This window comes from Oncorhynchus tshawytscha, linkage group LG32 (genome assembly GCF_018296145.1).
Source record: "Oncorhynchus tshawytscha isolate Ot180627B linkage group LG32, Otsh_v2.0, whole genome shotgun sequence".
NCBI classification, from domain to species: Eukaryota; Metazoa; Chordata; class Actinopteri; order Salmoniformes; family Salmonidae; genus Oncorhynchus; species Oncorhynchus tshawytscha.
In genome coordinates this window covers 2,087,387-2,148,334 of record NC_056460.1, presented here as the reverse complement: position 1 = coordinate 2,148,334, position 60,948 = coordinate 2,087,387, and the positions used below count along the sequence as shown (strand labels likewise).

Genomic DNA, 60,948 nt, shown 5'->3' with positions numbered 1-60,948 from the left:
ATATTCCTAAACATAAAAATATATTCTCTATCTTCTATTGTGTTGTTGACTGAATGTTTGTTCATGTGTAACTCTGTGTTGTTTTTGTCGAACTGCTTTGCTTTATCTTGGCCAGGTCACAGTTGTGAATCAGAGCTTGTTCTAAACTGCCTCTACCTGATTAAATAAAGGTTAAATAAATAACACATGATAATACATAAAAATGTAGGAGCAGTAGAGACCTAGTCTGTTCATTATATACATCTACATGATGTATTGTTACACCATGTAGGAGCAGTGTAGACCTAGTCTGTTCATTATATACATCTACGTGATGTATTGTTACACCATGTAGGAGCAGCATAGACCTAGTCTGTTCATTATATACATCTACATGATGTATTGTTACACCATGTAGGAGCAGTATAGACCTAGTCTATTCATTATATACATCTACATGATGTATTGTTACACCATGTAGGAGCAGTATAGACCTAGTCTGTTCATTATATACATCTGCATGATGTATTGTTACACCATGTAGGAGCAGTATAGACCTAGTATGTTCATTATGTACATCTACATGATGTATTGTTACACCATGTAGGAGCAGTATAGACCTACAGTAGCTAGCTACTTATTTAGATTTAGTTTGACTGAATGAAACTTCCTTAAATGTGCTGTAGTAAACATTGTTTTATTCGCACTAATCAATCAACACATTCATGTCTTTTGTATGTCTCAATATAATAGTATTATTTAATTAAATACATTTAAAAAATAATCTTTGTCTGAAAATAAAACTACAACTACGTTTCCCCTCCAGTCAGCAGACGGCAATGTGTGTCTTTCAGGCGACGCTGCCAGCGTAACGTATAATCTAGTGGACGGTTCTTCAGAAACAGCTCGTCAACCACCTCGGTAGCTTGCTAGCCAACATAGCCGAAAGATTCAAGCTATTTATACGCTTTCGATGTATATTAGCTACTGTGTTTTAGACACACTTCTGTCGTATCCACTTGTTAACCTATTTAATTTAATATTACGTTATTTTGTATTAGTCAGCAATTGTAGCTGGCTGGTTAAATTAGCACTAGTCTAGTCGCTAATGATAGCTAGCTAACACCCCCGACCATGAGCTCTCTAAACTACTCCCCCCCTGTTAAAGAAGAGGGGAAATGCTGAACATTGTCGTGAAAGAGGAGGAGGATGTCACAGTAAAACAAGAAGTAGACGGTGAGGCTGTTACAGTGGAAGAATAAGAGAAAGACGTTTCAGTGAAAGAAGAGGAATATGCTGTTTTTGGAGAAGGATGGGGAGATTACTGTCACATTGAAAGATAAAGAGGTGGAGATATGAGATCTGATTCACACCAGTAAGTACCGCCTTAAATTGGTTTTTAACATTGGATATTCGGAGTTGGCTCGTCAATACCTCTTCAACGGAGGGCCCTGGGATGATGACTGACAACTGTGGGTTGTCTAGCTCCCGCTTATCCTTTATTTGGATTGGTGGATACATCTTATTATTGTAAACTATTGTTTATATTCTGAGGGTTGTTGACGTCCACCGCCTGTATTCAATGGAGAGAGATGCTAAGCTACTAGCATGAATATGCATAGCGATTTGGAGACAACTACTGTAGTGTTTTTATCAAAGTTGTCGGTATGTCACGTGTCCACGTAACAACTTAATCATTACGAAACTTATGTTAGATCAAGTAAACCTCACGTAGCAAATAAGCCATTCATTTTGTTGTTGACCAAATTCAACATTTTCCAAGTTGGGTTGATAATTGTTTGCACTTGGATACAACCTACTGGCATGGATACAACCTACTGGCATGTCCTAGAAAGCTAAAGTTGTTAAATTCCTGGATTTTAAATTAATATTTTCCATAATAATGGTAATTTGTGTCTTCCTATCCACATGTGGGATCCCTCTCCTTTGTCGTCCTCTCTACACCAATAACAGACTACTACTGTGGGACTCCCAATCACAGCTGGATGTGATACTGCCTGGATTCGAACCAGAGACTGTAGTGACACCTCTTGCACTGAGATGCAGTGGCTTAGACCGCTGCGTCCGTGTGTGTTAACTATTTAACAGTACTAGAATGCTTCAAAGGCAGCAAAACATTTTATATCGGTTATCGGTTTCGTTTTTTGGTCATGGAAAATATTGGCCAAAAATGTAATATCGGTGCATCCCATTATTCTAAAATTGATTATATTATACTTTTTTTCCTCATCAATCTACACACAGTACCCCATAATGCCATCACAATACCCCATAATGACATCACAATACCCCATAATGCCAAAGCAAAAACAGGTTTTAGATTTTTTGCAAATGTATTAAAACTATTCAACATGATAACTAGTCTTAGTAATTTAAGATGTACGATCCCAGGATAACTAGTCTCAGAGTAATGTAAGTCCCAAATAGTTTTAACCCATTACAGTCTAAGCCCTGTCTGAGGGGGAGGTTCTTCTAAGCTATATGGAATTGTTTTAAGAAGGTTTAAACAACATGAAGGGCTTCCCTGTATTGTACTGTTTTAAGAAGGTTCTACCAAGGTTCATTTTGCTATTTGATTTTGAACTGTAAGACCCATGGAATTATCAACAAAAAAGATTTGTCCATACTTCTAAAACGCAGTAAAAGGCACTTGACAGCCCACTTGGAGTTTGCCAAAAAGGCACCTAAAGGACTCTGACCACGAGAAGCAAGATTCTCTGGTCTGATGAAACCAAGATTGAACTCTTTGGCCTGAATTCCTTTTGGCAACCTCCAAGCTGGCTATCATGTGCCTTTTACTGTGGAGTGGATTCCATCTGCCCACTCTTCCATAAAGACCTTATCGGTGGAGTGCTGCAGAGATGGTTGTCCTTCCGGAAGGTTCTCCCATCTCCACAGAGGAAATCTGTGGTTCTGTCAGAGTGACCATCGGGTTCTTGTTCCCTTCCCCGATGAAGGCCCTTCTCCACCGATTGCTCAGTTCTGCTGGACGGCCAGCTCTTGGAAGAGTTTTGGTGGCTCCAAACATCTTCCATTTAGGAATGATGGAGGCCACTGTGTTCTTAGGGACCTTCAATGCTGCAGATTTGTTTTTGTTTTTTTGTAACTCTTCCCCAGATCTGTGCCTTGACACAATCTTGCCTCGGAGCTCTAAGGACAATTCCTTCAACCTCATTGCTTGGTTTTTGCTCTGACACCTGCGACCTTATATAGACATGTGTGTGCCTTTCTAAATCATGTCCAATCAATTGAATTTACCACTGGTGGACTCCAAACAAGTTGTAGATACATCTAAAGGATGATTCATGAAAATAAGATGCACCTGAAAGCAATTTTGAGTCTCATAGCAAAGGGTCTGAATACTTATGTAAATAAGGTATCAGTTTTTTTAACCTGTTTTCACTTTGTCATTATGGTCTATTGATGACACCCCTCTGAAACAAGATAGCCATCAGAAAAAAACATCTTCCTTAGCCTACTCCTCCCACTGCTGCTGGCCTTTTGTAAATTCTGATGTTATGCCTCTAAAGTTTCTGGTAATAAACTACACCAGCAGTCGTTATGCTCCTATAGTTTCTGGTAATAGGCTACACCAGCAGTCGTTATGCTCCTATAGTTTCTGGTAATAGACTACACCAGCAGTCAGCAACCTGACACCTACAGCTGTAGGCTATCTGTGAAAGGGATAAGAAGTAAGTCAGGTATTTTGACATTTCCACTCGATCCGCGTATTACGTTTTTCCCTTTTGTACCGAGTCGTTATCGAAAGTGCGAGAGCTGGAAATATTTTTCAAATACTTTCAGGAACTATTCTCATTTGCAATTGATTTGGATTAGACTTTGTTTATTTGCTGTTTGAGGTGAATAAAGCATTACTTTGAGAAGCTCCAAAACTTATTAGTGGTGGTGCGTTAAGACAATCAGAAATACTATCAGACATCCCCAAATGGGCACATTTATAGACCTACATTTGCGCTCAGGCCAGGTAGACTAGTCCTACTACTATATGCGTAATTAGGTGTGCGTCCTTACTCAACATTGACAACAACATTATCATTATTATCATTATTTCAAACAAAACACAATTAATAAATACATTGGCAAAACAGACACATCAGGTCTGGGTGGTCTGCCAGGGGCCGTTTCATTTAGTATCCGTTTGGGTCGGCATGGGGAATGATTGTATTTTCCCATAGTATGTTTTACCGAAGTTGACTGACTGAAAGGGAGTGTAACTTTATGACTTGTTGGATTCTAAACTTTGAACATTGAGATATTAAAGACATGATAGGTCAGACGCAGAGTATATAAATGAGTGAGATCTGTAAAAAGACAGAGCGTCTGTGGAATGTGCTGGGTGGACGTGAGGAGATCATAGGATTGGTTTAGGGGAAGAGGATGGACATCTGTGGATTAGGCGAAGGAGGGTTTGAGGTCAGGTCAGATCCCCTGAAGGGAGTAATAAGGGTTTAGTATCATGGTACCCTTTTTCTGTCGACCCAGAAGATGTAAGGATTGGAGAGAAGGAGTGTCCAAAGTGGGTTATATATAGTTGTGATGGTGAGAACATGTTTTTGTCTGAATTACAGCTGTAACGACCCTTTGGGAAGAATTAAACTGGGTTAATCTTCTCTAGTGTCCATGAGTTATTTACTCTGAAAGATTAGAACCCAACACTATAATTACCGTTCCCTGAAGGAGGGAAACGAGGTGCAACACCTGTTTGGCCCCGCCCCTTCCTGGGTAGGTGAAGAGCCGTATTACATTTAAGGAATAAACCCGAGCGAGGCATGAATTTAATAGTATGTTGTACCTAGTTTCCCTCCTTCAGTGAACAGTAGTTATAGTCATAACGTTACGCTTGTCATATGATGAACTTCAACTTAAATACGGATCTTGCTGTTGGACAGTTTTTTTTGTATTCTGAAATGCACTTAAACTATGTATCATTTAGTGGCTCCTTATGTTACGCTGGGAAAACAGTTTGTGGGCACATAAATACTAAATCATTTCAGTGTTTGCTAAATCCAATGTTTTTTAACAGAGTCAATCCAAGATGGCGTAGCAGTAAGACGTGTTTGTTGTTGTAAATTTAGTTTTTTTGTCATTTTTTGTATATATTGCAAAATATTGAAATCTCTTTTTCCATGTTTAAATTAATTATACCTTCTGGCAACTCGCCTCACCCAATGTGATATGGATCTGCAATCTTCCGACCTCATAGCTAGAACCTCCAACAGAAGCTAGCCATCAGAAGCTAACCAGCTAATTAGCTACTAGCTATTTAGTCATTGTTAGCCACTGCTAGCGGCCTTTACATTTTTAGCTCAGACACCAGCCTCTTTTAGCCTGGATAATACCTGCCAGTCTGCACAGCGCGATATGACCCTATGATCACTTGGCTACATAGCTGATGCCTGCTGGACTGTTCATTATTCAAGGTACTCCATTTAGTTTCTCTGTCGGCCCCAGCCTCAAACTCAGGCCCCGTGTGCAGTTAACTGACCCTCTCTGCCCATTCATTGCCATTTTACCTGTTGTTGTCTTAGCTGATTAACTGTTGTCTTACCCAGCTCTCCCAATCAACACCTGTGATTGCTTTATATCTCGCTTTATGCCGAGGGCGGCAGGGTAGCCTAGTGGTTAGACTAAGAACAGATATAGCCGTTGGTTCACTCCAGACCTGACTGCCCTCAACCAGCACAAAAACATCCTGTGGCGTACTGCACTAGCATCGAATAGTCCTTGCGATATGCAACTTTTCATAGAAGTCAGGAACCAATACACATCCTTCACCCAAATCCAGATAGCTGATGTTCTGAAAGAGTTGCAAAACCTGGACCCATACAAATCAGCTGGGCTAGACAATCTGGACCCTCTCTTTCTAAAATGATCCGCTGCCATTGTGGCAACCCCTATTACTAGGCTGTTCAACCTCTTTCTTATCGTCCGAGATTCCTAAAGATTGGAACAATTCCGCGGTCATCCCCCTCTTCAAAGGGGGTTACACTCTAGACCCAAACTGTTACAGACCTATATCCATCCTGCCCTGCCGTTCTAAAGTCTTCAAAAGCCAAGTCAACAAACAGATCACTGACCATTTTGCATCCCACCGTACCTTCTCCGCTGTGCAATCCTGTTTCCGAGCTGGTCACGGGTGCACCTCAGCCACGCTCAAGTTCCTAAATGATATCATAACCGCCATCGATAAGAGACAATACTGTGTCGCTGTCTTCATCGACCTGGCCAAGGCCTTCGACTCTGTCAATCACCGTATTCTTATCGGCAGACTCAACAGCCTTGGTTTCTCAAATGACTGACTCGTCTGGTTCACCAACTACTTCTCAGACAGAGTTCAGTGTGTCAAATCGGAGGGCTTGTTGTACGGACCTCTGGCAGTCTCTATGGGGGTACCACAGGGTTCAATTCTCGGGACGACTCTTTTCTCTGTATATACCAACAATGTTGCTCTTGCTGCGGGTGATTCCTTGATCCACCTTTACGCAGACGACACCATTCTGTATACATCTGGCCCTTCTTTGGACACTGTTAACTTCTTGGTGACAGGGGGGCAGTATTGAGTAGCTTGGATGAATAAGGTGCCCAAAGTAAACTGCCTGCTACTCTGTCCCAGATGCTAATGTATGGATATTATTATTAGTATTGGATAGAAAACACTCTGAAGTTTCTAAAACTGTTTGAATGATGTCTGTGAGTATAACAGAACTGATATGGCAGGCACAAACCTGAGACAAATCCAACCAGGAAGTGGGAAATCTGAGGTTTGTAGTTTCATTTAAGTGATTGCCTATTTATTATAAAAAGACCCTAAGGATTGATTGTAAACATCGTTTGACATGTTTCTACAAACTATAATGGAACTCTTTTGACATTTCGTCTGGATTTTGCACTCGCGCATTGTGCCTTTGGAATGGTGAACTAAACACGCGAACAAAGCAGAGGTATTTTGGACATAAATATGGACGTAATCAAACAAAACAAACATTTCTAGTGGGAGTCCTGGGAGTGCATTCCGACGAAGATAGGCAAAGGTAAGTGAAGATTTATAATGCTATTTATGACTTTTGTTGACTCCATAATTTGGTGGGTAACTGTATGGCTTGCTTTTGTGGCTGAACGCTGTTCTCAGATTATTTAATGTTGTGCTTTTGCTGTAAAGCTTTTTTGAAATCTGACACAGCGGTTGCATTAAGAACAAGTTTATCTTTAATTCTATGTAAAACATGTATCTTTCATCAACGTTTGATGAGTATTTCTGTTATTTGATGTGGCTCTCTGAAATTTCTCTGGATGTTTTGGAGGGATTTCTGAATTTGGCGCCAATGTAAACTGAGGTTTTTGGATATAGAAATGAACTTGATCGAACAAAACATACATGTTTTGTGTAACATTGAGTCCTGGGAGTGTCATCTGATCTCTGAGCGAGCGTCATGAGACCAAGGCACTCTGCCAGACCACTGACTCAAAGAGGTCTCATGAGCCCCTCCTTTATAGTAGAAGCCTCATTCCAATTTCTAAAGACGGTTGACATCTAGTGGAAGCCGTAGGAAGTGTACTTTATCCATATCTCAATGTGTATTCGGTAAGCCAAGCTTTTAAAAAAACTACAAACCTCAGATGTCCCACTTCCTGGTTGGATTTTTCTCAGGTTTTTTCCACACTCAGACATCATTCAAACAGTTTTAGAAACTTCAGAGTGTTTTCTATCCAATACTCATAAAAATATGCATCTAGGACAGAGTAGGAGGTAGTTCACTCTGAGCACGCTATTCATCCAAAAGTGAAAATGCTGCCCCCTATCCCAAAAAGGTTTACAAACCTCCAAACGAGCTTCAATGCCATACAACACTCCTTCCGTGGCTTCCAACTGCTCTTAAACGCTAGTAAAACTGAATGTATCCTTTTCAACCTATCTTTGCCCGTACCCGCCCGTCCAGCATCACTACTCTGGATGGTTCTGACTTGGAATATGTGGACAACTATAAATACCTAGGTGTCTTGCTAGACTGTAAACTCTCCTTCCAGACTAATATTAAGCATTTCAAATCTAGAATTGGCTTCCTATTTTGCAACAAAGCCTCCTTCACTCACGCTGCCGAACATACCCTCGCAAAACTGACTATTCTACCGATCCTTGACTTCAGTGATGTCATTTTCAAAATAGCCTCCAACACTATACACAGCAAACTAGATGCAGTCTATAACAGTGCCATCCGTTTTGTCACCAAAGCTTCATGTACCACTGCTCTCGTCGGCTGGCCCTCGCTACATATTCATCTCCAAACCCATTGGCTCCAGGTCATCTATAAGTCTTAAGTCTCACATTCAGAATACATTGTGAAAAACAAAAATCTTTGCTCACCATTTTTGCTCCTGGCAGATATACTACATCCATAACTATCGGTTCCCTCATTAGCAGGGAGGTGTTTCTGCAATCAACTTGTGTGCTCATCGCCCTCTTCTTGCAAGTCATCTGGCACACTGCTTAGGTATTTCAACAACATGAATAACTTATTTCTAGTCTACAATCATCATCAATGTTACTACTAATGGGAAAACAAGACAATGTGACTATTCTTGCACATTTTAAGACAATTGTCAAATAATTTTAACATTCATTTACAGACGTCAATTGTTGTATAACATCATGACTACGCTGTTGGTATCACCTTTACCGTGGATTACCGCTGTTGTGGGCCTTTAACCATCTGTCTGACTTTGTTGTTCACACAGGAGAGAGACGGGACTATCGTGGAGCCTCAACAACCTCATGATGCTGACAAGGTAGAAAAGAGTCTCTCCAGATCAGAACACCTCAAGAAACACCAGCAGAGACCCACAGGGAGGAGAATTCACTGCTGCTCTGACTGTGGGAAGAGATTCACCTCCTCATCAGGCATTAAAATTCATCAGAGAACACACACAGGAGAGAAATCTTATAGCTGTGGTCAATGTGGGAAGAGTTTTGTTACATCTAGCTGTCTGACATTACACGAGAACACACACACAGTAGAGAAACCTCTTAGCTGTGACCAGAGATAATCTGATTTTAAAAAATCTCTGATCAAATATCAGAAAATAGTTTTCATGATATCAATGAATTGTCACAATGTAGAATGTTTTAACATTGTAGTAGGAGTATTTTAATGTCACAATGTAGAACCCAAAAGCCATTTCACCAGGAGAGTGAAATCCTGCTGACCTTTGATGGGGAGAACATGCACGTCCTCGAGGACGTCCCCATGGGACTTGGGGCTCTGCTAGGGCTGTATTTTTTTGCAATTTTCCCTTAAATTTCTCAAAAATGTCAGAAAAACACTTATGTTCCTAAGTTACTGTGTTTTGGGGTGAAGTTACCAGGGCCGGTCATAAAGATGGCAAACTTCCTAACATAACTAAGTGAATATGATATACACACAAGCTGAGAACTGCAAGTCTACAATATTGTTAGTTTACCTATGATTCTTTTTTAATTTGTTTTTATTGTACATCATTATTTCAAAAATGTTTAAATGTCATGAAGAGCACTATACAAAGTAAATGTTTTATTATGGTCTGACATGTCTGCAGAAATGTTGCAATTTTGTAATGTGTTTTGTTTGGTCAACTGCTTTGTAAATATCAATTCACATTTGTTGTGCCACTAAATAAACTATTATTTAAGTCAATATTGTTATAATGGAGGGATGGTGGACAGGGGGTTAAAAAAATTAACCCCAAAAGGTTCTTTGAGGAACCATTTTAATGGGTTCCCCACAGTTTCAATTTGAAGAACCCCTAAAGGATACACCAGGAACTTTTTCTTTTTAGAGTCACCTTGTCCAAGAGACATTTACATACTTTTTCACAGCCCCATTTGGGATGACTATTTTGGGGCGTAATAGCAGCCAGAACAGACAGACCCGATATCGCCCATAATTCGACGTCACGGGCTGAGTGGGTATGACCAAAGTTATTATATTTAGCTACACTTTGTAGTACATTTTTACACGTTAATAAATGTTTCTGATGCCACATCGCCCGTTTTCAAAGGGAGTCATTGGTTTTTAGGGGCAGTCGCTTTGTAGCTATTTGAAAGTATTTTCTCAGCTGTGATACAAACTCCAGTCAGCAGATGGCGATGTGCGTCTTTCAGGTGATTCTGCCACTGAGACGTATAATCTAGTGGACAAAACGCTTCTTCAACATCAACAGCTAGTCAGCCACCTTGCTTCACTCTAACTTTATGGAAAAATGTTTATTCAATAAATCTAGTAACGCCTCTCATACAAGGAAGAACCCCCCCCTCAGGCCTTAAGGGCAGTTGTATTTCAAATGTAGTACCCGGACGGAGAAAATCCAAGAAGCGTATTATAGTTACATCGTTAGGGTAACTTGCCCTAAAGTGGACACACTCCCATCAGTTTCTGAGACAATTGCCCAGACTTTGTAGACTGTTTAATAATGCTTAAACCTCATCTTTATCAAATTATCCATTAAAGATACCAACTCAACCTACGTTTGTCTATATATGGGTTGTTTAAATTGTATCTAATTATATTCCCAGTATTACTTTATATCAAATCTCTAGTGTTGTGTCTTTGGCTATACCGGATTAAGTGATATGACCTGCTATTCTATAAAATAATTTCTCCGTAATTACTATTACCTGATTGAACTAATCATGTAAATGTAATTAACTAGAGTCGGACACCACAAAATAATATTTATAGAGCTGTTATCTTCCGAATAAACTCTTAAAGACCTAGTAATATTTTACATCCATAGCAGTCCATATCAATCGTCACCTCAATTCAGTCTCATAATCTGAAAGTTGTAAATTCTTGGTTATCTGCAAGAACCCTGGCTAACAAGTTGAATCAGCAATGCAAAATTGTGTTTAATTATTTATTTGCTAAATACCTAACTAATCACACAGAATTCACATACACACAATTAATCATAACTTGATTACAAATTGTCATAAAGGAAAACGTCCCTAGCGGACAGAACAGATATGACAGCTGGTTACACAAAGACGAGGGGATTGGGTTTGAGTGAAAGAGTGGGAAGACTGAGGAACAAAGGGAGAAGCAATGTCTCTATCGGGCCGTAGGCAGCTACTCTATCGTAAATACAGTATCTTATGCATTCTAAATTACCGCCAATTTGGAAAAGGAAAATGCAATACATTTTTACTCTGAGCTGCGCTTTGATGGGTTGGTTGTAGATGGATGGCCGTGTTGCCCAACAGAGTCCTTTGAAGAGTGTCTCTGGTGGTGAACGGGAAATGTTGTATTGTTGTCGTTGGGTGGTAGACGGGATACTCTGTCTGTTCTTTCCTAGCCCACGTTTTTAGCTGCTGTTGCTAACTCAACGGCTAGCAGGTATCACTTCTGTAGTTAATAAGAGCTAAAAGTTCATACCATTCGCAACCAAAGCTCACGATGAGTTTGGCTTCATTCAGTCGTTATCTGAACCATTCTGACATCAGATCGTCGTCCTAATGTACCCGGAACAGGACGTTCTGTTGTCGTCAAGGCTTTAAATAGGAAGGGATAAGAGGGCGTGTTTGAAAAGTTTTATAGCCCATTTCCCTTTACAGAGGTTTTATTTTTTATTTTCCACCATAATTTGCAAATAAATTCATTTAAAAAATCCTACAATGTGATTTTCTGGATTTTTTTCCCTCATTTTGTCTGTCGTAGTTGAAGTGTACCTATGATGAAAATTACAGGCCTCTCATCTTTAAGTGGGAGAACTTGCACAATTGGTGGCAGACTAAATACGTTTTTTTACCCCACTGTAATTGATCCAATCCACATCTCATTGAGAGTGGACCACCAAAAAATACTTGACTCTAATCCTGCCAGGATCTAATTTATAGCTTTTGATCTCATCTGCCCCCGTGGAACCACAATATTATTAATACAAACCCTATCATCAAAAGACCCAGACGGAGTACTTCTTTTCTCCCGTTTAGTCAACATCATGTCATGGTGTTGAATGAGTGTGAAAGGCATTCTCAAATGTACCAGTACACATACCCCTGTCCAATTTGCCAGTAATACTCGGCCATAACGTCATTCCCCCACACAACCAACAGATGTGAACCCTCCTTATCTTACTGAAATCCCCAGATCTCAACCAGCCTGCCAAATCACTCATTGGTCGCATCAGAAGTAACATTATCTGTCCTATTGCAAGTACTGATTTTCCCCCACATATTTCCCAGAAGTACTATACTGAATCAAACAGTAAACCGTCTCCCTTTGCCTCTGTGAAAGGAGGAAGCTCAGAGTTCAGAGGAACATGTGGATATAAATAGTGCAAATCCATACAACTTATTATCTGGCTTTCCTGCTTCCATAAATAGCTTTACCATACAGGCCGTTCCCTTATGTGAATAATTCCATTTAATGGAAAAGGGATGGTTGTCAACTGAGGTTTGCTGTGGCACAAACATAGCATTTTTCTTTAGCTATTGATCTAGCCGTATATTGAATTCACTCGAACCAGAGGTTTAGAATCCTCATAACCAGTTTCCCTTTCCTTAAGATATTTCATCTGAACTATCCACCCCGGCTCTTGGCTCTGGACAACTCCACAGTCAGTATCTGCTTGTCAGGGACTCTGCTTGTATTCGGCTGACTATAGAGCAATCAGCTGCTTTAACTTTTTCTACCTGGAATGCACTAGGTTATCAACTGAAACCCTTACTTTCACTACACTCCATCTTCTTCCATGCTGGGTATGTAGATCTATGTAGCCCTCTCACATGATGTGAGCTATAACCTGTTTCCATGAACTACACAGACTTGCATAGATGTCTTCCATAATAGCTACTCTTAGTCCTGAACTGCCAAGGAGTCAGAGGCCCCACTTGGTCTACATAGAACTCCACTGAGACATCCTTCCCAATCCCACTCTCACTTCCTGTTTATCCAGATCAAGTGATCTCTTATGCTTGGTTAATATTAAATCCTCATTGTTTAACTATGTCAATATTACCCCCTTCTCGGTGTTCATGGTGTATCAGGAATATGGTCAGGAATTAGGTCCCCCAACCATACAGCTCAGGATGGACAGCTCACCTATAAAGCCCCACCCTCTTCCAGAAAACACAACATTAGCAAGAGTCAGACACACTTTCACTTCTATGAACAAGAACAGGGAGGAAATGACAGAAAGGGAATCTTCATTCGAGAGATGGCCCCCAGAATTCTGTTAAGCAGAAAAATCTGAATGAGGACATGGGGCAACTTTACACATTGGCATGTGTGACAGTGACTATCCCTGTGTCCACGGCTTCTGTCGAGCGGTCATTCTCGAATCAAAAGCGAATCAAAACGTATTCCAGAAATGCTACTGGACAGACTCGGCTTTCAGCATTAGCCTCCATGTCGATAGAAAATGACTTATTGGTGGAACTAAAACGCACAGACTGTACAACAGTCATTGAAGTCTTCTTGAGGAAAGAAAGGAGGATGGATTTTGTGTTCAAATAATCAGTCTTTGGTGAGTAGGCATACAATGCATTTTATTTTTTATTAAATGTGTATGTATGGTTCGCATTTTATTTCGTTAATATTAAATAGCCTATATATTAACAAAATAAAATGGCAAATAGCCTATGTTGCAAATTATTTGTTTGCTTTCTTTTATTTTCAGTGAATAGTTATGTCTTTATCATCACGGTGAAACTGCTTTGGGTGCGACGTAACGCCTGGTTATACTGCGTTTCTGTCTAAATGTATAGTGTCCAGAGCCATGGCATCATAATGATGGTAATAAGAGGTGGATTAATTCGGGTGGGACTGTGTAGGACCTCACTGAAGGCCCAGGTCCCAGGCCCACGGCACGCCACTGTATCCATATCATGCTGCAATCAATTGAACAGGGCAAACGATAAGGTAGAAGATTAAAATACTCCTACTACAATGTTAACACATTCTACATTGTGACATTATTTCATTGATATCATGAAACAACTTCTTCGTATGTATTTTCTGATGTTTGATCTTTTATCAGAGTATCTCTTGTCACATTGATCACAGCTATGAGGTTTCTCTCCTGTGTGTGTTCTTTGGTGTGAAGTCATCTGGCTAGATGTTGGAAAACTATTCCCACATTGATCACAGATATAAGACTTCTCTCCTGTGTGTGTTCTCTGGTGTATTTTAAGTTCTGATGAAGATTAGCAACCTATCCCACAGTCAGAGCAGCAATGAGATTTCTTCCCTGTGGGTCTCTGCTGGTGTTTCTTGAGGTGTTTTGACGTGGAAAGACTTCTCTGCCTCGTCAGCATCATGAGGTTGTAGAGGCCCCTCAGAGGATCCACGATAGTCACGTATCTCTCCTGTGGTTTAAGGCCCACAACAGCAAAAATACACTGTAAAAAGGTGATGCCAACAGCGTAGCCATTATGTTGTACGAACAATGATGTCTGTAATGAATGTTAATTATTTGACATTTGTCTTAAGACAGTCAAGTGAACAACAAGTCATATTTTGTCTTGTTTTCCCATTAGTAGTAACATCGACGATTTTATGCAAGAAATACGATTTTAAAGTTCTTGAAATCCTAAGCAATGTGCCAGACAACTTTTGGTCTCCAATACAGGCACCTTTCTGTAGGTCTATGTTGTTAGGTGAAGTTATGGGTCCTACAGTAGGTCTATGGTATAGTATAACTAGCGGTTTCCGCATTAGCATGGAGGAGTTTCTGCAACCAAATTGCGTTTTAGCGAACAGAGGGCAGAGAGTGATGCAGAGAGCGATGCACCTATTTGGGGATGTCTGATAGTATTTACGCACCACCACTAATGATTTGTGGAGCTTCTCAAAGTATTTGTAAGACTTTGTTTACTTGCTGTTTGAGGTGAGAAAAACAACATTACTTTTAATGTTGTTTTTCTCACCTCAAACAGCAAGTAAACAAAGTCTTACAAATACTTTGAGGAACTATTGATTAGAGTAAAATATTTCCAGCTCTCACTCTTGATAACCACTCGACATGAAAGGGAAAAATGTAATGCTCTGATCCAGTGGAAATGTCATACAATACCTGACTACTTCTGATCCCTTTCACAAATAGCCTACAGATGTGTCTGTCCCAAACTCACTGGTGCGGGAAACTGAGAGCCCAGAATATTTTATGCAATGTTGCTATCCCGTTTCGGACAGACCTAGGTGATAGAACTTTAAACAGTGTATCAACTATGTAGACAGGCCATGCGCAGCCAATGTGATGCATTTTTATCTGGATATTTTCTAGAGGTTTTTATTTGTTGGCTTTATGTAGGCTATTTTTACATAGTTGGCAATGGCAATAAACATTATTTAGATTTATATAATTTTAATTTCTATAGAATTTAGATTAATCACAGACAATGATTTTGAGATACGATTATAAATTAAATTAAACTGTTCCAGTAAAATGTGAATATGAAAATCATAACTGGCACCAGATCAGTAAAAATGGTTAGATAAATTTGCACTACAAATGGAAAACGTTGCCGACTGCCGTTGTAGCCCATTACTGGAAACTTCAGGAGCATAATGTCAGAATTTACGAAGGCCAGCAGCAGCGGGAGGAGGAAGAGTTTTTCCCTTATGGTTAGGCTATCTTGATCTCTGGTTCCCTCGAGTCATTTGTGTGTCTCAATTATTTAATAAAACACGTGATTCCTATGTTGACGATGTAAAGAATATTTGCCCCTCTGTGGTGTGTAATGAGGAGCAACCAGACTCTGCACGCATTTATGAAATTGCTTATTCCAGTTACTAATAAGCATTACCAATTAATAAACCAGGGAGGAATTACTGACCGAGTAGAAGCATGGTGGAGACATCCAAGAGAGGAAAATCAGGAAGGGAAATGACAGCAAGTAGTGCAGACGAAAGGGCTAACAAGTTGGTGAAACAGATGTGATGGAATGAAAACAATATAGGTGCTACTTTGAGAACACAAACTCACATCTTTCACAGCACAGAGCGAGGGAGTCCAGGGGATGACTGGAGGAGCAATGGAGGAAGCATTGAGGGATTATCTTGGTGTGAGTACAGTTGGTGAGACAGTGCACGATGGTGAAGAACAGTGGAGTGAAAAAGTCTAAAGTTGGTAATGAACAGCAGTTTAGGGTCGGAGTGGGAATCATCAGCAAGGATGTTTTTGTGGGTGACCTGTTAATGGTCTCAAAGATGGTGAAGGAAGAATTGGGTAAAGTGGAATCGGTTCGAGTGGTATGATGCCGATTGTGTGTCAACAGCGCAAAAGGAGAAAGCTTTGTGTGGTTTAGGTTAATAATTTCAGGTAGACGCGCGTGGAAGGTTTTACTGTGGTTTGGTGAAGTGGTTCTCCCATCTTATGTAAACCCTGGGTAGGATGGGAATCACGTTCCCGGGGTGCCCTGTACGGATGAAGGAGGTCGTAGTAGCTAGGATGATCAGGCCCATCCAGCAGGTGTCCTATGTGGAGGCAGTGAAAATAGCCGAAGGGGTAGAGAGGAGAAGGTAGTTCATGTCCCACAGTCTGCAGTGAAGCCATGCAGGAGAAGGATCCCAACAGACAAATAGTGAAAGAGGTGGACTTTGTGTTTATAGAGCAAGTGATAAATTGCATTAATAAATTATTAGTAACCTTCGTCCAAAACTAGCCGTTTACAAAATTGCGATTGCATTGCCCTCAATGCCTCAGTGATAACTTGCATTAATAATAAACAAATAAAATATCTAAGAAGCTAGACATCATTGTGAAGGCGGCAAACAGATTTCTGGATCTCCAGAACTTCAGACAAAATGATACAGCGAGTACTGTATGAAGAAGTCCCCCCTCCTAGGTTCCTGAACCTGTGTAGGGATCTGAAGAGTAACATTTTTGTTTGAAATTCAGGGTAGTGGAGTGAATTTGGTTAGTGTTTATTTTTTATTTTACGTAATTAGTATGATTTGTTAAACCCATTTTTTTTTTGCGTTTTAGTTATTTTTTACAAACCCGTACAGTAGGTGGCAGCAATACACCTGATGAGTGTTGTCTGACTATAAACCTCAGAGAAGAAGACATGGTAGGAACCAAAGTGTTGGTCATTGTTTCCAGTTGACCCTAATTAGATGTTACATTACATGTTGTTATCTTACTTCAATGTAGCCTGCTAGCTAACCAACATCTTCATACTTCGCTTACTCCTCTCTGATAAGATACCGCTGCACAAACATGCTTATCTAGGCCTACACCAGCACCAGGCAGTATTAGCTAGCTACATTTGCTCTGACTCTTAATACATTTAGCAAGCTAGCTAGCCTGCTAACTAGCGATTAGCAGCTAACATTATTTGAGCAACGCCTTGCTAAGAAAATACAATATTTCGCCTTTAATGTAATGGCATGAAAAGAATTGCCAGAATATTATACAATGACTTATCAACAGCTCTAACAATTTGACCCCCACAGGAAATCTACACTGGCAATTATAGAAAGACCCATTTACTATATAACCATATATAACCAGTATGACATCCGGGAACTTTTGGCATACTAACTATATCATACTATGACCAATAAGCATACTATATACTCAATTAACATCACAAATAGTACAGTTAGTATGAGTATTCTAACACATCTAATGACTTAACAGCTCTATCAATTTGACCCCCTACAGGAAATCTACACTGGCAGTTATAGAAAGACCCATTTACTATATAACCATTGATTCTTGAAGAATATAACTTAGAAATGCCTCAAATCTTTCAACTGTATTACTCCATCAGAAACCAAAACATAAGCTCGTATAACACCACTGTTTGTAAACAAATACTATATGGCTGAGGAGTAGGGTCAATCCAAGAGTTCTGACCTCACAATAAAGTAAAGCACCCAAGCTAACTGGCTAACGGAGGATAGCTTGCTAGACACAAATCAGAGAAAACCTCTCTTACCATTTTACTTGTCCTAGCCAGCTAGGTTGGTTAGGCTGTTTTCATGTTATCCAGAGCGTTGGTGACTGACTGTGCTGCTGGCAACAATCTGGACATATTCAACGGGTGTTGAGCGTTATTAAATTCATCAGTTATTCTGCGCTTTAATCAAGTCAATAAACATTGGGTAGTTAGTTAGAATATAGTTACTATACTGGCAAGTTTGATGTATAAGTAGCCAACTAACATTAGGTAGCTAGTTAACATACCGATACATACTGCTGTAAAGATATGCTATGCGTTTTGAAAGGATAGTGTGGCTAACATAACGTGTAATGCAACTTATTTGAAAAGTCATTACTTTACTAAATTTCTCAACATTTGTCATAATTTTTTAAAGCAGTTCATTTGTATCCGTTCTCGTTGGACTTTGCCTGAATATTTTCCTCCATTTTCTTCAAATCTGAAAACGATGTGAAGCCCCGCCCATTTTCTGAAGAATTGCATCATGGGCCCTAAAGTACTGCGTGTATATGTCATATTTTGGCGAATTTAGTACAACATCCGGGAACTTTTGGCTTACTAACTACATCATACTATGACCAATAAAGCAGACTATATACACACTCTATTAACATCACGAATAGTGCAGTTAGTATGAGTATTCTAACACAGCTCAGGCCTCTGGGCAGACATTTTGTTTGTTTAAAAACTAGGTGGCCCCTTTAAAAAAGCCACACAACAATCAATCAACCAATCTGCAGTTCAACCAATTACAAATCTGTAATTACACCACTATTTTGGTAATAAGATGGATGGGGCTGGAGAAATGTAACTACTCTCATGATATCAACATTATAGTTTTAACCATGTTGAGGCTATACAATGTTGGTTTACATTGTTTCTAAACATTGGAGTAAAAAAAGCTTATTTGGGGTTCTGATGGTTAGAACTAAGCTCAACAGTTAGAACTAAGCTCATGAGGCATGTGTTATATTCTATAAGAATCCATGCCTATAAATAAATAATCCAAAAATATGGATGTAGCAATTGCAAATTTCCACTTTAACACCACACATCAGTTCAACAACCCAGAGTTTGTGCTTCTGTTTTTAAGACAGTACTTACAAGTGTTAATCAGGGCCCGTTCATCGTTAGAATCATCGGACGCCTTAAGATGCGTAGATATCCTCCTCTTCTTCATTGTTCGATGAGACAGTCACCTCCCGCTCCTCTTCTTTCACTAAAACGTTGTCGTCCTCCTCCTCTTTAACTCTGAACGAGTCTTCCTCTTCTTTAACTGAGACGTCTTTCTCTTCTTCTTTCACAGTAACAGCCTCAACCTCTACTTGTTTTTGTATTGTAACAGCCTCCTCTTCCACGAGAGCGTCTTTCTCCATCCAGCAGGCAGACCTTTTCCTCTTCTTCAGCAGGAACGGGCTTAAGTTTGAGACTGGAGCTATGAGGCATGTACTGAAGTCGCTAAGTATAATTCAAAGCAGTGTCACTTTATCAGCAGCACGTGATCAATGACGTCTGAAGAATCATTTCGTTGAACACCTGATTGGTTTGGTATTGGGCTCGTTCGACATTGCAGCCGACAGTGCAGGTGGCTGCTGACTGACAAATTTACAAATCACCTTGCATCATAAATAACTACTCATTATTATTTATAAATCAGTCAGCCAGTCACCGTTTACCCACAACGCAGCATGGATTTGATGCTCTCGATCACCTGATTGGTTTGGTGATTCATTTGGGCTCGTTCGACATTGCAGCCGACAGTGCAGGTGGCTGCTGACTGTTCTAAATAAAGCTCAAAGCCTTGAGTAATGAATCTATTTTTGACAAGAAAGAGCCAATGCTTCAGGAAGCTTTGTTTCCCCATCACTACTTTTCAGCATGTTTTCTGTGAATTAGACTATGGGAGTTTTGTCACTTTTTCCACCTTGGCTTACTGTTAGTTGGGTTCTAACTGGTCTCCGGTAGTTGGTCTCGCTGACCATAACCGTGCTGGTTAGGCTAGCTAGTTGGCTAAATAGCTAATGTTAGCTGGCTGGCTAAGATAAGTGCATATAGCTAATATTATTTGATTTTTGGTTAGATGGCGTTATGTATTTCCAAATCTGTCCATATTGCTTCACACCATCATAGGGACATTTTAAGTTATTTATGTTGTAGTTTACATCATAGGTAATAGGCTGGTCCACCATATTACTTCACACCATCATAGGTAATAGACTGGTCCTCCATATTACTTCACACCATCATAGGTAATAGGCTGGTCCTCCATATTACTTCACACCATCATAGGTAATAGACTGGTCCTCCATATTACTTCACACCATCATAGGTAATAGGCTGGTCCTCCATATTACTTCACACCATCATAGGTAATAGACTGGTCCTCCATATTACTTCACACCATCATAGGTAATAGGCTGGTCCTCCATATTACTTCACACCATCATAGGTAATAGACTGGTCCTCCATATTACTTCACACCATCATAGGTAATAGACTGGTCCTCCATATTACTTCACACCATCATAGGTAATAGGCTGGTCCTCCATATTACTTCACACCATCATAGGTAATAGGCTGGTCCTCCATATTACTTCACATTTTATTTCTCTCAGTCGATGGTCATTGCTATCTGGGATCCTTTGACATCCCTACCCTAATCCCTAACCTTAACCCTTTCCTTAACCATTTTAAATGTCAACTTCAATGGGCTAGGGAAGTCCCAAGGATGTATCTCTACCTGAAAATACATGATCTAAGTGAATGATATTTGGTATTCAGCATTCATAAAGCCTTATTTACTTTAATGAACTCTAAAATAGTGATTTTGTCAGACAGAAGCTCTACACTTTATTGACTGACTGATCCATTCATCCTTCCATCCCTCCTCAGCCTTCCTCTCCTCTGAAGACCCAGTGAGGGTGGAGCTCAGTCAGAGAGCTGTCGAGGGACTGGTTATGAAGAACACTTTTACAGCCAGAGAGGTCACACATGGTTTAGATGGTAAATATTTATGTCCCCTTAGTGGTTCATTACGTAAGCAAAAGGTAATATGTTCCATCATCTATGTTTATTTACATTAGTACAAATTGTCCACTGATATTGGTTCAATATCTCACCCCTTTTGGCTGTATGAAAGTTAATTTCCCCTCAGATGTACTTTTCCCCACTCATTCACCCCATCTCTTTACATTGCTTATGCATATTCAGTGGCCTGACTTAGATCTGAACCTAATGCAACTTGGAGTGATCGGATGAAAAAAGTCACATTTAGGTGCCAGGTGTAACTGAGGCCATAGTTGCTTCATATCCTTTACTTTGAGTATTTTATAGAATATGACTGAATGTGTTTCTTTCTGTGTTGCAGTCAAGAAATGGAACAGCATGGCCACAGAACATGACATAGGCAGAGCTGTGGGAGACCACCTCAAGCCCCTGGTAGAGCCGGGGGTGGTGTTTACCACTCCACCACACCTTCAGCAGGCTGGGAAAGTGGGATTGATCTGTTTGATCCATTTGTTTGTTTCAGTTTTCAGTCGTTGAATCCTTTGACGTATTGTTGATTTCAACATTATTCATTTTCAACAAATGCACTGGGTTGGTTGAAAAGTGATACTTAACTTACATACCATGCACTATATTGACATAGTGGCAGATATACTGAATTGATACTGTTTTTCATACTAAGATGGACCATGCACTATATTGACAAGGTAGAAGATAGCATGACAAACAATATAAATTCAGTCTAAGATGGACCAAGATATGCCTTTGCACATATTTGTTCATTGGTTTAGCAAGAGTCTGTTGATTGGTTGGTTACTGGGTTAATTTGTTTTGCTATATGATCAGATCAAGCTTTATTTATATAGTACATTTCAGACATGGATGCAACACAACGGCTTCACAGGAAAAAAACTAACTGAAATATTTAGTACACAACAAACAGAAACTTAACTGAAAGACTGAGCATTTTAAGGAAATGTCATTGATTAAAATATTAACAATTGGATCCAATACAAATTATAAACTTGTTTTACTCCATTGTTTGTTGTTACGTTCTTCATCAAGAAAATCAAAAAACTAAAGTCAAACTAAATGTGACATGAATTGTAAAAATATTAAAAGCAAATGGAATGAAATAATAAAACGTATCTTTGTCAGGCTGAATGTTTGAAATATGAGGTGATTCTAGTCATGCTTCTTCAGTATTGGACATTTAGCACTTGAATGTTGTCAATAAATACTGGAGTGATGTAGGCTTGTTAATAAAATTGATTATAGACCAATTCATTATACTGCGTCCAGGTGTTTAGGCTGCAACTATGTTGAAATTCATTTATCAAGTCATTGAAAAAAGACCAGAAAATATTTTAATTTAGTTTTTATAAACAAAACACGACAACATCATACAAACAACATCACACCTGCTCTTTTTTTGTTAGTCACTTTCTGTTAATTTACATAAATAGTAATAGATGTAAACAGATGGCTACATTTTGAAGTGTTGCATTTTGATTCAAGAGCGTCACCAACGTGGTAAGTGTAACACAACTCTTTTTTTGTTAGTACATTTTTGTTAAATCACATACTCTTTCAATTCAGAGCCTGGATTTTTCCCCTGAGGCTAAAATCCATATCATGCTGCAATCAACATATCAAATTGAACAGGGGGCAAACATTGAGGGTGTTACATTGTGACATCATTAAAATACTCTTACTACCATGTTAAAACATTCTACATTGTGACATTCATTCAAATACTCCTACTACAATGTTAAAACATTCTACATTGTGACAATATTTCATTGATATCGTGAAACAACTCCTTCATGTATGTATTTTCTGATGTTTGATTAGATATATTTTATCAGAGTATCTCTTGTCACATTGATCATAGCCATAAGGTTTATCTCATGTGTGAGTCCACTGGTGTGATATCAGGCTGTTTGACTGAGTAAAATTCTTCCCACATTGATTACAGCTATAAGATTTCTCTCCTGTGTGTATTCTCTGGTGTATCTTCAGATAGACAGATGTAGCAAAACTCTTCCCACATTGAGTACAGCTATATGATTTCTCTCCTGTGTGTGTTATCTGGTGTGATATCAGGCCGCTTGACTGAGTAAAACTCTTCCCACATTGATCACAGCCATAAGGTTTCTCTCCAGTGTGTATTCGCTGGTGTGAGTTCAAGTTGCTTGGCTTAGTAAAACTCTTCCCACATTGATCACAGCCAAAAAGTTTCTGTCCAGTGTGAATTCTCTGATGTATTTTAAGGTCTACTGAAGAGGTGAATCTCTTCCCACAGTCAGAGCAGCAGTGAAGATTCTTTCCAGTGTGTATTCTCAGGTGTAGTTTAAGTGAATCTGATTTTAAGTAACTCTTCCCACAGTCAAAACAGTGGTGAGGTTTCTCTCCTGTGTGTACTCGCTGGTGTATTCTCTTAAGTAGTTTAAGTGAATCTGATCTTGAGTAACTCTTCCCAGTCAGAGCAGTGGTGAGATTTCTTCCCTGTGGGTCTCTGCATGTGTTTCTTGAGGTGTTCTGATCTGGAGAGACTCTTCTCTGCCTCGTCAGCATCATGATGTTGTTGAAGATCCACGATTGTCCCGTCTCTCTCCTGTGTGAACAACAAAGTCAGACAGATGGTTAAAGGCTCAAAACAGCAGAAATCCACTGTTTATTTGAGTTAAAAGGTGATGCCCAGAGCGTACCCATGAAGTTGTACAACAATTGACGTCTGTTAAATTATTTGACAAATGTCTTAAGACAGTCACGTGAGCAACAATTTTGTATTGTTTTCACATCAGTAGTAAAATCGATGATTGGAAGCTAGAAACAAGTTATTAAAATTGCTGAAACTCTAAGCAATGTGCCAGACAACTTTTGGTCTCCAATTTTGGCCCCTTTCTGTGTTTGCCGCACAAGGGATATGCACACGCAATTTGGTTGCAGAAACTCCTCCATGCTAATGAGGAAACCGCAAATTATGGATGTAGTATATCTGCTAATGAGGAAACCACTAGTTATGGATGTAGTATACCTGGTTGGAACAAAAATGGTGAGCGAAGATTTTAGTTTTTCACAATGTATACTGAATATTACAGCTCACTATCAGAGCAAGATCAGGATACTACTCAAGGAAACTCATTTTAAGCTCTGTGTCGCTATTTACTAATTCACCACCATGGGGGAACACTCAGGGGAGGTCTCATAGGCTGACAGCAAAAATAGCCTCCATTTACAGGTTGAATATGAGTACATTTCACACTACTGTGGATATATAATTGTCAGGCTCGCTTGAATCTCCTGCTTAGTGTAATGTTTGTGTTTGTCTCAAATCAACTGCTTCATACTTTAAAAAACACTTCAACCAGTAAAATGCTCTTTGGCTAGCTTTTCCATCAGCCTGACAATGAGGATTTGTAAACTAAGTGTTTGCCAAATTGGACCATAACTTCACCTAGCAATAACATAGACCTACTGTAGGACCCATAACTTCACTAACAACAACATACACCTACTGTAGGACCCATAACTTCACCTAACACCATAGACCGAGGACTTTAAATAATTTAATATTTCAGGTGAAACATGGAAACTAAAATGTCTTTGTCATGACATTTCATAACCTGATCACCAGATAATTTTGTGAATAATCCCACTAGGCTACTTAACGGGTTGTGATTCTAAATGTCCCGAATAAAGGAAAATGGCTCTGTGTGTTGTTCAATAGCCTATCCATCAAGGAACCGTTCTCTACACGTTATGAGCTAAGTATCTCTGTGCGTAAACAGACTAACGAGACACTACTGTAAATCAAGCAGACAATACCACATTATAAACATCAATTTGTTAGGGATGTTGGACCCAACGTGGAGCACAGCATAACTGTCTTTACCAGAGTAATGAATGAAGAAGCACTTTTGGTTGTTGTTGCATGTCATGATGTTTGTGATGTGACTGTCATTCAGAAAATGATTTCCTGGATCAGCTGATGATAGTTGAACATGTGACTGTAACTAAATAGCTACATAATTAAATATTGTGTGTAATTATTGAAGAACCGCATTAATGACAGAATTCATTTGGGTGTTGTCAATAAAGTTAAGGTGACTCTCGGTTAGAACCATTGGATTTAGCAAACTCTGAAATTATTTAGGATTTCTGTGCAATGAAAACGGTTTCCCAGCATAATACAAGGAGACACTAAATGTTACGTAGGTAGAGTGCATTTCGGAGATCTGAATACAAAAAAACTGTACTAACAGGCCATTAAGCTAAACCACAAGGCCAAATCTACACTGGAGGAGCTTACCAAGATGACATTGAATGTTCCTGATTGGCCTAGTTACAGTTTGGACTTAAATCGTCTCGCAAGTCTATGGCAAAACTTGAAAATGGCTTTCTAGCGATGATCAACAACCAACTTGACAGAACACGAAGGATTTTTAAAAGAATAATGATTATTCACATGAAGTCAGTCAACTTCGCTAAAACATACTATGGAGAAATTCAATCATTCCCCATGCCGACCCAAACGGATACTAAATGAAACAGCCCCTGGCAGACCACCCAGACCTAACTTCGAAAGATTTGTCAATTTATTAATTGTATTTTGTTTGAAACACTCCTGTCAGTGTTGAGTAAGGAAGCACACCTGATTAAAAATATAGAAGTAGGACTAGTCTACCTGACAACACATATAGAAGTAGGACTAGTCTACCTGGTTACACATATAGAAGTAGGACTAGTCTACCTGACAACACATATAGAAGTAGGACTAGTCTACCTGATTATACATATAGTAGTAGGACTAGTCTACCTGACAACACATATAGAAGTAGGACTAGTCTACTTGGCCTGAACGCAAATGTAGGCCTATAAATGTGCCCATTTGGGGATGTCTGATAGTATTTCTGATTGTCTTAACGCACCACCACTAATGAGTTGTGGAGCTTCTCAAAGCAAATTTCTCTTCACCTCAAACAGCATGTAAACAAAGTCTAATCAAAATCAATTGCAAATGAGAATAGTTCCTTAAAGTATTTGAAAAATATTTCCAGCTCTCGCCCTTTCGATAAACACTCGGCACAAAAGGGAAAAATGTAATGCTCTGATCCAGTGGAAATGTCATAAAATACCTGATTACTTCTTATCCGTTGCACAAATAGCCGACAGCTGTGTCTGTCCAGAACTCACTGGCGCGGAAAACTGAGAGCCTAGAATATTTTAGACAATGTTTCAAGGTTGTTGTAGACAGGCCATGTGCAGCCAAAGTGATTTCTAGGATATTTATTTTCTCAGAATATTTTGTACCTGCAGAATGAAATGTTTTCATTTGTTGGCTTTATGTAGGCAATTTTTTTTTTTTACATAGTTGGCAATAAAAGTGACTTTTAGATTTGTATAATTTTCATTTAGATAGAATGTAGATTAATCACAATCAATATTTTTGAGATACTATTATAAACTATATGAAAATCATAACTGTCACACAGATCAGTAGAAATGGTCAGATAAATTTGCACTCCAAATGTAGGTTGCTGACTGCTTGTGTAGCCTATTACCATCAACGTCAGAATTTACGAAGGCCAGCAGGAGGAGGTGGTTCAGGAAGAGTTTCTTCTCTTCTGGTTGGGCTGTATTGATGTAATAGCATGCAAATAAATTGGCTGAATATTATACAATGACTTATCAACAGCTCTAACAATTTGACCCCCACAGGAAATCTGCACTGGTCATTCAAGAATATACTATATAGCCTAGAAACCTGGTTAAACTATCATTATGACCTCATGGATGAATTCTAGAATATACTATATAGCCTAGAAACCTGGTTAAACTATCATTATGACATCATGGATGGCCGGTCCTTGTATTCATAGTGTAGTGAATTCTGGGGGTAGCCCTGAGCTGAACTCAAACCTGGGTCCACTGACTGTCAAGCCAACACCTTATAACTGTTACTCCAATATGTCTGAACTTCTTGATGAGGTCCCTGGGTCTTGTGTTAAGGTTGATACAGTAGCTTTCTCTATGAAATTGAGTGGTTACATTTATCCAGCCCCCATCCCTCAGCTGTTTACCAAACCAAGTCTCTGGGCAGCCATTTTGTTTCTGTTTAAATCCTAGGTTTTCCCTTTAAAAAAGCCACACATCAATCAATCAATCTGCAGAAACAATAACAAAGCTGTAATTCCACCACTGTTTTGGTTATAAGATGATGGATGGGGCTGGAGAAATGTAACTGGGCTCAACTGGGCTCATAGACAGACCTATGGATACAAGGACTGACCATCCATGATATCAGCATTATAGATTTAACCATATTGAGGCTATACAGTGTTGATTTACATTGTTTCACCCTGTTTTTAGGATATAGGATACAGTGTTTGTTTTTGTCAACATTGCTATTGGACCAGGTCTCTCTTGGAAAATAAATGTTATCTCAATGAGAATAAAACTGTATAAATAAAGGTACATTTAAAAAAACATGTTGAGGCGATACAATTTATAGACAGACCTATGGATGCAAGGACTGACCATCCATGATATCAACATTATAGTTTTAACCATATTGAGGCTATACAGTGTTGATTTACATTGTTTCTAAACACTGGAGTTAAACAAGTTTATTTTGGGTCCTAATGGGGTACAACAGTTGAACTAAGCTCATGGGGCATGTGTTATATTCTTCAAGTATCAATGGCTATAACTAAATAATTTAAAAGTCCAAATATAGATGTAACAATGGCAGATTTCACCTTTAACACCAAACATCAGTTCAACAACTGCAGAGTTTGTCTGTTTTTAAGACAGTACTTACTAGTGTTAATTAGGGCCCGTTCATCATTAGAACCATTGGATGCCTTAAGATGCGTTTGGGAAACCGGGCCCAGATATCCAGTTTCCTCTTCCCTTTTCACTCTAAAAACTGCATCCTTCTCTTTCTCTGCTTTTACTGTAACATCCTACTCCTCTTTCACTCTGAACGCGTCTTCCTCTTCTTTCTCTGTAACAGCCTCACCCGCTACTTGTTTTTGTATTGTAACAGCCTCCTCTTACGCCTCCTCTTTCACCAGAGCTTCTTTCTCCGTCCAGCAGATCTCCTCTTCTTTATCAGGAGAGTAGCTTAGTGAACTCATGGTCGGGGATGTTAGCTAGTTAGCATTAGCGACGTCACACTGGCAGCGTCGCGTGAACCTAAAAGACGCACATCGCCATCTGCTGACTGGAGTGGGCAACGTTTATTTTTCATTTATTTCATAAAAGTTGAATATTATATTAAGTCGTTCAAAGAGACGCATGTCTTGATTGATTCATTTGTAATGAGTGATAATGTAAAACAAACTTTACACACCACTACATATTTGCATTGAACCATACTTCTGACATGGATCATTTTGACCCCAGAGGCATATCTTTTATCATTGCCAAAATGTGGTTTATTCAATTCTTCCAAATTTTCATGACTTTGTCAATCATCTGGTTATTAATAAATCTAAAACATGGTTTAGTGTTTCTGTATCAAAATGTACTTTTAACAAATTCAAATCCTTTGGAGTCATTTTGACCCCAGGCAAAAGCACCTTTGATAAGTAGGAAGTTTATTACAAATCAAAATCAAATCACATTTTATTGGTCACATACACGTGTTAGCAGATGTTTTTGAGGGTGTAACGAAATGCTTGTTTCCAGCTCCGACAGTGCAGTAATATCTAACAATTTCACAACATATACCCAATACACACAAATCTAAGTATTTGAATCTAGGTTTCTCTGTAGACATGATCCATCCCACCAGAGGGTGGAGGGACCCCTGTTTCAGTGGTTTTGACCAGATAGACACCTGCAGAGACACAGTATAGTGCCTCCCTTGTACTCTCCTAAAATTGGATTTTTCTATACCACGTATCACGTGACAGTGTACAAACCTCAGCCAGCGGTGGAAACCTCAGCCAGCGGTGGAAACCTCAGCCAGCGGTGGAAACCTCAGCCAGCGGTATTCAGTGCATTCGCAAAGTATTCAGACCCCTTCACCATCAGAGGAGCGCTGTCAGAGTGAACATCGGGTTGCTGACCAAGGCCCTTCTCTCCCGATTGCTCAGTTTGGCTGGGTGGCCAGCTCTAGGAAGAGTCTTGGTGGTTCCAAACTTCTTCCATTTAAGAATGATGGTGACCACTGTGTTCTTGGGGACCTCCAATGCTACAGGCATTTTTGGTAACATTCCCCAGATCTGTGCCTCAACACAATCCTGTCTCTGAGCTCTATGGACAATTTCTTTGACCTCATTGCTTGGTATTTGCTCTGACATGCATTGTTAACTGTGGGACCTTAAATAGACAGGTATAATCATAAACAATATGATTTCAAAACACAAATTATCAGGCAAAAATAAGTCCGAACACAGCATCTTTATTCTCTCATGTGATTTCAGGTTCTCTGACTGGAAAAATGTCCTTCCACACAGAGAGAAAGAGCAGTGGTAGGGCTTTTTTAGTGTGTCTTCTCATGCTCCTTCAGGCTCCCTAACCAGGTAAAACTCTTTTCACACTGGGAACATTGGAAAGGCTTTTCTCCTGTGTGTAATCTCTCATGCCTTATCAGGCTAGCTAACATGGTAAAACTCTTTCCACACTGGGAGCATTGGAAAGGCTTTTGTCCTGTGTGTATTCTCTCATGAGCTTTTAGGTACCCTATCTGAGTAAAACTCTTTTCACACTGGGAACATTGATAAAGCTTTTCTTCTGTGTGTATTCTCTCATGAACTTTTAGGTACCCTATCTGAGTAAAACTCTTTCCACACTGGGAACAATGGAAAGGCTTTTCTCCTGTGTGTATTCTCTCATGCCTTTTCAGGTTAGTTAACACGGCAAAACTCTTTCCACACTGGGAGCATTGGTAAGGCTTTTCTCCGGTGTGTAGTCTCGCATGCTTTTTTAGATTTCGTATCCGGGTAAAACTCTTTCCACAATGGGAACATTGGAAAGGCTTTTCTCCTGTGTGTGTCCTCTCATGCAGTTTTAGGTTTCCTGACCAGCAAAAACTATTTTCACAGTGGGAGCAGTGGTGTTGTCTCACTGGTTTGGGCGTCTCTGGGTCTGGTTCCCCTGAAGGACTCTTCCCGCTGTCAGAGTGAGAGTCTGGTCTCTCTCCTGCCAAAGACATAGTATCTCGTTAAACAGAGACCTGAATGAAACCTCCACATGATAAAACTGGTCTTCCTATGAGGTTTAATAGAGACTAGATCCCTCAACAGAGTGGCTGGAGTGCTTTGTAGGCTGGGTTAATCCATTTGAATTCAATACATTTTTGACAGCATCCCTAAAAAAAAGATTTCCTTACATGTTTGACTATGGAAGAAGTGGTAAGAAAGTGACTTTATGTAACGGAATGTAAAAACATTTATGAGATATACAGTACCAGTCAAAGGTTTGGACACACCTACTCATTCCAGGGTTGGTTTTTATCTTTACTATTTTTTACATTGTAGAATAATAGTGAAGACATGACAACTATGAAAACACATATGGAATCATATAGTAACCAAAAAAAGTGGTAAACAAATCAAAATATATTTTAGATTCTTCAAATTAGCCACCCTTTGCCTTGATGACAGCTTCGCACACTCTTGGCATTCTCTCAACCAGCTTCACCTGGAATCCTTTTCCAACAGTCTTGAAGGAGTTCCCACATATGCTGAGCACTTGTTGGATGCTTTTCCTTCACTCTGCGGCCCAACTCATCCCAAACCATCTCAATTCGGTTGAGGTCAGGTGATTGTGGAGGCTAGGTCATCTGATGCAGCACTCCATCACTATCCTTTTTGGTCAAATAGCCCTGAAGGTGTGTTAGGTCATTGTCCTGTTGAAAAACAAATGATCGTCCCACTAAGCACAAACCAGATGGGATGGCATATTGCTTCAGAATGCTGTGGTAGCCAGACAGATGTGTGCCTTTCCAAATCATGTCCAATCAATTTAATTTACCACAGGTGGACTCCAAACAAGTTGTAGAAACATCTCAACAATGATCAATGGAAACAGTATGCACCTGAGATCAATTTCAAGTCTCATAGCAAACGGTCTGAATACTTATATAAATAAGGTATCTGTTTTTTCTTATTAATAAATGTGACATGTTTTCTACAAACCTAATTTAGCTTTTTCATTATGAGGTATTGTGTGTACAGTCGTGGCCAAAAGTTTTGAGAGTGACACAAATATTAATTTTCACAAAGTCTGCTGCCTCAGTTTGTAAGATGGCAATTTGCATATACTCCAGAATGTTATGAAGCGTGATCAGATTAATTTAATTTAATTGCAAAGTCCCTCTTTGCCATGCAAATGAACTGAATCCCACTGCATTTCAGCACTGCCACAAAAAGGACCAGCTGACATCATGTCAGGGATTCTCTCGTTAACACGGGTGTGAGTGTTGACGAGGACAAGGCTGGAGATCACTCTGCCATGCTGATTGAGTTCGAATAACAGACTGGAAGCTTCAAAAGGAGGGTGGTGCTTGGAATCATTGTTCTTCCTCTGTCATCCATGGTTAGCTGCAAGGAAACACGTGCCGTCATCATTGCTTTGCACAAAAGGGGCTTCACAGGCAAGGATATTGCTGCCAGTAAGATTGCACCTAAATCAACCATTTATCGGATCATCAAGAACTTCAAGGAGAGCGGTTCAATTGTTGTGAAGAAGGCTTCAGGGCGCCCAAGAAAGTCCAGCAAGCACCAGGACCGTCTCCTAAAGTTGATTCAGCTGCGGGATCGGGGCACCACCAGTACAGAGCTTGCTCAGGAATGGCAGCAGGCAGGTGTGAGTGCATCTGCACGCACAGTGAGGCAAAGACTTTTGGAGGATGGCCTGGTGTCAAGAATGGCAGCAAAGAAGCCACTTCTCTCCAGGAAACACATCAGGGACAGACTGATATTCTGCAAAAAGTACAGGGATTGGACTGCTGAGGACTGCGGTAAAGTCATTTTCTCTGATGAATCCCCTTTCCGATTGTTTGGGGCATCTGTTAAGAAGCTTGTCCGGTGAAGACAAGGTGAGCGCTACCATCAGTCCTGTGTCATGCCAACAGTAAAGCTGAGACCATTCATGTGTGGGGTTGCTTCTCAGCCAAGGGAGTGGGCTCACTCACAATTTTGACTAAAAACACAGCCATGAATAAAGAATGGTACCAACACATCCTCTGAGAGCAACTTCTCCCAACCACCAGGAACAGTTTAGTGACGAACAATGCCTTTTCCAGCATGATGGAGCACCTTGCCGTAAGGCAAAAGTGATAACCAAGTGGCTCGGGGAACAAAACATCGATATTTTGGGTCCATGGCCAGGAAACTCCCCAGACCTTAATCCCAATGAGAACTTGTGGTCAATTCTCAACAGGCGAGTGGACAAACAAAAATCCACAAATTCTGACAAACTCCAAGCATTGATTATGTAAGAATGGGCTGCAATCAATCAGGATGTGGCCCAGAAGTTAATTGACAGCATGCCAGGGCGGATTGCAGAGGTCTTGAAAAAGAAGGGTCAACACTGCAAATATTGACTGTTTGCATCAACTTCATGTAATTGTCAATAAAAGCCTTTGACACTTATGAAATGCTTGTAATTATACTTCAGTATTCCATAGTAACATCTGACAAAAATATATAAAGACACTGAAGCAGCAAACGTTTTATATTTATATATCTCAGATAAAGGACAGACACTTCAGACCAAACTCGCTTTAGATGTTTTGGGGGAAACACTGTTGTTCCATGTTGTGAATGTTATGCAATGTGTTACTATGGTTACTGTCGTTCCATTTTGTGAATGTTATCCAATGTGTTACTATGGTTACTGTTGTTCCATGTTGTGAATGTTATCCAATGTGTTACTATGGTTACTGTTGTTCCATGTTGTGAATGTTATCCAATGTGTTACTATGGTTACTGTGGTTCCATGTTGTGAATGTTATCCAATGTGTTACTATGGGTTATAGCAGTATGGCCTAATAATTTGACATAAATTAACTTATGAATAGTTTTGGTTGATACTTCAAGGAGTCTTACAATTCAAAATCAGAAAGCCTACTTATCCTTGGTATAACCTTAAAACAGTACTATACTAGGGAAGCCCTTCATGTTGGAGGGTGTTTCTACAGTACTATACTGGGGAAGCCCTTCATGTTAGTGTTTCAACAGTACTATACTGGGGAAGCCCTTCATATTGGAGGGTGTTTCTACAGTACTATACTGGGGAAGCCCTTCATGTTGGAGGGTGATTCTACAGTACTATACTGGGGAAGCCCTTCATGTTGGAGGGTGTTTCTACAGTACTATACTGGGGAAGCCCTTCATGTTGTTTAAACCTTCTTAAACAATTCCATATAGCTTAGAAGAACCCCCCACCCCAGACAGGGCTTATACTGTAATGGGTTAAAACTATCTGAGACTTACATTACTCAGACTAGTTATCCTGGGATCTTACATTACTCAGACTAGTTATCCTGGGATCTTACATTACTCAGACTAGTTATCCTGGGATCTTACATTACTCAGACTAGTTATCCTGGGATCTTACATTACTCAGACTAGTTATCCTGGGATCTTACATTACTCAGACTAGTTATCCTGGGATCTTACATTACTCAGACTAGTTATCCTGGGAAATAGATTTAACACATTTGCAAAAAAATCTAAACCTGTTTTGGTTGGCATTATGATGGGATCCCACATGTGGATAGGAAGATACAAATTATCATTATTACTGGAAAATATTCATTTAAATTCCAGGAATTATACAACTTTACCAGTAGGCTACAGTGGGTTGTATCCACTAGTTGTATCTCTCTAGGTCATGCCAGTAGGTTACAGTAGGTTGTAACTCTCTAGGTCATGCCAGTAGGCTACAGTAGGTTGTATCCACTAGTTGTATCTCTCTAGGTCATGCCAGTAGGTTACAGTAGGTTGTAACTCTCTAGGTCATGCCAGTAGGTTACAGTAGGTTGTAACTCTCTAGGTCTTGCCAGTAGTCTACAGTAGGTTGTATCTCTCTCGGTCATGCCAGTAGGCTACAGTAGGTTGTATCCAAGTGGAAACAATTATCAACCCAATGTGGAAAGTGTCGAATTTGGTCAACAACAAAATAAATGGCTTATTTGCTACGTGCGGTTTACTTGATCCAACAGAAGTTTCGAAATTCTTAAGTTATGTGGTCACGTGACATACCGACAACTTTGATAAAAACACTATAGGAGTTGTCTCCAGATCGCTATGCATATTCATGCTAGTAGCTTAGCATCTCTCTCCATTGAATACAGGCGGTTGACGAGAACAACCCTCATAGAATATAAACAATAGATTACAATAATAAGATGTATCCACCAATCCAAAGAAATGATAACGACTCCCCTTGTTGGGGCGGAGAGACATCTTGTCAGTATATCCATAATCTTTGGTGGAGCAAACCCAACTCTCACATGGCACTATTGGGGGGCTCAGTGTGTAGTAAAACGAAGCTTCAGACGCCATTGATGACGTGCTGCTGATAAAGTGATACAGGCATCAGCACACTGCTTTGAATGATTCTTTAGTGATTTGGATGCATGGTTCGTAGCTCCGGTATCAAACGTAACATATCGAAAAGTTGACACAACATAAAGGAGCAAGCAGGTTGATTTCCTCTTTTGATTTGAGCCCACGGCAAGAAGGCAGCAGAGCCTACCGTGCTAATGGGTTCCCACTAGATAACACAATCACATAGTTCATGAAAAGCATGAGGTGAAGCTTGAGCTAGATATCAACCTAGCATGACCTTCCTAGATATCGAGCTAGTTCCTAGTCCCTTCTGTCAAGTCAGTGAGTCAACACAGGAAGGAGCAATGGATGGATAATTCATTTATTTCCAAAGCTGCAATGATGGGACACACACAGTATGGATGAATGATCAGTAGTGACGGGATATAAATAGCACTCCCACAGCAATTCTCCATTAATCTGCCCTATAATATACTAACAAAAAAACTATTGAAATGTCTATCAAAGTCATTGTGATCGTATAGTGGGTTTAACAATTCCTACTAATTCATGATTTACTATAATGAATGAATCAATTGTTTCCATGTGTCTCATATTCACTACATCAGAATAAACTCTGATCCATTTTAGTATCAAAATATATCAAATTAACCTGAAAAATTACTCAATGTCCCCCTCTGGTGGCGAATAAGTATAATACACCTAAACTAACAAAATATTTTTAATTAACTACTCAATGTGCCCATCTGGAATAAGTATAATACACCTACACTAACAAAATCGGGCTGATAAACTGGCTGGTGTTCAGTTTATAAAACATATACTTTATACATTTGTCATAAATGACCTGCATTGATGAGACACACAGTGTGGATGAATAATCAGTAGTCAACAGGGTAAAAATAGCACTCCTAAAGAAGATGCATTTTCCAGTTTGCTACCAACTTGAAAGAGGGAATTTTAGCATAAAACCCACATGGAAATCTGAGATCCGGCAAATAACATACAAAGAGAGGCTTATTTGACGCCAAACCAACAACAGTAGTTACTAAAACATAAATTGCTAATGTATGATTTAAAATGTGGATTTTATGATATAATGTCAACTTTATACATTTCTATCACAGGGCCACTCAATTGTCAAATTCTCCAAAAATCTGCTACGGATTACCCAGAATCCCATACCTTTATCACTGAATGTAATGTAAACACACGAGCCGTGCAGCGGTCTAAGGCACTGCATCTCAGTGCTAGGGGCGTCACTACAGACCCTTGTTCAGAACCAGGCTGTAGCATAACAAGCCGTAAATTGGAGTCCCATAGGGCAGCGCAGAATTGGCCCTGCATCGCCTGGGTTAGGGTTTGGCCGGGGTAGGCCGTCAATGTAAATAAGAATTTGTTCTTAACTGACTTGCCAAGTTAAATAAAAGTTAAATATATTTTTTAAATGTAACTTCATTACACCGTTACACTGGCATACAAACTCAGTAGTACAGAGTTGAACATCCATATGACGTGAAGAAATACTGCATTGTGGGTAGTTTGGAAGAGTTCACAAAATAAGTTAATAAATATGTAATAACGCAAAAACATAACTGTTTGTACTTATAGGTAATCACATCGTGTCTACAACTAGCTTACTAAGTCTTTAACCACACTGTATTGTTACACTGGTGAGTAAAAACTCATGCTTCCTACACTTGAACTTGTTGTCTGAAGATAAAATATACATTTTACTCAACTGCGTTACCCACTCCAGTCAGCAGATGGCGGTCTGGGAATTTAAGGTTATGCTGTTAGTGTCACGTATAATCTAGTGGACGGAACGCTTCTTTCATTAGCAGCAACAGTTCGTCAGCCACTTCGGTAGCTTGCTAGACAAAATAGCTGAACCAATATAGCTCTTTAGACGCTTTAGTGTATATTTGCCACTGTGTTTTAAACCCACTTCTGTCGTCTAGTTAGTTATCCGATTTAATTTCATGTTTACTGTGTTGTTATTAGTCAGCTAGCGGGCTGGTCGCGCCCTCAGAGCATGCGCAGACCAGCTGGCCGGTGTGTTTACGGACATATTCAATCAATCCCTACACCAGTCTGCTGTTCCCACATGCTTCAAGAGGGCCACCATTGTTCCTGTTCCCAAGAAAGCTAAGGTAACTGAGCTAAACGACTACCGCCCCGTAGCACTCACATCCGTCATCATGAAGTGCTTTGAGAGACTAGTCAAGGACCATATCACCTCCACCCTACCTGACACCCTAGACCCACTCCAATTTGCTTACCGCCCAAATAGGTCCACAGACGATGCAATCTCAACCACACTGCACACTGCCCTAACCCATCTGGACAAGAGGAATACCTATGTGAGAATGCTGTTTATCGACTACAGCTCGGCATTCAACACCATAGTACCCTCCAAGCTCAAACTACCCCGCCCTGTGCAACTGGGTACTGGACTTCCTTACGGGCCGCCCCCAGGTGGTGAGGGTAGGCAAACAACATCTCCTCCCCGCTGATCCTCAACACTGGGGCCCCACAAGGGTGCGTTCTGAGCCCTCTCCTGTACTCCCTGTTCACCCACGACTGCGTGGCCACGCACGCCTCCAACTCAATCATCGGCCACGCACGCCTCCAACTCAATCATCAAGTTTGCGGACGACACAACAGTGGTAGGCTTGATTACCAACAACGACGAGACGGCCTACAGGGAGGAGGTGAGGGCCCTCGGAGTGTGGTGTCAGGAAAATAACCTCACACTCAACATCAACAAAACTAAGGAGATGATTGTGGACTTCAGGTAACAGCAGAGGGAACACCCCCCCATCCACATCGATGGAACAGTAGTGGAGAGGGTAGCAAGTTTTAAGTTCCTCGGCATACACATCACAGACAAACTGAATTGGTCCACTCACACAGACAGCATCGTGTGGAAGGCGCAAGCAGCGCCTCTTCAACCTCAGGAGGCTGAAGAAATTCGGCTTGTCACCAAAAGCACTCACAAACTTCCACAGATGCACAATCGAGAGCATCCTGGCGGGCTGTATCACCGCCTGGTATGGCAACTGCACCGCCCTCAAACGTAAGGCTCTCCAGAGGGTAGTGAGGTCTGCACAACGCATCACCAGGGGCAAACTAACTGCCCTCCAGGACACCTACACCACCCGATGCTACAGGAAGGCCATAAAGATCATCAAGGACATCAACCACCCGAGCCACTGCCTGTTCACCCCGCTGTCATCCAGAAGGCGAGGTCAGTACAGGTGCATCAAAGCTGGGACCGAGAGACTGAAAAACAGCTTCTATCTCAAAGCCATCAGACTGTTAAACACCTATGATGTAAATATATCACTAGCCACTTTAAACATTATTCATCTCATATATAATGTTACTTACCCTACATTATTCATCTCATATGCATACTGTACTCTATATCATCGACTGCATCCTTATGTGATACATGTATCACTAGCCACTTTAACTATGCCACTTGGTTTACATACTCATCTCATATGTATATACTGTACTCAATATCATCTACTGTATCTTGCCTATGCTGCTCTGTACCATCACTCATTCATATATCCTTATGTACATATTCTTTATCCCCTTACACTGTGTATAAGACAGTAGTTTTTTGGAATTGTTAGTTAGATTACTTGTTCGTTATTACTGCATTGTCGGAACTAGAAGCACAAGCATTTCGCTACACTCGCATTAACATCTGCTAACCATGTGTATGTGACAAATAAAATTTGATTTGGTTAAGTTAGCATTAGTCTAGCTAGCTAACATCTATGACCATGAGTTCACTAAGCTATTCTCCGCCTGCCAAAGAAGATGGGGTCTGCTGGACCGAGAAATAAGCTCTCGTCAAAGAGGAGGAAGAGGAGGCTGTTTCAATACAAAAACAAGTTGAGGTTGAGGCTGTTACCATGAAAGAAGGAGAGAAAGACGTTTCAGTGAAAGAAGAGGAAGACGCGTTCAGAGTGAAAGGGGAGGAGGATGTTACAGTAAAAGAAGAGGAGGATGCAGTTTTTGGAGTGAAAGTGGAGGAGGAGGAGATGACTGTCACATCCAAAAAGGAGGAGGAGGAAACTGGATATCTGGGCCCGGTTTCCCAAACGCATCTTAAGGCATCCAATGGTTCTAACGCTGAACTTAGCCATAAGATGGTTTTGAGAAACGTTCCCTGATGAACACTAGTAAGTACTATCTTAAAAACAGAGGCACAAACTCTGCAGTTGTTGAACTGATGTTTGGTGTTAAAGCGGAAATCTGCAATTGCTACATCCATTTTGTGACTTTTAAATTATTTATTTATAGCCATTAATTCTTGAAGAATATTACATGCTTCATGAGCTTAGTTCAACTGTTGTACCACATCAGAACCACAAATAAGCTTATTTTACTCTCTTTAGAAACAATGTAAATCAACACTGTATAGCCTCAACATGGTTAAACCTATAATGTTGATACCATGGATGGTCAGTCCTTGCATCCATAGGTCTGTCTGTCTGTAGTTACATTTCTCCAACCCCATAATCATTTTATTACCAAAACAGTGGTGGAATGACAGATTTGTTATTGGTTGAACTGCAGATTGCTGGGTTTTGTGTTTTTTTTAAACAGAAACAAAATGGCTACCCAGAGACTTTGGTTTGGTAAACAGCTGAGGGATTGGGGAAGGAGAAGTGTAACCACTCTCAAATTCATAGCGAACGCTATTGTAGAAACCGTAACCCAACACCTAGCGACCTCGTCAAGAAGTTCAGACATCTTGGCATAACAGTTATAAGGTGTTGGCAAAACAGTTTGACACATACAACAACACAGAGTTACACATGGAGTAAAACAAACATACAGTCAATAATACAGTAGAAAAAGTCTATATACAGTGTGTCCAAATGAGGTGAGATAAGGGAGGTAAAGGCAATACGTAGGCCATGGTGGTGAAGTAAATACAATATAGCAATTAAAAACACTGGAATTGTATATTTGCAGTAGGTGAATGTGCAAAGTAGAAATACTGGGGTGCAAGGGAGCTAAATAAATGAATACAGTATGGGGATGAGGTAATAGTTTGGGCTATTTATTGATGGGCTATGTACAGGTGCAGTGATCTGTCAGCTGCTCTGACAGCTGGTGCTTAAAGCTGGTGAGGGAGATAAGTGTTTCCAGTTTCAGAGATTTTTGTAGTTCGTTCCAGTCATTTGCAGCAGAGAACTGGAAGGAGAGGCGGCCAAAGGAGGAATTGGCCCTGGGGGTGACCAGTGAAATACACCTGCTGAAGCGCGTGCTACGGGTGGGTGCTGCTATGGTGACCAGCGAGCTGACATAAGGCAGGACTTTACCTAGCGGGGTCTTGTAGATGACCTGGAACCAGTGGGTCTTTTGCGACGAGTATGAAGCGAGGGCCAGCTAACGAGAGCGTACAGGTCGCAGTGGTGGGTAGTATATGGGGCTTTGGTGATGCATCCAATTTATTGAGTGTGGTATTGGAGGCTATTTTGTAAATTACATCGCCGAAGTGGAGGATCGGTAGGATGGTCAGTTTTACGAGGGTGTGTTTGACAGCATGAGTGAAGGATGCTTTGTTGCGAAATAGGAAGCCAATTCTAGATTCAACTTTGGATTGGAGATGTTTGATGTGAGTCTGGAAGGAGAGTTTACAGTCTAACAAGACACCTAGGTATTTGTAGTGGTCCACATATTCTAAGTCAGAACAGTCCAGAGTAGAGGTCGACCTATTATGATTTTTCAACGCCGATACCGATTATTGGAGGACCAAAAAAAGCCGATACCGATTAATAAGACCATTTTTTAAAATGTATTTGTAATAATGACAATTACAACAATACTGAATGAACACTTATTTTAATAGAATACATGAATACAAATCTTTTTAGCCTCAAATAAATGATGAAACATGTTCAATTTGGTTTAAATAATGCAAAAACAAATTGTTGGAGAAGAAAGTAAAGGTGCAATATGTCCCATGTAAAAAAGCTAATGGTTAAGTTCCTTGCTCAGAACATGAGAACATATGAAAGCTGGTGGTTCCTTTTAACATGAGACTTCAATATTCCAAGGTAAGAGGTTTTAGGTTGGAGTTAATATAGTATTTATAAGACTATTTTTCTCTATACCATTTGTATTTCAAAAACGTTTGAATATTGGATGTTCTTAAAGGCACTTTAATATTGCCAGTGTAACAGTTTAGCTTCCGTCCCTCTCCTCGCCCCTACCTGGGCTCAAAACAGGAACACATCTACAACAGTCACCCTCAAAGCATCGTTACCCATCGCTCCACAAAAGCCGCGGCCCTTGCAGAGCAAGGGGAACAACTATTCCAAGTCTCAGAGCGAGTGACGTTTGAAACGCTATTAGTGTGCACCCCGCTAACTAGCTAGCCATTTCACATCAGTTACACCAGCCTAATCTCGGGAGTTGATAGGCTTGAAGTCATAAACAGCTCAATGCTTGAAGCACTGTGAAGAGCTGCTGGCAAAACGCACAAACTTGCTGTTTGAATGAATGATTTGATATGATTTGAGCCTGCTGCTGCCTACCATCGCTCAGTCAGACTGCTCTATCAGATATCAAATCATAGACTTAGTTCTAACATAATAACACACAGAAATACGAGCCTTTGGTCAGTAATATGGTCGAACCCGGAAACTATAATTTCGAAAACAAAAAGTTTATTCTATCAGTGAAATACGGAACCGCTCCGTATATTATCTAACGGGTGGCATCCATAAGTCTAAATATTGTTGTTACATTGCAAAACCTTCAATGTTATGTCATAATTATGTAAAATTCTCGCAAATTAGTTCGCAACGAGCCAGGCGGCACAAACTGCTGCATATACCCTGGCTCTGTTGCAAGAGAAGTCACACAATTTACCTAGTTAAAATAAATTCATGTTAGCAGGCAATATTAACTAAATATGCAGGTTTAAAAATATACTTGTGTATTTTAAGAAAGGCATTGATGTTTATGGTTAGGTACACATTGGAGCAACGGCAGTCCTTTTTCTCGATTGCGCACCGCATCGATTATATGCAATGCAGGACACGCAAGATAAACTAGTAATATCATCAACCATGTGTAATTAAATAGTGATCATGATTGATTGATTGTTTTTTTAAAGATAAGTTTAATGCTATCTAGCAACTTACCTTGGCTTCTTACTGCATTTGCGTAACAGGCAGTCTCCTCGTGGAGTGCAATGAGAGGCAGGTGGTTAGAGCGTTGCAATAGTTAACTGTAAGGTTGCAAGATTGAATCCCCGAGCTGACAAGGTAAAAATCTGTCGTTCTGCCCCTGAACCAGGCAGTTAGCCTACTGTTCCAAGGCCGTAATTGAAAATAAGAATGTGTTCTTAACTGACTTAACAAAGGTAAAATAAAAACTCACTTAAATTGAAATCCTTTAACTAAAGGCGTAAAAAATCATAATAAAAAATCGTCCAAATCGGTGTCCAAAAATATCAATTTCCGATTGTTATGAAAACTTGAAATCGGCCCTGATTAATCGGCCATTCTGATTAATCGTTCGACTTCTGTTCCAGATTAGGGATACTGGGCAGGTGTAGGAAACAATCGGTTCAAGAGCATGCATTTAGTTTTACTTGTATTTAAGAGCCGTTTGAGGCTACGGAAGGAGAGTTGTATGGCATTGAAGCTCGTCTGGAGGTTATTTAACACAGTGTCCATAGAAGGGCCAGAAGTATACAGAATGGTGTCATCTGCGTAGAGGTGGATCAGAGACTCAACAGCATCAAGAGCGACATCATTGATGTATACAGAGAAAAGAGTTGGTCCAAGAATTGAACCCTGTGGCACCTCCATAGAGACTGGCACAGGCCCGGACAACAGGCCCTCCGATTTGACACACTGAACTCTATCAGAAAAGTAGTTGGTGAACCAGGCGAGGCAATCATTTGAGAAACCGAGGCTGTTGAGTCCGCTGATGAGGATGTGGTGATTGGCAGAGTCGAAAGCCTTGGCCAGGTCAATGAATACGGCTGTACAGTATTGTTTCTTGTCGAGATCGTTTAGGACCTTGAGCGTGGCTGAGGTGCACCCATGACCAGCTCTGAAACCGTATTGCATAGTGGAGAAGGGTTTGTGGGATTCGAAATGGTCAGTAATCTGTTAACCTTTTGCGTGTAGGGGGCATTATTTTCATTTTTGGCTAAAAAACGTACCCATTTGAATCTGCCTATTTCTCGAATATTTCTAGAATATGCATATAATTGTCAGATTAGGATAGAAAACACTCTAAAGTTTCCAAAACTGTAAAAATATTGTCTGTGATTATAACAGAACTGATATTGCAGGTGAAAACCTGAGGAAAATCCAATCAGGAAGTGCCTCTTATTTTGAAACCTCTCTGTTCGTATGCATGCCTATCCTCCATTTAAAGGGATATCAACCAGATTCCCTTTTCTATGGCTTCCCAAATGTGTCAACAGCCTTTAGACATAATTTCAGGCTTTTATTTTGAAAAATGAGCGTGAAAGATCAAATTGCGTAAGTGGATAGGTGGGGGCTCTGAGTGAGTTTTGCGCTACAGAGTAAAGCGGCCATTGTTTCTCCCGGTGTTAATGAATAACCTACACACCCGGTTGATATATTATCGAATATTTATTTTAAAAACAACCTGAGGATTGATTATAAAAAACGTTTGACATGTTTCTGTGGACATTATGGATATTATTTGGAATTTTCATCTGCGTTGTCATGACCGCTCTTTCCTGTGGATTTCTGAACATAACGTGACAAACAAACGGAGGTATTTTGGGTATAAAATAATCTTTATGGAACAAAAGGAACATTTGTTGTTTAACTGGGAGTCTCGTGAGTGAAAACATCCGAAGATCAAAGGTAAATTATTAATTGGATTGCTTTTCTGATTTTCGTGACCTAGCTATTTAATGCTTAGTGTACATAATGTTTTCTTATGCTATCGATAAACTTACACAAACGCTTGGATTGCTTTCGCTGTAAAGCATCATTTCAAAATCTGAGACGACCGGTGGATTAACAAAAGGCTAAGCTGTGTTTTGCAATATTTCACTTGTGATTTCATGAATATGAATATTTTTTAGTAATATTATTTGACTGTGGCGCTATGCTATTCAGCGGTTGCTGACGAAAATGATCCCGCTATAACGGGATGGGTGCGCCAAGAAGTTAACTTGTCTTTCGAAGATCTTAGAAAGGCAGGGTAGGATAGATATATGTCTGTAGCAGTTTGGGTCAAGAGTGTCCCCTCTTTGAAGAGGGGGATGACCGCAGCTGCTTTCCAATCTTTGGGAATCTCATACGACACGAAAGAGAGGTTGAACAGACTAGTAATAGGGGTTGCAACAATTTCGGGCAGATAATTTTAGAAAGAAATTATCCAGATTGTCTAGCCCTGCTGATTTGTATAGGTCCAGATTTTGCAGCTCTTTCAGAACATCAGCTGACTGAATTTGGGAGAAGGAGAAATGGGGAAGGCTTGGACGAGTTGCTGTGGGGTGTGCAGTGCTGTTGACCGGGGTAGGGGTAGCCAGGTGGAAAGCATGGCCAGCCGTAGAAAAGTGCTTATTGAAATTCTCAATTATAGTGGATTTATCGGTGGTGACAGAGTTTCCTATCCTTAGTGCAGTGGGCAGCTGAGAGGAGGTGCTCTTATTCTCCATGGACTTTACAGTGTCCCAGAACTTTTTTGAGTTTGTGTTACAGGAAGCAAATTTCTGCTTGAAAAAGCTAGCCTTGGCTTTTCTAACTGCCTGTGTATATTGGTTTCTAACTTCCCTGAAAAGTTGCATATCACAGGGGCTGTTTGATGCTAATGCAGAACGCCACAGGATGTTTTTGTGTTGGTTAATCACCCTGTCATCGCAGATTTTGAAATTATGCTTTACAGCCAAAGCAAGACATGCGTTTGTGTAAGTTTATCGATATTCTAGCATAGCATTATGTCCAGCTAGCAGCAGGAAGCTTGGTCATGAAAATCAGAAAAGCAATCAAATTATCCATTTACCTTTGATGATCTTCGGATGTTTTCACTGACAAGACTCCCAGTTAAACAGCAAATGTTCCTTTTGTTCCATAAAGATTATTTTTATACCCAAAATACCTCCGTTTGTTTGTGACGTTATGTTCAGAAATCCACCGGAAATAGCGGTCTCGACAACACCGAAATAAATTACAAATTGCAGTGGGGCAATAAAAGTATTTATAGTATTTATTTGCAAATAATGGCGGAAAATAAGTATTTGGTCAATAACAAAAGTTTCTCAATACTTTGTTATATACCCTTTGTTGACAATGACAGAGGTCAAACGTTTTCTGTAAGTCTTCACAAGGTTTTCACACACTGTTGCTGGTATTTTGGCCCGTTCCTCCATGCAGATCTCCTCTAGAGCAGTGATGTTTTGGGGCTGTTGCTGGGCAACACGGACCTTCAACTCCCTTCAAAGATGTTCTATGGGGTTGAGATCTGGAGACTGGCTAGGCCACTCCAGGACCTTGAAATACTTCTTACGAAGCCACTCCTTCGTTGCCTGGGTGGTGTGTTTGGGATCATTGTCATGCTGAAAGACCCAGCCACGTTTCATCTTCAATGCCCTTGCTGATGGAAGGAGGTTTTTACTCAAAATCTTACGATACATGGCCCCATTCATTCTTTCCTTTACATGGATCAGTCGTCCTGGTCCCTTTGCAGAAAAAAAGCCCCAAAGCATGATGTTTCCAACCCCATGCTTCACAGTAGGTATGGTGTTCTTTGGATGCAACTCAGCATTCTTTGTCCTCCAAACACGACGAGTTGAGTTTTTACCAAAAAGTTATATTTTGGTTTCATCTGACCATATGACATTCTCCCAATCTTCTTCTGGATCATCCAAATGCTCTCTAGCAAACTTCAGACGTGCCTGGACATGTACTGGCTTAAGCAGGGGGACACGTCTGGCACTGCAGGATTTGAGTCCCTGGCGGCGCAGTGTGTTACTGATGGTAGGCTTTGTTACTTTGGTCCCAACTCTCTGCAAGTCATTCACAAGGTCCCCTAGTGTGGTTCTGGGATTTTTGCACACCGTTCTTGTGATCATTTTCACCCCATGGGGTGAGATCTTGCATGGAGCCCAGATTGGGGGAGATTATCAGTGGTCTTGTATGTCTTCCATTTCCTAATAATTGCTCCCACAGTTTATTTCTTCAAACCAAGCTGCTTACCTATTGCAGATTCAGTCTTCCCAGCCTGGTGCAGGTCTACAATTTTGTTTCTGGTGTCCTTTGACAGCTCTTTGGTCTTGGCCATAGTGGAGTTTGGAGTGTGACTGTTTAAGGTTGTGGACAGGTAGGTGTCTTTTATACTGATAACAAGTTCAAACAGGTGCCATTAATACAGGTAACGAGTGGAGGACAGAGGAGCCTCTTAAAGAAGAAGTTACAGGTCTGTGAGAGCCAGAAATCTTGCTTGTTTGTAGGTGACCAAATACTTATTTTCCACCATAATTTGCAAATAAATTCATAAAAAATCCTACACTGTGATTTTCTGGATTTTTTTCTCATTTTGTCTGTCGTAGTTGAAATGTACCTATGATGAAAATTACAGGCCTCTCTCATCTTTTTAAGTGGGAGAACTTGCACAATTGGTGGCTGACTAAATACTTTTTTGCCCCACTGTATATCCATAATATCGACAGAAACATGGCAAACGTTTTTTTATAATCAATCCTCAAGGTGTTTTTCAAATATCTATTTGTATCAACCGGGACAATTGGCTTTTCAGTAGGAGCGAGAGGAAAAATGACTACCTCTGTCTTTTACACAAGAATCACTCTGAGCCGTCAGCTGGCCACTTATGCAATGTAGTCGTTTACGCTCATTCTTCAACATAAAGGCGTGAAACTACGTCAAAATGCTGTAGACACCTTAGGGAATACGTAGAAAAAGGAATCTGATTGATATCCTTTTCAGTGGTCAATAGGGGTACATAGGAACACAACGGTTTCAAAACATAAGTCACTTCCCGATTGGATTTTTCGCAGGATTTTGCCTGCAATATCAGTTCTGTTATACTCACAGACAATATTTTTACAGTTTTGGAAACTTTAGAATGTTTTCTATCCTAAGCTGTCAATTATATGCATTTTCTAGCATCTGGTCCTGAGAAATATCCCGTTTAATTTGGGAACGTTATTTTTCCAAAAATGAAACTGTCCCCTAGTACCAACAGGTTAAACTTTTACTATAGTGTTCAAAATGCCACCACTTATCACTTTCACCATAATTTAGGTATGTGTAATGTTCAATTTACTTTAGAATTGTCTCTATATTTTAAATCCTTATATTTTACACGGCCAGCTGTCCTTCCTTTTCTGTGAGTTATCTCGTCTAATAATATACATAGTTTCTAGAAATAACACCCCTCCGCTACCAAAACCTTCATTTATGAGCCCCCTCATATTCCCAATGTAGTCACAATTCTTCTAACCCATAACACATAAATCATTACTCCTAATTTCCTTCCATAGTTTGATACATATTAAAACATTCTCAAATCAATTTTACTCAATTTATAACAGTCCCTCCTCAGGAACAATATACACAAAAATAAATTGACCAAACAAGAAAATATATATATATATATTTTTTTAATAATAACTGCATATTTGCATAAATTACCACTATTTGTAATGTAACTAAACCTGGGGAAAACGTCCATCCGTTTCATTCTATGCCCATGTTATGTTGGTCTCTTTCTTCTTCATCCTTGGGTGTTATCGCACAACAGACTATAAACCTTTTATTCAATTAATTATATCAATACAATTTATCATTACATTTCTAATGACATAATAAAACAAAGGAATTAAAAACCTTTAATCTAATATTCTGTAAATTCTGTCATCCACCCTCTCCCAGGATTAGTTTCCAGAGCTTCCCTAGGCATAGCAAATTTAAACAGTTCTATATCCAAATCATAATTAAAATGTTTTTTATACATTTTCCAACCCAATTTTAGGATAACAGCCCTTAGTTCTTACTTTAACTCAAATTTTACCTTATCAATTCAATACACATCATCCCTTTAATAATTTACATTTAAATAAAAACACTTTTAGTACCAGTAATATCTATTTTCCAAATAGCCCCTTTTGTCCCTGTTTTTCTGTCATGAGTGGCCTGGTAATGAAAGGTCAGTAACCCATTCCCTTTTAGTCTTTCTTCTCCCAGCACATATCATTACAGCATGTCTATTTCAGATATAGTTCACAGGTCATCAGACATAGTTGTCCCTCACTCTTCAGCCGGTTAGGGTGGGTTTGAGTTTAACACACACTTGTTGTGGTGAAAATATCTCTCCCATGCATTAAAGCATTCTGACGTCACCTTCCATGATAACTCCCTTATTCTACTGGCGACCTCTCAGACGAGTTACAGATTATGTAGTTATCAACATAACCCTTGCAGAAACCCACACTCCAATAAACCATTTGGAGTAACTGTCATCCCTTGTTAACATATATTTCCCTTTTATATGCAGAATGAACAAAGCACATTTGTGTATTTACCCAAAGACCATAACCCCAGGGAACTGATAATTTTTCATATGAACCCATGTTAAATCAAAAACTAAACCTATTTGAGTAACAAGTCAATTTAAGATTACAACTCTTCATCATTTTCCCAAGGAAATAATAGAATTACAAAGTAATTGTACACTTTGAATAGAGACTGGTTGTTCTTAATTATTTTATAATTAAATCCCACCTGTTCCAACCATTTCTAGTGAAGTTGATCAGTCTTCACGGGAAATTCTTAGGGTTCAGGGCATTTGACACCATTAAAATGTTTCCACTCCCTTTTCTTTAGAAATAACTTAAATACATTTTCAAAAACATTTCCATCCTTCTGCATACCCAATTTGAAACTGAATTGAAAAAACCCCTTCCAAAATAAATCCACTATCGCATATTCATTCCCGGTATATGGTGTGTACTTACTAGTGAACCATAGGCCAAGAACACACAGGAACTGGCCCCACTCATCCGGAACTCCATTTTTAGCTTCATCCAGATATTTTTATTTTTAAAGCGGCTGACTTTAGCTGCTTTCCCCAGTATCACAGTCTCCAATGACATTTTGACCAGAGAAAATTAAACCCCTTTTTTTCTGGAAAATAAATGTACATTTCGTTAACATTCAAAATGTTACCTTTTAATCAGCAAGACAATAGTATTACATATATATTGATTTTATTCTATAAGCGTCTTAGCAGTTTCAGAAAATGACGGTATTGAACGTCTAACACAATTAAAATCCCCTTACTTTTACTTGTTGGTCATGCGATAAGTTTTAGCCATGCCACAAAACGCATAGTTTCTTCCTGGTCGGGGCGGCAGGGTAGCCTAGTGGTTAGAGCGTTGGACTAGTAACCGGAAGGTTGCAAGTTCAAACCCCTGAGCTGACAAGGTACAAATCTGTCATTCTGCCCCGGAACAGGCAGTTAACACACTGTTCCTAGGCCGTCATTGAAAGTAAGAATTTGTTCTTAACTGACTTGCCTAGTTAAATAAAGGTAAAATAAATTAAAAATCTGTATCTTGCCCTTAGAAATTGAAAACATGTTACATTCTGCTTTTCCTCCAACTAACTTTACCAAGGTGGGGATTTCTCATATATGTTTATTTTCCCGTCTATTGACGATAATAACAAATTCTCCACGTATTTTATCACCACTGAAACTATTGTTTCAATGCAAAATGATTCCAAGTGGGAATATTTGTAAATCCCATCGGTACCTTACTAGAAGTTAGGTAAAACGTGATCTAATACTTCTTTCACCACATATAACTGTAATCTCTATGAACCACTCATTGATCGATCAGAGAAAATTCCATTCTTCCATTCTTACTAACCTCAAAACGATTAGTTGTTTGTTCTTTTGACAAAGATGCAAACTCTTCTATAGCGGCATTTCCTGCTACTGCACTAAGTTCCAGTGTCACCTTACACTCATTTTTCCCACACCCGATATTTCCATATCTAAAACAGGGAGCTATCTTCTTACGTTTAAATATTTTCTATAGCTCTGCTAACCACTCGCACGTCTGCAAGGGCAAGCAGAGACATATCTGTTCCCCATCGTAATGTATTTTCTGATGATAGAATGTTGATATCAGAACGCTGGTAAATTGTACTTATTATGATTTTATGTGAGTGTTCCAATTCCTAATTGCCTTCCTGAATCGTTTATTTTATTTATCCTGTTTACCGGGTAATGTTGTCCTCCATTATCCAGTTTGCTCTTTCATATTCAAGACGAATTAGGTAGAATTCACGTGCGCTTCTTTCAGCAACTCCATGACTTTATTAAATTCAGCTATCTCTGTATGCTGGGGAAAAACAGTCCGTTTGTTGCCATGCCACTATTTATTTTTCCTAAACACTCCCATCGTAATACATACCTTTTATTAACTATTTTCCAAGGTAGAGCTATCCACTTTCCCAGATAATAATTCATTAGTCACATCACTTAATTTCTCCTATCAAAGCTTACTCTATAATGTCTGCAACTGTATTACTGAATATTACAGATGACTTAATGTCTTATTCTAGTACAGTACCTCAAATACCACTGTGTTTTTCCATTTCACAGATATCATTACTATTCATTTTATTAGTTTGCTTATTCTATTACTTTAACTTTATTCAGTGCATTAAATCCCATTTAAAATATTTTTCCTTCTAATTCAGCTATTTATAATGTCTACACTTTCTTATCTCTTTATTTATCCGCTTGCTATATTCTCTCTTAGCCTATTTTACTTTCCTTATTGCTTAAATCCTAATTTCCTGTCAGTGAGGCAAGCCCCTCCTGTTTCCCCTCTCGTCCTGGCCTCAGTCTCTTTTACACATCTTCCTGTCCTTCAGGCTATTTTTAAACTGCAATCTCTGCTGCTACAGAGTGCCTGGTCGCCTGCTGTTTCCTCCTATTTCATTATAGTGATCGTGATCATTTTAATATGTGTTCTTGACTTCTATTATGGTGTTTTTCAGATATTTTTGTGACTATTTATTCTGGACCGCCTAGATTTATTTTAACCACGTTGTATAGTTTTTGCTTATCTGTATATTCTTTCTTCCTACTTCACACCCATTATATACTATCTGTGCCCTGTTTAATACCTCTTTTTAACACCTATTGTATTTTTTACAATGGTCGTTTAACACATTATCACGTCAATGGTTTTATCCTTATTTTTACCTTCTTTTGCCCAATGTTTATCGATTTCGTTCCCTGTGTCTAGCGATAGTTAAGAGTGCCTCCCCTTAATTTATTACCCTGCCTGTCACAGAAAGACTCCGCCGTCCCTCCTCTGGACATCCTCTGGCACGACACACACACAACCTGTTCTTCTTCCTTCCACCACAGAGAATTCTCATTCATGCGTTTTATTTTCATTCGTTCAGTTTCTTTATTCACATTTGTTCACACACACCCTTTGTTTTACCTAAAACAACCTATAGTTTCTTACCTACTGACTTAATTCACTTCCTCTACATAAGCCGGTAATATCCTATAGGATATCTTATCTTAATTCACTTCCTTGACATAAGTTTTTCCCCTCCTGACTTAATTCACTTCCTCAACATAAGCCAGAAACGTTTCTATAATTCCTTATACTCTTAGCATGGCGAGTCTACTGCCTAATCGGGTCAGCCTGTCTTCATACCCTACTCACTCACTTCATATTGTTCTCCGTTTCGTATTAGAGCAATATTGTGGCGTGACCTACCGATTTACAGACCCCGGTTTAGCTAGACGGAGCGTTTTATCTACAGGATTTATTTTGCAGTTGAACTCAGCCAAATCAGGTCAGAGTTCTTCCGCTCCCAATCTATTCACACGAGCAGTCCCTCTCTCTCTTCTAGAGGTGGTAACCGTGAACCACCCAAGCAGACCACTTTCTAATCTTTTCTTCTTAAAGGGCGGTATTCGTGGACTTTCTAACTACTTATTTATGCAGATCTCCATTCTTTTAGAGCTGTATTCATAAGTAACCTGCCCATGCAGTCCTTCTACTAACTTTATTGAAGCGCTATTACAGGATTTAAAAAAAAACTACTTATGGATTTGTTTTGACCATATGATCAGTCAGCAGCAGCCCCACACCGGGCCAAGCAGCTCAGCCAGAGAGCGCGAACAGCCCCACTAGTCAGCCCTACACAAGTTCCCCAAATGAATGGCCCAATGAGAGGGGCAGTCCGAATAATACACACTCGACACAAGTCGCCCGCTCAGGTTGATTGGGCTGTGTTTATGCACATCCCAAAACAGATCCTGAGACAGTCGAGCCCGGCCAAGCAGAATCAGACGGAACAACTCCCCCAATCAACCCAGACACGTGGGTCCGTTCGAACGGTCCGACCAGAACGAGTGCAAGCCCCCTCCGCTAAACGCCTGACTCCAGCAAGGTTCACAGCCCCTATTCACTTAGTCCCTACACATGCGCACATACACTGACATTTAAAACAACCCCAAATTTACACATGCATGCAATTCATTGAATTCAAAAGTTCTTTAGCTTTTACTGGATATTTAGGAAATTTAAAGAGAAACCTACGTGACGCCCCTCTCGCTGAGACAGGATCTCTGAAGCAATCTATACAAACATTTTAACTATGTAAGAAAATGCTTACCTTTTTATAGTTAGGCGTCCGCCTTTGTTGGCAAGATTCTGACTATATGTCTATAGTCCATCTCTTGGTCATTTGACTGACACCCTCCTTTGTGTGTCCCTCTGACCTCGGTATGTCCAGCTGTCCTATGCACTCATGGCCTTGCTTTGGTTTCCTGTCCTATACAATAGACAATGCATTTTACCCTAAACATTTATGAATTTTATGGCTTTGGCCATTACATCTGTTATTTCTTGGTTTCCTGTTTTTACCAGAATGGCAAATGCACTCAAAATGTGTGTCCTCTTCCTCTTGTGGTCTAATGTACACCTTTGCTCTACAGTACTATGTTTGTCCCTATATGTACCGCTTGCTCCCACAGTACCAGGGGGAGATGACCTCAGGGCCAGACCCTGGTCTCTACACAAAGAGTACTGTTTTTACAGCAGATACTGTCTGCTGAGAATTATAAGTATCTTTCATACAAATCTTAACCTTGTGACCCGTTCTATACATCTGTTGTTGGTCATGTAGGTTGAAAAGGGTGTATCTTGGCTGTAAAATACCTTTGTACTTTTGTATCGTGGCTCTCAACGAATCATCTGGGGGTGATTTGTTGACCAGCCATCATTATCGTAGAGCACTCAATTGATTCACTTTATATTTGTGCGTTGTATTGACCTGCTCCCTTATTAATAAGTGAATAAATATTTACATTTAACTCTGACTTGTGTGATAAGTCTGTCTCCTCATATGATATTAAAGAAGTTGGCCACATTTGGCGATGGGCATGTAAATCTTCACTTGGTGACCGCTCCTGACGACCCAGGTAAATCGTGCACGAGGGATCCCTCAAACATGGGATCTCGGGGAGACCACACTTTGGGAACGGATCAGATGGTCCCACCTTTGATCTGAGAGGCAGCGAGCCGAGTGGATACCACATCTCAAACGCAGTTTAAAAAAAAAAAGAAATATGTGAGTGAAACACGTAAAGTGGAGTTTTTAGAAAATCCTCATAGGCTCCGAGTGTGTATTCCTGAGTGAGGGGGGCACCTTGGAGGTGTAAACAGGTACCAGCCAGGAGGCTGAGTCAGCTATCTGTGTGAACTGGATGAAAACTAGAATCTGTGTTTACTAGTTAAGACCATTTATGATATAGTATAAGCTAGTAAGGTGCACCTGTAATTTTTTAAACCTGGACCCCATTTTAGAAGTATTGAAAGATGTAAATGTATGAGTTGCATTATCCTCGGAACTAACCATGAGATAGAAATGTGAAAATATTCCTGCAGGTTAAAATATTGTTGAAAAACAACTAATTGATTAGGTATGTTTGGGAATAGCATTGTGTGACTGATATGAGAGTTGTGGAAATGAGTCTTAATCTGACGTTTGGATCGTAACATATAGAAATATGCTTACTCAGATTATTGAAATTTGGATAATAAGTGGGATGATATTTTAGAAAGCAGCGGAAGGTCTATAGTTCATGGGAGGCTTGATTTTCCCGTGGTCTCTGGGAGGTTAGAGAACCATTGACGATCCCATGGTCATTGTCTGGGAAAAAAAGTTTTAAAAAAAAATTCTGCTGGGAGTATGTTTGGAGAGCTGCTTCTTAGCTATGGAGAGTCCTTGAAAAAGCTAATTGAATAGTTTTCGTGAGTACCTAAGAATTTCTCACGTTTTATATGGATTCTGTGAATATATGAAAATCTGATGAATTGTATGTGTGTTTAATGATTACTAGAGTTTTGATAAAGTAAAACTGGGAATATAACTAGATACAATTTAAGCAACCCATCTGTAGACAAACGTAGGTTTTAAGTTGGTATCTTTAATGGATAATTTGATAAAGATGAGGTTTAAGCATTATTAAACAGTCTACAAAGTCTGGGCAGTTGTCTCAGAAACTGATGGGAGTGTGTCCACTTTAGGGTAAGTTACCCTAACGATGTAACTATAAAATGCTTATTGGATTTTCTCCGTCCGGGTACTACATTTGAAATAAAACTACCTTTAAGGCCTGTGGGGGTCTTCCCAGTATGAGAGGAGTTGCTCGATTTATTGAATAAACCTTTTTTCCATCAAGTTCGAGTGAACCAATGTGTCCCGTCCACTAGATTATACGTCACAGTGTCAGAATCACCTGAAAGACACACATCTCCATCTGCTGACTGGAGTTAGTATCGCAGTTGAGAAAATACTTTCAGACAAAAAGCTAAAAAAGTTAGTTGAAGAACCTTTTGTGGGAACCCCTATAAATTATTTGAAGAACCCCTTATCATGGTTCCTCAAAGAACCTTTTGGGGTTCATTTTTTAACTCCCTGTCCACCCTCCCTCCATTATAAAAACATATTATAATAATATTGACAATATTGACTTAAATAATGAATTGTTTGAGTGGAACCACAAATGTGAATTAATATTTACAAAACAATTTACCAAACAAAACACATTACAAAATTGCAACATTTCTGCAGACATGCTAGACTATAATAAATAATAAAATTACTTTGTAAAGTGCTTTCCATGACATTTAAAAAAAATCCAAAATAATGATGTACAATAAAAACAACCTACATTAAAATGAATAATAGGTAAACTAACAACATCGTAGACTTGATGCTAAATACAGATTGTTCAGCTTTAGTGTGTATATCATATTCACTTAGTTATGTTGGGAAGTTTGCCATCTTTATGACCGGCCCTGGTAACTTCACCCCAACTTCTCTTATCCCCAGAACACAGTAACTTAACAACATAAGTGTTTTTCTGACATTTTTTGGAAATTTAAGGGAAAATCAAAAATACAGCCCTAGCAGAGCCCCAAGTCCCAGAGGGACGTCCTCGAGGGTGTGGATGTTCTCCCCATCAAAGGCCAGCGGGATTTCACTCTCGTGGTGAAACAAAGACATTGTAACGGGATGGGATAGTATTGTCCATGTAACGTTTCAAAAATGGGATAGTATTGTCCATGTAATGTTTCCAAAATGGGATAGTATTGTCCATTAAGAAATGGGATAGTATTGTTTCAGGGTTTCAAAATGGGATAGTATTGTCCATTTCCAAAATGGGATAGTATTGTTTCCAAAATGGGATAGTATTGTCCATGTAATGTTTCCAAAATGGGATAGTATTGTCCATGTAACGTTTCCAAAATGGGATAGTATTGTCCATGTAACGTTTCCAAAATGGGATAGTATTGGACGTTTCCAAAATGGGATAGTATTGTCCATGTAACGTTTCCAAAATGGGATAGTATTGTCCATGTGTTTCCAAAATGGGATAGTATTGTCCATGTAACGTTTCCAAAATGGGATAGTATTGTTCCAAAATGGGATAGTATTGGTAACGTTTCCAAAATTGGGATAGTATTGTCCATGTAACGTTTCCAAAATGGGGGTCCATAGTTTCCAAAATGGGATAGTATTGTCCATGTAACGTTTCCAAAATGGGATAGTATTGTCCATGTAACGTTTCCAAAATGGGATAGTATTGTCCATGTAACACTTCCAAAATGGGATAGTATTGTCCATGTAACGTTTCCAAAATGGGATAGTATTGTAGTCATTGAATTCTCATGTAAACGTTTCCAAAATGGGATAGTATTGTCCATGTAACGTTTCCAAAATGGGATAGTATTGTACATGTAACGTTTCCAAAATGGGATAGTATTGTCCATGTAACGTTTCCAAAATGGGATAGTATTGTCCATGTAACGTTTCCAAAATGGGATAGTATTGTCCATGTAACGTTTCCAAAATGGGATAGTATTGTACATGTAATGTTTCCAAAATGGGATAGTATTGTACATGTAACGTTATGCCCCCTTGTGAGTTAATAGTATTGCTGGCTGTAGCAGGCTATATAAAGAGGAAGACCTCCATTGACGATTCAGTTCGTTGTACATCTCGTCTGGACAGGTCACCGTCCTTACTTAGTTAGTTAACGTTTGCTAGTTCATTATCACAAAACTGAGAACTGCTCTAGATTGGAAACTTACGTTAATGAGTGTAAAGCCATGTTGGCTTTATGGAAACGATATACAATATATGGGAACGAATATAGTTGAGGGAAATAATCCAAACCTTGTTGTGCCTAGTTAGGACATAACGTTATCTAGCTAGATAACGGTACTGTACTGTAGCTCATACAACGCCGACGGTCAAACCCGGCTTTCTAATATTTACGGTAATTAACTATAGTAACGTTACGGAAGATATTCACAGAAAACCATCATTGTCTTCGTTATTCATTATTAGTATGTTATATTATTATAATTATTATTTCTAGACATATTCAGAGGCAAACATCAACCCAACTTAACCTTTTTAACTTGTTGTCGCATCCAAACTTGTCACCATCGTTTTCAGTTGTAATTGCGAAGTTCCCGGAAAAAGTCCAGCAACAACGGAGGTTCCTCGATGAACCCACCTTCTAACAAGTTCTTTGAAGAACCTTTTGATCTGACATTCTGTTAATAATAATAATAATGCTGTTTTTCATTGACCAAGAACCCTACGGTTTTTAGGGGATCTGAGAACAACTCCAGTTGAACCCTTCATTTTTAGAGTTGTAGTCGGCTCTATTTACTCTCAGATTCAAACATGATGATTAGCATCAACGATCAAGTCAGCTGCTGCTGCTCCAATACAGTATGAGATGAGACGGTGAACTGATGTTGAACTGGGCAGTCAGCTGCTGCTCCAATACAGTATGAGATGAGACGGTGAACTGATGTTGAACCAGGCAGTCAGCTGCTGCTGCTCCAATACAGTATGAGGTGAGACGGTGAACTGATGTTGAACTGGGCAGTCAGTCATTCATTCTGTACTTTGAGTCTGGTCTAACATTGTTACTGCACATTGTGGTGGAAGTTCTAACCAATCAGGAGAAACTTTGTCATTTCTTCAAACAATCAACCTTTATTTGATAAGAATTGCAATAATGTAGCTGGTCAGCCCTACACTCTGAGGTGGAAGGCTTGGGAGCTCGATGACACAAGAAGTTCAGAAGCCTTATATAGTCAAACTATCTTGTGCATATAGAAAACACGTGATCTTGGTATGTGTCCGTGTGTGGAGAACGAGACACAGACTAACTGTGAATTGGCTGTCTCGTTCTGTAGCAACAGCTAGTTATTCTAGTCTTCTTGTGAGGTGTCAAAACAACAGGAAATAAATCTAGACACAGTTCCTCTGAAATAGATCAACGAATCCCTGAATTGGGCCAAGTGCCTTTGGCCTATCTGTCGAGAGGGTGTGTGGTTCCACACATGCACAAACATACACATAAACGTCTCAACCTTAAAAACATCCTTGAACATTAGAAGTCATAAACTTAAAGTGGTTATCAAAGATTTTTCCTTCACAACATTGATAAATCAGATCCAGCCTGAACTGTGTGATGTAGTAGGGAGTTGTAGTTTCTCTAGAGAGAAATCAGAACCAGACTGAACTGTGTGATGTAGTAGGTGATGTAGTTTCCAACAGGCTAATATTCTACATAGTTTAGCGCATAAAACGTAATTGACTACAATGACCACAATTCATTGCATTGTCTGTGTTTCTTTTACACCTGCTATGTAAGAGAGAATGCACGATGGTCAATGCTATCTGGGATCCTTGGGACATCCCTATCCTAAACCCTAACCTTAACACCTACCTTAACCATTTTAAATGTCAACTTCAATGGGCTAGGGACGTCCCAAGGATGTATCTCTACCTGAAAATACATGATCTAAGTGATTGATAGTTGGTATTCAGCAGTCATAAAGCCTTATTTACTTTAATGAACGACTAAAATAGTGATTTTGTCAGACAGCATAGACAGCAGCTCTACACTTTGACTGACTGATCCATTCATCCTTCCACTCCTCTGAAGACCCAGTGAGGGTGGAGCTCAGTCAGAGAGCTGTTGAGGGACTAGTTAGGAAGAACACTTCTACAGCCAGAGAGGTGAGAGGTCACAAGTGGTTTAGATGGTAAATATTTATGTCCCCTTAGTGGTTCATCACGTCAGCAAAAGGGAATAGGTTCCATCATCTATGTTTATTTACATTAGTGCAAATTGTCCACTGATACTGGTGTAATTTCTCACCCCATTTGGCTGTATGAAAGTTAATTTCCCCTCAGGCACACACATTTGTTCTTTGATATTATGAAGGTCATTTGTGTCAAACGTACTTTTCCCCCACCTCTTTATATTGAATATTTATATTCAGTGGCCTGACTGCATCCAGACTCTGTCAAAGGCCCATCCTGGTAGATCTGAACCTAATGCAGCTTGGAGTGATCAGATGATAGACGTCACATTTAGGTGCCAGGTGTAACTGAGGGAGGCTGTAAATGCTCCATATCCATTACTTTGAGTGTTTTATATAATATGACTAAATGCATTTATTTCTGTGTTGCGGCGGCAGTCAAGAAATGGAACGGCAAGGCCACAGAACATGACATAGGCAGAGCTGTGGGAGACCACCACAAGCCCCTGGTAGAGCCGGGGGTGGTGTTTACCACTCCACCACACCTTCAGCTTATTTGAAAAGTGGGATTGATCTGTTTGATCCACTTGTTCGTTTCTGTTTTCTGTAGTTGAATCCTTTGACATGCGATTGATACTGATTTTCATACAAAGAGGGACCAAGAGTCTTTCGATTGGTCAGTCATTGGGTTCATATATATATCTCCCTCTAACTTTAAGCATCAGCTGTCAGAGCAGCTTACCAATCATTGCACCTGTACACAACCCATCTGTACATAGCCACACCCAACTACCTCATCCCCATATTGTTATTTATTTTTGCTCCTTTGCACCCCAATATCTCTACTTGCACATCTATCACTCCAGTGTTTAATTGCTATATTGTAATTATTTGGCCACTACGGCCTATTTATTGCCTTACCTAATTTACACACACTGTGTATAGATTTTTCTGTTGTGTTATTGACTGTACTTTTGTTTATCCCATGTGTAACTCTGTGTTGTTTTTGTCGCACTGATTTGCTTTATCTTGGCCAGGTTGTAGTTGTAAATTAGAACTTGTTCTAACCTGGTCTACCTGTTTAAATAGGAAAAACGTTGTAGAAATCAAATCGAGCTTTATTTATACTGCACATTTCAGACATGGACGCAACACAATGGCTTCACAGGAAAAAACAAATATTTAGTACACAACAAACAGAAGACTAAAGGTGTTGACTCTCCACATCTATCAAGACAACTGGAGCACTGGTCCAGACACTCTTAAATAGAACCTGGACCAGCTCAGGTGAAACACCTTCCCACTAACGAGATGGACAAGCCAGCACAGGTGAAGAGCAGCTTACCTGCGTCGAAGGTAAGCGCTTCGAAGACACATTTCAGTTGAATGCATTCAGTTGTACAACTGACTAGGTATCCCCCATTCCTACGCGCTAAAGTCCAACCTCAAAACATAAATGGAAAAACCAAAGCCTGTAACACCTTAAGACAACAAATATATCCTATATTTTTGATGGACAAGTTTGCTCACCACCAACAGAAAACAATTTCCATTAATCAACTACAATGCTTCACCTTCACCAATATAAACATGGTGTCTACTGGCTGTCAACAATTAAAAAACACCTATTCCTAAATAATAATATACAATAGTATTTTTTATTTTTTATGTTTCTTTCTCTAGAATCCCAAAACTCACTAGCTTCAAGAACTCTCATCCCATTGGAACGAGCCCAAATGAAACTCAAATCAAATTGTATTAGTCATGTCTGATTTCAAGAGCAAACTCCTGCAATATCCCAATAGGCATGTTGTTGGATCGGGGCCCAGTCCCCAATGTCATGCTCTAGTACATTTGGGTTGGCACATCTGAGAATGATCCCTGATATTCTAAAAGCAGGATAACAATTTCAATACAATTGTACCCAAAAATTGTCAGCTGGTTGCATGAAGAATTATCATTACTAAATGTAACATGAATTGTAAATATGAAATATCAAAAGCAAATTGTACACCCCTTTGTTAATATGTATTGACAATAATTAACTTAATGTTGAGGCATGGAATAATAAAACATGTATCTTTTGTCAGGCTGAATGTTTGAAATATGAGGTGATGTGAGTCATGCTTCTTCAGTAGACAATAAAAAGACAATTAAAGACAAATAAAAGACAATTAGCACTTGAATGTAGTAAAGAAATACAATGTCTAAATACCGGAGTGATGTAGGATTGTTCATGAAAATTGATTATAGACCAATTAATTATACTGTGTCCATGTGTGTAGGCTGCAAATACGTTGAAATTAAGTTGTTTTCAAATCACAGAAAAAATTATCCAAAAATACATTTTTATCTTTCACTTTCAACTACAACAAAACATATATTGGACGTCGGGCAGAGTCTTCTTTTGAATTACATTTTGCAAAATGGGAATAGCGCAATGTCAAAACACAGTTTCAATGTGTCCAAATCAATAACCAATATGCAGAAACAGTTTGAGATATATTTATTCTGCCCTTGAGTTGCGTTCCCATGCAAAACTAGACAGATAGCTAACAACTTCAATAAAACTCCCAAGGCGTGACTTTTCTTGAATGAATATATTGAAAACGTTTATGTTGTGAAACTGCAAAATACAGAAAAGAATATACTTTAGTATTCAATTCACACCGACATACTGTAGCTGTACATTAAATATTTGAAGTTGCATAAATACAAAGCACGTGCTAAGGTACCATGCATCTGGCATGATGCCAAACCATATAGCTAATTGTTACTCATACTCATACTCA

The 60,948-nt window shown here is 39.6% G+C and overlaps 1 protein-coding gene and 1 long non-coding RNA gene across 3 annotated transcripts; one reads left to right on the top strand and one right to left on the bottom strand.

Annotated features, from left to right (window-relative positions):
• The first annotated feature begins 870 nt into the window (after window positions 1-870).
• LOC112245074 lies at window positions 871-22,288 on the top strand. Of its 2 annotated transcripts, none has more exons than XR_002952677.2 (3): window positions 871-1,354; window positions 20,834-20,944; window positions 21,309-22,288. It is a non-coding gene; the product is annotated as an uncharacterized LOC112245074 (long non-coding RNA). The 2 variants fall into 2 exon arrangements; XR_006080626.1 differs by lacking the exons at window positions 20,834-20,944; window positions 21,309-22,288 and adding exons at window positions 8,438-8,510; window positions 8,755-9,689.
• Window positions 22,289-22,405: 117 nt separating this feature from the next.
• Window positions 22,406-28,101, bottom strand: LOC112245051 (endothelial zinc finger protein induced by tumor necrosis factor alpha-like). Its single transcript, XM_024412995.2, has 2 exons — window positions 27,774-28,101; window positions 22,406-23,564 (listed from the first exon to the last, which is right to left on the bottom strand). Exon 2 carries the CDS (start codon window positions 23,525-23,527, stop codon window positions 22,856-22,858), a length of 672 nt encoding a protein of 223 aa, XP_024268763.2. The 5' UTR covers window positions 23,528-23,564; window positions 27,774-28,101; the 3' UTR covers window positions 22,406-22,855.
• Window positions 28,102-60,948: the final 32,847 nt, after the last annotated feature.

Excerpts from the sequence above, each read along its gene's own strand:
- LOC112245051 (XM_024412995.2), bottom strand. The coding sequence starts at position 23,527 with ATGATGCTGACGAGGCAGAGAAGAGTCTCTCCAGATCAGAACACCTCA.